Source organism: Phoenix dactylifera, chromosome 3, assembly GCF_051530095.1.
Source record: "Phoenix dactylifera cultivar Ajwa chromosome 3, Ajwa_hap1_PhDact_Kaust_v1.1, whole genome shotgun sequence".
In the NCBI taxonomy this organism is placed as follows: Eukaryota; Viridiplantae; Streptophyta; class Magnoliopsida; order Arecales; family Arecaceae; genus Phoenix; species Phoenix dactylifera.
The window spans coordinates 5993639-6065727 of NC_143192.1; the positions used below are offsets into that span (position 1 = coordinate 5993639).

The 72089-nt window shown below is 42.3% G+C and overlaps 3 protein-coding genes and 1 non-coding gene across 10 annotated transcripts in view; 2 read left to right on the forward strand and 2 right to left on the reverse strand.

The window, feature by feature from the left end:
* Window positions 1-7353: 7353 nt before the first annotated feature.
* On the reverse strand, window positions 7354-28835 carry LOC120108292 (ATP-dependent Clp protease ATP-binding subunit CLPT1, chloroplastic-like). Its single transcript, XM_039121875.3, has 6 exons — window positions 28450-28835; window positions 28322-28357; window positions 28135-28244; window positions 20087-20266; window positions 7811-7938; window positions 7354-7732 (listed from the first exon to the last, which is right to left on the reverse strand). The coding sequence occupies exons 1-6, from the start codon at window positions 28785-28787 to the stop codon at window positions 7700-7702; spliced, it is 825 nt and encodes a 274-aa protein (XP_038977803.2). The 5' UTR covers window positions 28788-28835; the 3' UTR covers window positions 7354-7699.
* Window positions 28836-31624: 2789 nt separating this feature from the next.
* Window positions 31625-31705, forward strand: TRNAL-AAG (transfer RNA leucine (anticodon AAG)). The gene has a single exon. It is a non-coding gene; the product is annotated as a tRNA-Leu (tRNA).
* Window positions 31706-33335: 1630 nt separating this feature from the next.
* Window positions 33336-49241, reverse strand: LOC103713381 (RNA polymerase Rpb7 N-terminal domain-containing protein). Of its 7 annotated transcripts, XM_088717539.2 has the most exons (12): window positions 49126-49220; window positions 48354-48737; window positions 48059-48220; window positions 46865-46919; window positions 42700-42838; window positions 42010-42125; window positions 41836-41931; window positions 40622-40709; window positions 37285-37348; window positions 37050-37116; window positions 36864-36953; window positions 33336-33656 (listed from the first exon to the last, which is right to left on the reverse strand). In XM_088717539.2, exons 6-12 carry the CDS (start codon window positions 42118-42120, stop codon window positions 33606-33608), a joined length of 567 nt encoding a protein of 188 aa, XP_088573665.1. In that variant the 5' UTR covers window positions 42121-42125; window positions 42700-42838; window positions 46865-46919; window positions 48059-48220; window positions 48354-48737; window positions 49126-49220; the 3' UTR covers window positions 33336-33605. The 7 variants fall into 7 exon arrangements, with proteins under 7 accessions (XP_088573665.1, XP_088573664.1, XP_026662875.1 ...); XM_088717538.2 differs by having other exon boundaries at window positions 47052-48737; XM_039121879.3 differs by lacking the exon at window positions 42700-42838 and having other exon boundaries at window positions 33376-33656.
* A 22780-nt stretch (window positions 49242-72021) lies between these two features.
* Window positions 72022-72089, forward strand: part of LOC103713382 (uncharacterized) — a 2532-nt gene continuing 2464 nt past the window's right edge. The window contains exon 1 of the mRNA XM_008800288.6: window positions 72022-72089. This exon is cut by the window's right edge and continues 2464 nt beyond it. The gene's annotated coding sequence lies outside the window, so the exon portion shown is untranslated.

The window sequence follows — 72089 nt, forward strand, 5'->3', positions numbered from 1 at the left end:
ACAGAACGTGTGGCAATGTGAACGTGCAAACAAAACATGGAGCGTCTATTTAAGCACCAACCATCAGCTTATTCTCCTTCCCATTCCTATCCCGAAGAGAAGAGAGCCAACATCATACTTAATATACCAATTTATTGTGAAGCATGAATTGCAAATTGGCCTACTCTTGATGGCGTGAAATCATTTTACATGCATTGGTTGAGTAGCGATGCTCAATTTCTCTATTAAATAGTAATAAGTAAATAATACAAATATTTTTACAAACATGCCTTCAAGAAAACCTTTATTTGTGCCTTGACTCTTTCAAAGTAAATTGTGAAAATATATCCTTCCTAAAGTTTGAGCTTTGCACCTATACCCTTCTTACAATATTGTATTCACTTCTTTCATTATAATTTTAATTTGGCTAAACTAAAATTTAAGTCAACATATCCATTGACAATTTTGGCTCTAATTATATATAATTGTTGAAATTTTGAGGGTCATATTTAAAATTTTGTATCGATGATATACCAATACTCACATTTCTTTAAATTTTCAGAGATATATAAGCAATTAAGCACTTTTCAAGAGTCATTATCAATAAAGGAAAAATAGAAAACAATATGGCGATAATATTTTTTATTTGGGGGATGTTACTAAAAATTTTTATTACGGCTTGTTGCATGGATTCATCATCAACCATAAAAATGCGAATGTATTATATTGGAACCACACTGTAATAGGCACATTTTTATTAGTCCAGTGCAACTGAGAGAGAATTTTTGGTAGAATGAGATATAATGCCTAGCAAATTACTTTAAGGTTTATGTCATAATAGTAGATTTTGAGATTCAAAGTTGATAGAATGTCACCTTTTTTGACTCATTATAAGCTTCAATTACATCATAAGCTTTGCTCCATTGCATGACAAACATAATTCATGCACAACTAGAATATATCCTAAACTTCATGGATTATTTCATATCTAATTAATTTATTCACCTTCAACTATCCTAAGGACCATTAAAACATATGACAGAATATTTCAATTGAGATCTTTGATAAGAATTAAAAGAAAAGAAATTAAACAGAGGATTGAGCTAGACAACCAGATTGGTTACCTATGGAGAGCCCTATTGATGCACCGCATTGAAACAAAGTGTACATTTGCCCTATAAATTGGACTTTTCAAGGCATCGATTCACGAGAACACCCTGGGCTCTCCACTAGAAAAAGACACATGTAATGCGCATGATAGGACAAAAAAAAATGCAGTTGTCCAAAACATGGACGTACATTTTGAAGACAAAAATTAAGGGAAAAGAAATTCTATCACCTATGAACTTATAGAATTCTAATTTTCTAAGATTTCTCACCTCTTGGCTTTGTATTAATCATAGAAAGATAGTAAGCTCAACCACTTCTCCAATGAAGGATGCTAACAAAAGGAACCCAATAATATCTTCTTTTTTGTGCTCTATTTCTATCGCCCTATAAATATTTCTTTTTGCACATCTATCCATTAAGAATATTTTAGTCATTTTAATTTAAAATCGTTAATTTTGTAATGGTATTAGATAGCATCGGTATATATGCAAAAATAGGAATAAAAAAATGGTACAATAGCAAAATAAGTGTTTTACAAAGATATTCATGCAAAATTTGATATTTAGGAGGGTATTTATGCCAAAAAAAATTTATCTTATTTTACTCAACAGCATTTTGCTACATAGAGTAGAAGGGCGGTTATGTAATTAACGAGAAAACCAGGGGCATCTTCGAGTGCATCTGTCGCCAGCCGAGCGCTGCGGTGCGACGTGCCCGGGTCAAAAACCGACCCGCCGTTCAAACCACGGGCGCGGGGAGCTCGTGCCTCTTCTCCGGTCAAACTCTGCCACGTGTCCTGTGAGGGGCCCGACGTAACGGCCGGGATGAGATGACAGCACCCCGCGCGCGAAGGGCCCACCTCCTCCGGCCGTTTATTTCAGAAAGGCCGCAATATAATATTGGGGCGGTCGTACCGTTTCGCTCCAACGCGTCGTCCTCGCTCGAGTTTTCTTTGCTTTCTTTTTTTTTTCCTTTCCCTCTCTCTCTCTCTCTCTCTCTCTCTCTAACGACGATTAAAAATTATTTCCTGTCAAAAAGAGAGAGAGAGAGAGAGAGTTCAGTCGCCACCACTACTTCAACGGGGGGTAACGGCGCATCACCGCGCCGTCCGGCTTCTGTCCTTGCTATGTGTTGCGAGGAGGAAGCAGGGATGGGACCCACATCTTGCCACGTGTAGCACTCTTCGCCCTCTCGGGTACGTTTTCTCTTTCACTTTGTTGTCGAAGGTGGATGACAAATTGGGAGACGAAATACGAAAACAAGGCCGCTAATGGATGACTTTCTCGATTTTTTTTCTAAATTTTAAATTTCTTTAAATTTTAATAAAAGAGATTACTTTACCCCCAGAAAAAAAGTATTATAGATGGTGAATCCTCAGATATACCCGATACTAACGATGGCGAAGTTTGAACCAAGTTTCTTACTTTAACATCCAAGCAAGCAGGAGACCTCCATGTTGCTCTATTGTCTCTTTTAAAATAAACAATATTTTAGAGAGAGTTGCTACTAAATTTTGGACCGAGCTCAAACTCTGCGTGCAATGTGATGAGGTCCAATGGAGCCGAGATGATTTGAGATTGGTTGAAACTAAGATGGAATGCAGGATCAACCTACAAAAATGTCTACTTGCCGGAAGGTTTTTGTTCGGAGACGCTCCGATGCTTAAGTTAGAGATGTAGACAACGGTGGGAGAGAGAAAACAATGTGTAGAGAGCAGTCTAAGATTGTTTGCCTGAGGGTCCACGAATTATTCCTACATATAGAATGAAATTAGTGTTTGTTATTTGGTTTATCAAGGAATGTTGTAATTGCATTATAACAACTGACCGTGCATTAACCGCATAGTAACGGCTCGCCTTAGTTAATGCTTGAAGATAACTGCGTCGATCGTGCATCAACTATTGTACTGATGGAACTATTGCTGATGCCATTATTGCCATTCAATCAATGATCTTCATCATTATTCTCGCTCCAGACCGGCCATAATGGCATCTCGATCCATATCGAACTCATTTACCTAAGCTAAAACTGAGGTCAAGGTAGTCGAATCAACTTGAGGTTGGGATGACCAATATTCGTCCCATCAAGGAGAAATTTTAATAGAAAAAGAAGGCTACATAACTTATATGCACGTCTTGCATGCTATTTGGGGTGACATTATATGCTAAGCATGTTTAAGGGTAGATCTAAGATTTCCACCTATTCATTTTAGCCACAAGGGAGTCCCAAAAGCTTCTATTTGCATAGAGTTTCACCAGAAAGGTATTATTTGCTGCACATGTAGACAAGCAGAAGTCAGCCTCTAATGACCTTAGATCAACCTTTGGTCCATAATATTGATCAATACTTTGGATTATAATTACAATCCACACATGAATCAATTAGTTTAAGATTCAAATATTCAGTTTTAGATTTCTAAAAGGTTTACCCTAGGAGGCCTTACTCATGCATGCCTAATGGTATTTGATGTCGACAACTCGTATCTTAATCCAATTAGGTTTCATTGCAGGTCCTCAAGGACACATACTAAATTTTTTAAGTATATTCCTTCATTAACTTGGCATGGTCGGTCCATTTGATCTTTCCAAGTTTAATTTAATCTAATATCACTATGTTATGATCCTGACCACTTTAAAACAAGAAGAAAAGAAAAGAAAAAAGGGTCCAAGTTAGACTGGCTTGGTTCAACAAACTGCTTTCAATCTTGGTCTTGTGGCTTTAGGAGCTCCAGAGGCATCAAAAGGAGCTTTTGGAGCAAAACTAGATGGAGGAATGAGAGGGTGGGCTGTCCACATTCTAAAGATCAGTATAAACCCAAAAGTTGCATTCAAGGTGGGACCCCTTGGGATGTTTTCTTCTCCCCATTCGTGCGGTCAGCGCATGGGAATCACCAACCTGAGATTACTTATACGACTTTCTCCCCAGATTTTCGGTGGAGGGGAATAGATAATTAATTACAGGATGTCACCTTAGCTTGGGGCAAGGGGACTGGTGTTGGTGCTTATACTAATGGTTCTAATAAACAAAGGCTTGGAGGAGGTCGTAAATGGAAGAGGAGTCAAGAGAAGAATCTGGTGGACCAAACCAACCTTCCTTTCCCATGGCATGAATTTAATGGAAGGCCCTACCAACCACCTAAAGGCTCAACAAATACCCCCAGGTTGAAACCTAATTCTTTAGTCATGGAAAGCTGTGCACATTACTTTGATAATTCCGTGGTAACCTGGAAGATGAACTGTGGGAAACACATGGCATGGGTAGATTTAATTTGCATGCAAGTCAATTTCATAGGTACTCCTCGAGACGCTATCTTCAACCCGACCATGTTAGGTTTTCATATTTTTCCTACGAAGTTTTCCACTTCAGTAGTCAAAGTAAGCGTAGTAGAGATGAGAAAGATATACAAGTTCTGCACGTAATGACTCACGGAGGACCGTTTTATAAGAAATCAAGCTGTATTTCTGTTAAGCGCAAATATAGAAATTAAAAAAAATTATTTTATTTACAAATCAAAAAATTTTATTTTTATATGGACTATAGGACTAAAATTTTATGATGACTCCAGTATTTTATTTTTATACGAATTCTTATTAGATTTTAGATTATCTATATAAACTCATTACTGTGTTAATTGACAATATAGTTTGCATTTTTGAGTTTGAGAATATTGAGTTGCCCTTTTCTTCTATCTTTTTCTTCTCCTCTTCTTCTTCTCTCTCCTCCTTCTTCTGTCCGTCGTGAATGGTAACACTTATAGTAAAAAAAGAAATTCAAGGTTTGAAGGACAAAATGAATACAGCCAACCTAATATGCAAGTTACTCTACTTGCAGATTAAGTCTGAGAGGATCACCTAAAATGGCTCATGTTTGTTTAATAAAAGTAGGGAGACGTCCATGTTCAGCCTTGGGTTTGAAGAGACCATGTAAAAATTACGATGGACTTCAAAGTGCATTCAAGTCCCAACACTAAGAGAAAAAAAAAAAAAAAAATTGATTGGTTTTTCCTTGATCTCTAGAAGAGCCAATTGTTGGTTGAGGGTTTGGTTAAGTCTGCTTGTAATCAGTGCTTCAATCCATCAGTAGGTTCAAGCCTCAGTCTGACAACAGAATGATGCCAGCCTCAGCTGAGTGTTGACTGCGACCTTCCAACTGCATCCTCGGACTGAGTGAGACATTGGCATCTCATCAGAACATATCAGATTGGTTCACAAGTTTTCTTAATGAAGACATAATATTTGTAGGCTGTGGGAGCTTCCCATATTAAGCCAATGAAGCATTCTACGCCACCACCTGCCACCACCTATGATCAGTTGATGAGAAATGTACCTTTGAGTGCATAGCAGCAAGCAAATAATTTTTTTTTTTTGGCAGCTTTGCAGAGTGGAAGCACTTGAGATTAAAGCATATTTTCCAGTCTTTATATAGCATGAAGTTAAGCAGGTCTGAAGCAGTCAGGCCATCAAGTTTGGTTGGATCCAATTGGGATGCCAACACCAAAGGTTTTCATCTTGGCCTTGAACAAGATTTGTATTAGTATCCAATACCTTCCAATAGAAAATCTTAGACTCTATGATTTTAGCCGATATAAACCAGTAAAATCCAATATCGATCTATATTTTTCAATCAGTCTCATACTTCCTTAAACGATTTTTTTAATTAGCCAATACTCTAATACTCTATGATTTCGATATCCCAGTCTGAAACCACTATCGAGAAAAGGCCTCATCCCACTCTTTTCATTCCCCGCTCAGAACACCATAGTGCGGTCCCTATCTGCCATGGGAGACCGGTACGCTCTGTGAAAAGAGTTGTATTGGGAAGCAGCACCATTAAGCAAGGTCTAGAAAAATCTCAGTTCCCTCGAAATTTTTCCGCTTACGATATTGGGTGCGATAAATCAGGATCACGATTTATCTTGGTCTTGGCTGCTCGCCAAAACAATTGATATAACGAGATTTTAAGACCTTAGCCAATACTCTAAAGTTACTCAAAATGACTTCAAATGTCTTTAAATTTTCATTGGCAAGATTCTTCTTCAAACTATTCCAGAGTATGAAACTTCTGTGAATAGATCATGGGCCGTGTGCTTGCCCATTGAATACCTCGTGACTTACAAATTCACAGTGTCATATGTTGATGCTGTTTGAAAGTATTATTTCTATTATTAGAAATTCACTGTGGTTTGTTGATCCCTGGGGTTTTACATCCATAATAGACAGAATTATCATGTAATATCAAAATTGTTGGTTTCAGAAGATAGAATAACTAAATTTTTACTTGGATTATTAGTTTATTTCACCAAGATAATTAATTGGCTTCTTGCGAGCAAAACAAGCAAGATTGAGCCCTGGATGAAAGAATCTATCATCAAGCAGTCTCACTGGAAATAACAGGGGCATCTATAAATACTCAAAGTTTCATATCTCAAGCCAAGTTTTCAAGACACTGTAAGGGTTTTAGCAAAAGCTACCCTTCCCGAGGGCATTGATGGGTTGAGAGGCCTAAAAGAGAGTGATTTTTAAGAGGGATCATATTCATACCTGTTAGCATCGGATTCTAAAAGTTAGTACATCTTTTAAGGCAAGACAAAAACATGTATTTACAAACAAAAGAAAAAAGATCATTTCTCTCCAATATTCTTTTACAAATGTCTGTAATATCCATCATCTGAATTATTATGCAGTCCATTGACAAGACTGACAAGATTTCTGAATTATATTCTTTCCTTGCCAGAACCTACTCCAAATTGCCACACTTGTAATCATGCCGGCAAGGAAAGTCTAAACAAGTTCATCAACCTAGTCAAGTTTATACATGGCATGCACAAATCCAATCCTCTTAAATACAAGATCCGGTAGATATTTTGTACGATACCTATCGGACCAAGTAATACTTTTGGTCCAGGTATAAACCCCCCACATTGCCGGCCACCACCTAGCTCAGAAGCTCATTTACCATTCCAGTTCCACATATAGCCGCCTTCCTCACCCTTGGAAGGAACCCTTCACTCTTCACAAAGGGCAATTTGAAACTATCTCAATTTTCTGATGATTGAGGACAAAAGATGCTATCTCATTTCTCCACAAAAGGTGCTAGTTTGCCATCCAAAACAAGACTGGAACAAATAAAAAATCATCATTTTAAGGCCATTAAGGTTGGTGCTTCAATGCAGCAATTCAGGTTCGTGACAATTTCTTTCATGCAAGACCACCAAAAGCTTAGCTAGAAGCCATGAAAAAGCAATGACAATATGAGTATTAAAGATTGAAGCAAACCACAACCAGATGCTATTGGATTTTGATTTACAAAATATCGTCTTCAACAATGCAAGGACCAAATGTGAGAGGCTGGCAACAACAATACCGGGCGACTAGATGCAGAATCATACACTTTGCAGATGCCCTAATAAGTTGGATTGAGAAAAAAAATTCCAGTCTGGGAGCATGGAGATTCCTTCAACACACCTTACCACTGTATAGGTGGCTAAATCCATGATGCACCTTGTAAGCAGATTGACAATGAAATTTTCCAGAAAATGGCTGGCTGAATGGGAGGTTCTTTGAGCATCCAATTTGAAAACCATATGCCTTTACGGAATTTTGCTTCACATCTATTTATAGTTCATGACCGCATCCTCATTGGCCTGCATGTCAGGAGAATCATGTCATGGTTGACAATTAAAAAACTAGTTCTCTAGAAAGAAGATGGATGTAGAACTTACACACTTGGCCAGCTCATTAGCTTTATCATCATCAAAACCTAGGGAAGCCAATATCTTGTGACCAGCCGAATCTTTCTCTGACCATATGCCCAGAAGCAAATGTGTCGTCGTTATCTCTCCATCATCACCTACATTTGAGGTTACATGGTCAAGACAAATAAGGAATATGATAAACTAATGTAAAGTAAGACATAAAGGACGTAGAGAAAAGTGGTCTCTGTTAATGGTAGTACAGTGATGCAGTGATGTAAACTGATGATAGCCCTTTATATGAATAAATTGTGAAAGAGAATTTACAGAACCAACCCAAACAAATGAGAAAGGAATTCAAAGAACTCTAAAGTATGAAACAAGTTCTTTGATGGTGATGCATAATATCTTGGACCAATCTGCAGGCATTCTGAACCTGAATATTTCTGTCATTGCAATACATCTGTGAAAAGCTGCCACGGTGCCGATAGCCCATCTATCTTAAGAATCCACATTACCGGTCATGATTAACTCATTTTTTTAACATGTGGACCAAATGTCAGCCCTTTCCATTCCTAGTTGCTGTAACTTTTGACCTGATATGCCAGATGCACTCCAGAATAACACATACAACTGCTTCTTGGCGTGTTAGGAGCCTCCCAAATGAAGCAGTCATACATTACACCAAGGGCAATTATTACTCAATCCTAATGATTCCTTCCTTTCTTGGTTAGTTGACAATTTTGCCGAAGTCATCTCTTGCATTTGAACATCACGTATTCTTAAAACAAAATACTGAAAAGATGGGAATTCATTTCCCATGACACCAGATATTAGTTCATTCAGATGCTTCCAAAAGAAATGAATTAACTTCCTCAAAACCCACTCCTCATATCTGCATTGTAAAAGTTTCAAATTTTGAATCAAATGGAACAATCTGTCAAGTTATGGAAAACCCATCCATTGTCTTATCATTTAATGCATTAGTAGAAGCCACCAAAAGAATTGATTTTCATGGGTGTAACAAATCATGGTCAAGGCTGTGGACCTTCAAGTGAGATGTACATGGTGGCATCAGACAAATAGAGAATGTTATAATTCAACTAAACAAACATCCCCATAAATGGCAGTTTCATAAACATAATTGATAATTATTCATAAAAAAGGAAGAGAGAGAAAAGGCATATGTTATACAGGAGCAAAGGGGAAACAGCAGTATTTTTGGGATGGCCCACTGAAGCAACAAACTGGAACAGCATGGCAAAGATGTTATGTAAGCAACTGCCAAATCCAAAATCATAGAGACAGAAAACAGAAGACACAAAAAAAGGGGTCTGTATATGCATGTGTGCAAGCAACTACCGAGAGAAACCTTCATCCCTCCCAACATCAACCCAATCTCCATTCCTTGAGGGGAAATGAGCAAGACCATTTTTTTATCTAAAAAATGGCCCCCTATATCAACCTGCCCCTTACCACCCGAACTTCTTACCTTCCAATAGGACTAACTACCCGAACCCGCTTGCTTATTTTATACAATTTAATTAAGTTAAGCAGTGGTTATTTAACGAATATGAATTTGGTGACTAGAACTTCTATCGACTACTATTCGTCCGCAATCTTGGTATCAAGTACTATACCGGTACATTATTTGTTCAATGCGTTATGGGTCGGTATGGTATAGTACACACCTTACTAAAACAGCTCTCTTGCCACTTGGTGCACAAGTTCGAGGTCTCTAGATTACATAATTTTCTTGATATATAAATAGTTTAAAAATAGTAGATCACATTCAACAACTTGGATTATCAGTGTCAGACCTCCGACTTTTAATTTCACCTAATTGGTTAAGACTTCAAATCTAGTCAAGCAGATCCTGTCCCACCTCCTTAGAGACACATATATGAGATAGACTTTACTCCTCTTGAGTGGAAAGGATATCTACTCCTCTCAAATCTAAAATCAATAATACGGTCCCCAAAATGAAAATCCACACCATTTATCCTGATCTATACCCCTAAAATGACTATAAAACAAAAATTACATATTTTGATGGTCTCTAACCTATGCATCAAATGATTGTATAAATATACAGTTAAAATGATATGAGACCAAGTTTTGTTATGAACTAAATAATAAAATATATTGAGTTTCAATTTATATATGTTTTAACATATGTAGATCACGATCAATAAGGTGGCTTCTCAATCTATATGCTTCATCGTGTAATTTAGCTATATGACACAAGAGAAATGGTCCATTTCTATGTCCACTTAATGCAAAGGTTAGAAACCACCAAAATGCATGATTTTTTATTTTAGATATTTTAATAGTATAGATCATGATAAATGGTATAGATTTTCAGTTGAATGAGAAGTAGATATACTCTTCTCACAAGAGCAATGTAGTCCATCCCTACACATGCATGCACATATACGTTGGTGCAGTTATATTACACACAAGGTGTAAAGAAAGAGGAGTTCATCCACCATTAAATTCAATATTGATAGTTGAAAAATAGAAATCTAAACCCTTGGATATGATCTAGATACCTAAATTATCTACAAAAAATCATATATTTTGGAAACCCCTATCCTATGCATCAAGGCACCCCAAGTAGGTAGTTATAATGGAATGATACCGTGTGTTGATAGTCAGACGACTTGGTACATAATCTAGGGGACGCCAAAAGATACGATTGTTTGTAAGTAAACATTTTAGGCCTTCTAGATCACATCCAGCGATTCAAATTTCTGTTTTCCAATCATTAACATTGAATTTAGTAGTAGGTTTAAAGGCTTTTTTGCACCTTATGTGTATTATCGCTTTACTCATACACATACATGCACATACACATGGCTCTGACACACAAACACGTGCACATACACATGCGCACACAACCAAATACACCTATATACAGCTATTATTTGGATGCCAATACAAATAAGGTTGGTCCTAGCCAGGTGATAAAGGTTCAGCACCAATAATCTGAGATACTAAATGTGACCTACTACATTTATACTATTTACACCAAAAATCACATGATTTGAAATCTCTAGCCTATGCATCGAGTTGGTCAAAGAAGATGTATTGTTTTGTATTATATTTAAACTATCTATTTTTGACCATTCGATGCATAGGCTAGGAGTCTCCATATTGAATATTTTCGTGTAAATAGTTCATAGGTAGTAAATGATATCCAACAGCTCGGATCATCAGTGTCAGAACCCTATCATCTGGTTACAACCTTATTAGGGCGTGTGCGCACCCACACAATAGCTATACATGCACACAAACACGATAAAGCATTTAAACTAGGAATCCACCATATTGATCATGAACTACACATATTAAATCATTTATAGATTAAAGATTTACTAGGTTTTAATGCTTAGATTATAGCAAAACATGGTCACATATCATTTTAGCTGTTCATTTTTGTATCCGCATGATGCATAGGTTAAAGACCACCAAAACACTTGAATTTGTTTTCTAGGCCTTTTTTTGTAGTATGGATCATGATCAACAATGTAGAACTTCATTTTGGATACCCTATTATTAATTTTGAAGTTGAGAGAAGTAGATACTCTATCCGCTCAAGAGGAGCAAACTCCATCTCTTGCAATTTTAACTCGAGTAAAGCCACTAATCATCATTGGAATTTTTTGGTCCACATCTTCAAACAACAAACTTGAAGTTTTGTATCTGTGATAATGAATCTAAACTCACCTTGAAATCCATCAATAGGGCCTGTACTGGAAATTCCACACCAACAAGGCAAGCCCATAGATCATCCCTAAAATCAATGCCAGTGCCTTGAGTTCTAGAGTTACTTTTTGATAGAAATTAACTTCACAGTGGTGGGGACACAGACCACCGTTTCTAGCATGTATATAGGCGTCGCCGGCGTGCATAGCACTTCGGCCACCCTAGTTTTATTTTCTTGTGTATTTTCATTTATTTATTATGTATTTTCGTCTTTTATTAGTTGTTGGCTTGTATGACTGTATTTGGCTAGTGTAGTGACCCATGATGTTGTTGGATCATGGGTAGTTACATGATCATTTGTGGGGATCATGGGTAGTTGCATAGGGGGCTATATATGGCACCCCCATATCTACTGTTTGAGTTAGAGTATTTTGGAATGAAAACTTTGTCTTGACATCTGGTGGACTCCAGAACTTCCCTCCCCTTTCCTTTCTATTCTTATTTTCTACTCTAAATCATCTGTCCCGCATCAGTTTGGTATCAGAGCCAGCTAGGGCTTTGCCTCTGTGCCAACGCCCTGATTCTGTCCGTCTATTTCCCTCCCCGTCCCTTTCTCTGCCATTTTTTGGGCTGCAGTGGGACAGACTACAAAAAAAAAACATCCTTTTGCTGTCTCCTTGTTCCCGAAAACTCCCACAGAAGTTTCACCCTGTGTATGGCGGAGCAGCGCCGGATTCCTGGACTCAGGTGGGCGCACGAGATCTATGCTGTTCCCCGACCACCACGGACGCCGGAGCGTGTTGAAGGACCACGCCCAACTCGTGTGACCAAAAAAGGAAGGAGCCTAGCCTCCCTTTTTTCGTCTCTGTTTCTCAGTCCCGCCGTAGCAGCCGCAGATCCCAGTCACAGGGAAGAGATCCGAGGAGAGAAACATTGCTCGGAGCGAGTGGCCGGCCGCCTTCCACCACTGCAAGCGACAGTATCCGCTCTGCAGCAGTAGCCACAGAGTCCGGAACCACCTCCCGAAACCGTCGAGAGGTTGGAAGAGCACTGGTTAACGGGTAAGTCTCTCACCCGTTACCCAGTTTATTAGCCCGGATCCACTCCCGAAAAAAAAAAAAAAGAGAGAGCACGTGAGTTGCACGTGCCCCAACCCACGTGAGGCACACGTGCTTCATCGCACGTGAGTCGCACAAGTTATTCAAAAAAAAAAAGTGTACCTTTCTTCCCCGAGATCTCCATCGCAAAGCCGCCGCCGGCAGGCCGCAGCGCCGCCTCCTTGCCGACGAACAACGCCGCCGAGCTCCTCTGCACGCTGCGCCGCCTCAGTCCTCGCCGCGCCGCAGCTTCACCCCACTCAGCATCCTCTTCCTCACCACCGCCTCGGTTACACCACCACCTTCCCCTTCATCTTCGCCGCTGCTTCCACCCTCCACCAACCTTCGAATCCACTTTGTTCGTCTCCCTCCCGGCTCACTGAGACCTTCTCCCTCCCATACCTCATCCCTAAAACCCTAATCCCCTTTCTTCTTCTCCCTTTCATCTCACCGAGACCCCTTCTTCCTCTGTGCCGCCACCTCCGACTTCCGTCACCGACTCCATCCTCCGCCTTCGCCGACCCCTTCTTCCTCTGTGCCCATCGCTCCCCAAAATGAAGGATTCCGCCCTCCGACATCGCTCTTCTTTCCCCCCACCCGGTGTCTCCCTCAGCTCCTCTCCCGATCACACAGAGGGATCCGAAGCCATCCAGAAGCTTCGGGTCCCATCCAGTTCCTGCTTTCGGGCGAGCGGGCCGGCCAGTGTTTGGCCCGTTGTCACGCGAGCCCAGTTGATCCTCTGGCCCATTGTCTTGCGGGCCCAGCTTTCAGGCCCCTGTACTTGGATCCAGACCCTGCAGTGAGTTGGGCTTCCACAACGATACCCGCAGTCGACCGTCTTCCTGCAGCATCTTCTACAAATCGTCGGGCTCCGGTTCTGCATCCTACACTCTGACATCCAAACTCATCCACTGATTCAGATCTATAAGAAAAGGTTGTATCTTTCCTTTAAATAATTTTTTTCAGCCTTTCCCTATAAACTAGTTTATCTTTAGATTATTATTGTTTTCACTTCATGTTGTCGGTTTGAGATAGGACCTTAATTTTATAAAAGCCTATGCCCCTTGAAAACACATATTGAGCCTTACAAATTATTTTCAAATCCTCGAAAGGCAACTAGAAAATTTTACTTGAATCTGGTGAAACCCAAATCAATTTGAAGAACTCCACTTTCATTAGATTAACCTGCAAAGATTTTGCATGATCCAGACCAAGGTTAGCAGTACCTAAGGTCCTGATATTTTGTTATCACCTGTGCTAATTCGAAAGTAACCGAGACTATGTCAAAAGTCGTCTTTTATTCAAGAATGTTGATTTTAATCTGAATGCTAATTATATATCTAGGATTTTTGAATTCTAGAGTATGACAACTCGCAGCGGTACATCTTACTCACATGAAATGTCTACCAACCCAAACCAACAGGTGTTAGATGCCATAGCAGCATTAGAAACCAGATTAGGGGCAAGAATCACTGACCTTGAAACTAGGCTGAACACTCGCTTGACTATGGCTGAAAATTCAATCACCAACCTCCAAGTTACTCACAACGATGGAGAGTCTGAACTTGGTGAGTTTGAACCCCCCCGCCCCAGAAGCCTTGGGCCACAACACCAAAGGAACTATCTAAGAGCGCGTGAGACACCAGATGAGCATGTAATGCGCAGTATTAAGATCGCTGCACCAAGTTATGATGGTCGTCTCGACCCAAAAGTCTTCATTGACTGGCTCGCTGATATGGACCATTACTTTGAATGGTATAACCTGTATGAAGATCGCAGAGTTCGTTTTGCAAAAATGAAGCTCACTGGTCCCGCAAAGTTGCATTGGAACACAATAGAAAATATGCTTGCTAGAGCTAGACAACCCCCTATGGTACAATGGGATGAAATGAAGGAGAAGTTAAAAGAAAAATATCTCCCAACATCCTATAAGAGTCGCCTGTTAGATCAGTGGCAACGACTGATTCAAGGAAACAAACCTGTGTCTGAATACATCGCTCGCTTTGATGAGTTCTTCATGCGATGCGATGCACGCGAGAGTGTGGAATTGACCCTTTCTAGGTTTAGATCCGGATTGCGAGATGATTTACAAAAAGAGCTTATTCTACGCGATGTCAATTCATTAGAACATGCCTATCAACTTGTCCAAGACATTAAGCGTTATACTAATAAGACAACCTTTAGGAGATTTGATCTTAAGGAGGCCAATCATAAGTTTACCCATGGTAGTCAAACTAACACTTGGGGTAAGCTTAATATTAGAAATCAAGCGACAGAGTCCCCAAAAATTAATGATCAAAAGAATAAAGGAATTTTAAGTGAACCACCCAAAATTTCTCGAGATCAGTGCTACAGATGTTTTTGTTTTGGGCATAGAGCTAGTCAATGTTCTACTAAGAAAACACTAGTCATCGAAGAAGATAGAAATGATGAAGAGGATGAGTTGGTCTATGAACCAGAAGTAGACCCTGAAGAGTCAGATGAAGGTGAGGAACCCGGCTCACTTGAGGGTTCCACTCCTTTAGGCGTAGTTAGGTGTGTCCTTACACAACCAAAGCAAGAAGATGATGACTGGAGGCGTCGATCCATATTTCACACCTATATCAAATGTGGGGAACATAGCTGTAAGGTTATTATCGACAGTGGGAGTAGTGTCAATGTTGTATCCACAAGAACTGTCAAGAAGCTACGGTTAAAAACAGTGCCTCACCCTAACCCTTATAATGTGTCTTGGGTGGATAAAACCGCTATACCAGTCACTGAGCGTTGTCTAGTCCAAATCAACTTTTCTGAATATAATGATAAGGTTTGGTGTGATGTTATTCCCATGGACGTTGGACACATCATCCTTGGTAGACCGTGGCTTTATGATTTGGATGTGACCATTTATGGCAAATCCAATTCCTGTTCTTTTGTTCACCAAGGAAAGAAAATTCGACTAAACCCTTTGCCTCCTAGACCTTCTATTGCTGGAAAGAAGGATGTGAAGGTTGAAAAGCACCTTCAAATCATTAGTCCTAAGGAATTTGAGAAAGCAGCAGTCCAAGAATCCATAGTCATTGTGTTAGTGTCCAAAGAAGTTAACCCTGATTTTCAAATAGATTTTCCGAAGGAAGTGCATTATGTTCTGGAAGAATTTAAGGATCTCTTTCCTGAGGACCTTCCTGATGAGCTTCCCCCTATGCGTGACATTCAGCACGCTATAGATTTGGTTCCAGGGGCGACTCTCCCGAACTTGCCTCATTATAGACTCAATCCGATTGAACACGCTGAATTAAACAGGCAAGTTGATGAACTACTCCAAAAGGGTTCATCCGAGAGAGTCTTAGCCCGTGTGCGGTGCCTGCGCTTCTAACGCCCAAAAAAGACGGCACTTGGAGAATGTGTGTGGATAGCAGGGCAATTAATAAGATAACGTTTAAATATCGATTCCCAATACCACGACTGGATGACATGCTTGATATGATGGCAGGTGCCACTATCTTCTCCAAAATTGACCTTAAGAGTGGATACCACCAAATCCGTATCCGCCCAGGTGATGAATGGAAAACAGCTTTCAAAACCAAGGATGGGTTATACGAGTGGCTAGTCATGCCCTTTGGGTTAACAAATGCACCTAGTACATTTATGCGAATTATGACCCAAGTGCTAAGACCTTTCATGGGTAAATTCCTTGTAGTCTACTTTGACGATATCTTAATTTATAGCAAAAACAAGGAACAACACCTTGAGCACCTACGTTTGGTTTGCAATTCACTAAGAAAAGAAAGCCTATATGCGAATCTTAAGAAGTGTTCATTTATGACTGATCGTGTAATCTTCTTAGGATTCGTTTCTTCTGAGGGTGTTTCAGCAGACCCACAGAAGGTCCAAGCTATTCTTGAATGGCCCGAACCCACTACATTATTTGAGGTGCGAAGCTTCCACGGCCTAGCCACCTTTTATAGGAGGTTCATCAAGAATTTTAGTACGATCACTGCACCGATTACGGATTGTATCCGGAAAGGTGAATTTCATTGGACCGTTGCGGCCTCAAGGGCATTCCAAGAGATCAAGACTAGAATGACTGAAGCCCCGGTAATGCGCCTCCCAGATTTTACTAAAGTTTTTGAAGTCTCTTGTGACGCATCTGGTATAGGTATAGGTGGTGTCTTAAGCCAAGAAAAACATCCTATCGCATACTTCAGTGAGAAGCTGAATGATGCTAAACGAAAATATTCCACCTATGACAAAGAATTTTATGCAGTTGTACATGCGCTGTGTCACTGGCGTCACTATTTGCTACCTCAGGAGTTCGTATTATATTCCGACCATGAAGCTTTGAGGTACTTAAATTCCCAAAAACGATTGAGTTCACGACACGGAAAGTGGGCTGAATTTCTTCAAGAATATACCTTCGTGTTGTGTCACAAAGCAGGTATTGACAACAAAACAGCTGATGCCTTAAGCCGACGTGTAGCATTACTTTTTTCAGTAAGCATAAATGTTACTGGATTTGAACGTATGATTGACGATTATGCAACTTGTCCAGACTTCGCTGAGATCTATGCGAGCGTGTTATAAGGTTGCACCAGGGACAATAGTGATTACCTTGTGGTTGATGCCTTTCTGTTCCGAGGAAACAAGCTGTGTATCCCTCAAATATCTCTTAGAGATTTTCTTGTTTGGGAACTTCATGCGGGAGGAATAGCTGGCCATTTTGGTAGAAATAAGACCATTGATATGGTGGAACAAAGATTTTATTGGCTTAGTTTAAAACGGGATGTTGCAAAAATTGTTAGTCAGTGTCGTATTTGTCATCTATCCAAACAGCGCAAACAAAACACTGGTTTATATACCCCCCTTCCTGTCCCAGATCGTCCTTGGCAGGATATTAGTATGGATTTCGTGCTAGGATTGCCAAAGACTAGAAGTAAGCATGATTCCATTCTCATGGTAGTGGATCGGTTCTCTAAGATGGCACATTTTCTACCCACTTCCAAGACTTCTGATGCCTCCAAAGTTGCGAGGATCATCTTTGATGAGGTCGTTAGGCTCCACGGGCTTCCAACATCGATAGTGACTGATGGAGATGTCAAATTTGTTAGTTATTTTTGAAAGACCCTCTGGAACTTTATGGGTACTAAGCTTAAATATTCCACAGCCTATCACCCTCAGACAGACGGGCAAACTGAGGTGGTCAACCGCAGCCTAGGAAACCTTCTACGATGTTTAGTGAGTGACCACCCAGGTAATTGGGATCTTCTTCTATCCACAGCTGATTCGCCTACAATAGCTCTGTAAACAGGACCTCTGGCTTGAGCCCTTTTGAAATTGTCTTAGGCTATATACCGCGAAAACCTGTTGATCTTATCCCAGTAGCACCTAACAATAGAATCTCTGAGATTGCTGAATCCTTTGCGCAACACATGCAAAATTTACATAAAGAGATTAAGAAGAAAATTGAAATCAATAATGCGAGATATAAAATGGCCGTTGACTTACGTCGACGTTATCAAGAATTTCGAGTGAGTGATGATGTAATGATCAGAATCAAACCTGAACGGTTTCCACCAGGAGCCGTTAGAAAATTGCACACCCGAAGTATGGGTCCATACAAAATTCTGAAACGGGTTGAATCTAATGCATATGTGGTGGATATTCCAAGTGATTTTGGGATTAATCCAGTTTTTAATGTAGAAGACTTAGTTGCCTACCAAGGTCCGACAACTATTCCTGCAGACCCACTCAATGAGCCTGACACTGACCTCACATCCAATTTTGAGAACATATCTCCTGCTCCTGCCTTGCCTCCTGTACCTTTTTCTCCGCAGATCACAGACACAGTGGAACAGATTTTGGATGATCAGATTGTTAGTACGCAGAACGGTGGTTATCAGCGATACCTGGTCAGATGGCATGGTCGACCTCCGTCAGATGATACCTGGATTAGCAGAGATGAGCTTCAGCGACTTGCTTCAGACCTGTTGGAGCATTACCAGACATCCGTTTCGCCAGAGGCGAACTCTTCTCCACTGAGGGGAGTTGGTGGGGACATAGACCACCGTTTCCAGAATGTATATAGGCGTCGCCGGCGTGCATAGCACTTCGGCCACCCTAGTTTTATTTTCTTGTGTATTTTCATTTATTTATTATGTATTTTCGTCTTTTATTAGTTGCTGGCTTGTATGACTGTATTTGGCTAGTGTAGTGACCCATGATGTTGTTGGATCATGGGTAGTTACATGATCATTTGTGGGGATCATGGGTAGTTGCATATGGGGCTATATATGGCACCCCCATATCTACTGTTTGAGTTAGAGTATTTTGGAATGAAAACTTTGTCTTGACATCTGGTGGACTCCAGAACTTCCCTCCCCTTCCCTTTCTATTCTTATTTTCTACTCTAAATCATCTGTCCCGCATCACACAGTTTACGTAGAAAATCTTTCTCTATCAAGAAGCACAAGAAATCCCCCATGGCCGACAATCTATTTTTGACCATCCACTTCTTCCACCATCTCCCACCTTACCTACCCAACCTGTCTATGAATACCACTTTCCTAAGAAGAAGAAAAAGATTGAAAAAATATCAGATGACTGTCATTTCAACACAACAGAGGATACTAAATATTCCTAATGAACCCTATCATACATCACACACCCCTCCCAAGTTGGATAAGGCTCTACCATATTTTCCAAAGCCAGGGAAATTACCTGGACAGATTCACAATTTCAAGATTTAAAATCATTGTTCATGGTCATCAACTCTAAAGTTCTTTTTCCAGAAGATTATCGTCAAGCTTGTGAATTGGAGACTTGGCGACCAAGAACTCCCAATAAAAATTAAGGGCTTTTGACAAGAGAATAGAGTTTTAATTGATTGAGCTGTCAGTTAGGTCTTAGTTTTTTTAACCTTCAATTATTTCCTTTTTATCTATGCTTAGGTATTTAGTTATGTTACCAAGGCATGATGCAATGGCTTGTATTTCTTCATAGGGCCTCAAGTAGGCATGAAATGATGATTGAATTATTAAAGTGGGAGGATATTTCAGTGTCAAGCCACTTCAACTCATTTATAAAATAGGGTCTGGCCTATCTCTTTAAGTTTCCAAACTACAGTAGTTAAGTCACCGCTGATAAACTTCGTTGTCTCACCCAGACATACATGCATTCGAAATTCACCTTAATGGCATCATAGGTATTCTTAACTATATCATTAGAAATTTCAAAAAGAGCACCAAAACATGGTAGATTGATCTCCAGAATTTGCTTATCTGAAAGCAGACTTCTTACTCCCTTCAATGAGTGGACAGCAGGTGTCCTCCCGGTTCGTTATCTAATGTGTACCAAGAGATATCTAATGTGTACCAAGAGATACGATGACCCAATCAATCCTACAAGTAGTTCTATACATTGCTTCTGAGAGAAAATAGTATCATAAAATAAAGCAAATGGCACCAATGCTATACACTAATGCAGAAATCATGATAAGAATAAAGCTATAAAGAATCAGAATAACCTGATTTCAGTTTCTCATCAACAGCCCAGTCAAGCGCTCTTTGGGCTGGTTCAGTCAATGGTGGATGCTCAGGACTGAAAAAGTACAAGTCAGATTTTCCAAGCAACTTCACAGTTTCCTCACGAACTTTGAAAAGGGTAATTCCATTTGCACGTAGAAAATTTGCTGCTTTACTGGTTCCTGCAAGCAAGAGAAAAGGGCAATAAGACTTACACAATGATCATTAGCTATACATTCGCAATCACTAGTAAAAAAAGGGAAAAAAATACAGACCCAAATGATTAAGGATGCGTTTGGATACGTGCAACTAGATGTAAGTGAACCTAGTTGCAGGTGGTGACCCTTTTCCAATGTTTGGATTGTTGTAAGCTAACCAAATTCCTGTAAGTTAAATGCCCTTGGAGGGCCCTTTCATAGTATTTTGTCTTAAGGCTGAATTTGCTGTAAGACAAACTACAACAACCAAGCTTTAAAGGTACCTTTATGATGGGTTTCAGTCCAACCAAGGATAGTGGTTGGTGGACCTAATTAATACCAAGGTCGGAGGAACCAGTACTGAGCACCGTACCGGTTCTTTGGCAGGACAACTCGGCACGGGCCACGCCGAGCTTGTACCGAGATAGAGCACAACACCGTGGGAGAGAGAAAAAAAAGAAAGAGAGAGCAAGCAGGGGAGGAAGGGCTGGAGGAGGATGGCGGAGGCCAGTGGAGGTCGCAGTTAATTCTCCTGTTTCGAATGATATAGAGGTCTGGCCGTGGCTAAAAAAATTCATGTTTTTTAAGTGAAGTCGGCAAGAGATTTATCAACTTCACTTAAAAAATGGAATCATCTGTTGGACTTTAAAAGTATGTAATTGATTGCATTATTTTTTAATGTTCACATCACTACTTGATTTGAGGATATTTTATGTTATTAATTTATAATTTGTATCATTTTAAAGTAATAAGATGCATCGTCTAGGTTAAAACAAAATCATAGAAACATCAAAAAAACATCAAAAAGACATAAAAAAACATCAAAAAAATTAAATTAGACTTAAATTTATAGAAAAAGTTTGAAAAGAGTGATTACATCGAATGATCTTTCGAATTAGTCAAGACTCTCCAGTTTATGGCCGCCTCTCTATGGTACCAGTTCTTGCTTCATTTTTTTTTTTGCTTCAGTTCAAATTTGTTCAACTATACAGGCTATAAACAAGGACTTTCAAAAAAAATAGAGCGTGCCGGTTCACTACCAATTCGGTCCGGCAGACCTTGGTTGACAATGAAGCAACAAATGAAAACTGAAAGCTTCCAGTATAAAAGCATGGATGAAGATGTCAAGGATCATTTATATTGATGATCTATTATATAGAGAAAAGCAAATGCTTCCTACTATGCAATATTCTTTTCAGTATTCATATTAGTATCCTATATTAATATTACATGTGATAACATGTGATGAAGTCAAAAGTAATAGGAGAATACTACATGATCATTCAAAAAGGGGTAGCACAGAAAGGAGCTAAATGCTGATTGTTCACTAAACAAGATTTGTACCACAGACAAGGGTTATAAATTCCAAAATGTACACTGGTAACGGGTCAAAATAAAAAGATTTTAAGCCAACAAATCAAGCAGATTTAACAATAAATCAGTAAGAGTGATGATAGAGGGTACGCTTTAGGCTGTAGACTGACTTTGTAATAAGGAAAATAGTTTCTGAGTTTTCATGTGGCATGGATGAATACAAATAATTCAATCAGATTGGCAACCAATTTTCAATTTATAAAACTATCATGCCTTAAGGAAGTAGACATTCAAAGTTGAAACCAAGGTCGGAGGAACCGGTACCAGGCACCGTACCGATTCTCCAGCAGGACGACTCAATACGGGTCATGTCGGGCCCGTGCCAAGAGAGGGCATGCTCCCAGAGCCGAAAAAAGAGGAGAAAGATAATGAACGAGGGAGGGAGGGAGGAGAGGCGGCGAACGCCGGCAGAGGCCGTGGCCGGTTCTCCTGTTTCTTTTGATACAGGGGTCCGGCCGCGGCTAAAAAATTTTGAAATTTTTAAGTGAAGTCGGCAAATCGATTTGACTTCACTTAAAAATTTCAAAATTTTTTAGCTGCGGTCGGACCCCTGTTTCGTTCAAAAGAGAACCGGCCACGGCCTTGGTTGCCACGGCCTTCGCCGGCCCTCCGCCAATGTTTGTCGCCTCTCCTTCTCCCTCCCTCCCTCCTCCACTCGCTCTCTCTTTATCTTCTCCTTCTCGGCCTCCGGCAACATGCCACTTTTACAGTCCAGACCGTACCAGTGAGCCACCCGTACGGCTCGAAACTGGCGGAACCGCCCGGTTCGAAATGGTTCCACCGACCATGGTTGAAACTATGTCAACTCTCACTCAAGACCACTTTATCATTATAACCCTCTTCTTGCAGATATAAGAACACCAAAAGCATTCCCAGCATAGTTGTAATTTAAATATTACATTCCAATCCTGGTATATTATTAACGACACTAGTAATATGAATTTTAAAGAAAATAAAAGATAATTGACTAATTCCATAAACTATGTACCTTTAGAAGCATCTTGCATCACCCTGCACAAGAGCTGGCAGAAAATCTCTTGAAGAGAAGTATCCTAGGTGACACAAAGGATGATACCAAGGCAATGATGCATCCAACAATTCTTTGGCTATGTAAATTTTTCTTATATGCTTAATGAACAACTTTTAAACTACAAACTATTAAGGATCTCATAATGGATCAAGAAATATGAGAATCACCAATGAAGTTAAGATCATGCAATCCACAATCTAGATTGTATGATCTGGATTAGAAAGGGGAAAATAACCTGGATCAGATCATGGAATTGCAATAAGTGAAGGCTGAACAATTCAAAATTGGATCATGCAATCCAAATTGTGGATTCTCTGATCCACTTAAAGCAGCCTTTAGGGCATTGTTTGCACAAAAAAAAGGGTGGTCTTTGTTTCGTGCATGAACAGTGACACACATCAATGTTTTCATGCAAACTGTGAACTGGTGCTCGAACGTTTTATTTTTATGTTTTTTCAACAAAAAGATAATATCATATCCTATCCTAACCCCTCCTATGCCCTTCAACCACTTACTAAATATTATCTTGGATCTCTATTGCTATCTAAGAGGGAAGAAAACAATGGTTTTCGGGTTTTACGGGAGGAGAAGATAAATCCTTATCCAAAAGATTTTCTGAATAAAACTTCTATATCGGGTCCTATATAACGCACCTTAATAGGACCCTCTACAACATGCCATAGGCATCTTTGAGAATCTCAAAGAACCAATTGAGATGAGATAGATGGAGCACAAGGAGGCTCCATTAGTTCTAAGCCCCGCATCATTTGCTCTTTGGAAAGAGATACTAACCCCCTTTGTCTCCTCTATCCCTCCCTCTAGCTCTGGCCACCCTCCACCACCTCCAACCACCGATCCTACCATTGGAGCCACCATCCCAAACCGCTCACTTTTTTTTCTCCTCGCTTTCAAGCCCTAGAAGTCCACACAATGCCAGCCCCATTATTGCCCGCTGCCAACACCGATAGGTCAGGATTTCCTGATAAAAATAGGACTTGTATTAGGCATTATCATGACCGTTGCAAGGAGGAGGGGAAATTGTCAAATATAGTACTCCGCTACCATTGCCACCAAGGGCAAGGAGAGGAAGGAGGCCATGAGAGATTGAAGGAGGGAAGAGGCAGCATGGATGAGCCTGCCAAGGGCGGTGTGTTACTATTCAACTTATTTTTTAACTCCATCCTCCACTTCCACCGTTGCCAATTGCAGTAGAGGATCTCAAGAATGGAGCTAACATGGTGTCGAAGAGCCAAGCGATGAGAACCGGTAGCACTGGCTATGGCTGCAAGTGTCGCCGCACACTTTGTTGCTGCCGGTGAAGAACTAGCTGAAGAGGTCTAGGCGGTTCATCTGTGTCCCAGCTAGACAAAGAGGAAGAGTAGGATGGCATTAGAGGCAAAGTCCAAGGACCTAGGAGCTGCTGCTCGTCAATGTACGGAATGGCAACGCTGGCAGTTGGATTAATGGCCACGGGTGGTGAGAAATTCTAGAGGGATGGAGGGAGGAGGAGATGAAGGGACATTCATCAAAAAAACAATAGAAGAGGTGTGCGAGTTTTTCACCTTCTTGCTTCTCAAATTGAAACAAAAAGAAAATATGGTTGACAACGGGCATTCATAAAAAGGTGTGGTTCAAAATTGTTTGCAAAGGAAAAATGAATTATACCACATAGTGTGATGTGATATAGGCATAGGATATTAGTTTCGGTAAGTATGAAAACTGTGCCTCTCACAATATGGTGTGGAAAACCAGCTGTAAAGGTCTGACCAATTACTTTCTGTCGCTTGGAAATAAGCAACCAACTACTCACTCTGCTTGGGAAGAACTGAAGGTTAATCTTAAAAATGTATTTGTTGGCAGCATCAGATACTTGGAATCCTGATGAAGCATATCTGGTAAGGTTAACATTTTTTTTTGTGAGGATCTGCTTAGTATAGAAGAGTTCTAGAACAACAGAGCAACTAAATTTGTGTATTTTTTAAGATATAGGATTTCATCTTTATTGGCCCTTATATGGTGCAATGTGTGTCACCTATTCACTATAAACAAAGGCAATAACCAAGGTACCCTATTGACACAAATTCAAGACCTGATGAAAGTGGCCCATGATATAAGATGGTTCAAAAAGGGAAATGAACATAATTGCATGTTTTAAGTGCAAAGGATGGGAGAACTTCACATTGATTTGCTCCTACCTGATACCTCCAACTTTGCAAATGAGGAACATGAGCAAAAACATGAAAATTATGACTCTCTACAAGACCCTACACATAGTAAAAGGCAGGGATCCAAAAAGAGCATGAGTGAGTTCTGCTCTTTTTAAGCAGATTTTAGTGGCTTTTACAGAGAAAGGAGAAAATTTGCAATGCATAAGTATGTTCCACACTAAGCTCAATCCATGACCATCTTGACAATGGGATTTCAATGCACATGGTCAAAAGAGTTTGTTTACAAGTGTGAACTAACGGTAGAAAAGTATTCCAACTCATACCATGTTGTATATGGTAAATTACTCATCCACTGAAATTTCTTTATGTTTGCCTTTCTATTATTTAGAAAAGATCATCAACAGAATAATTGATGCCATATTCTTCCTGTTTCCACTAAACATTGTTGCTTGGACAATAGGCTATTTGATCAGATGGTGTAAATGATCATACTTGCACTTCTGACCACCACAATAAGGAAAGGCCTCAAGGCCAACACAAGAAAGCCAAAGAATGGAAAATTAATCATCTACAGAAGCATGCAGAAAGTTAATGAGGGCACCAGCTGAAAAGGATCAATCCTTTGGTAGAGAGGAGTTGTTTTAAGTTTAAGGGAATTAAAGACGAAGAAAGATGGGCAAGGGAAGGGCCAGTCAAATGAATGAGTAGCACTAGAGGAATGCACATGGGGTTCTAGAGAAACAAAAAGAAAGGATCTCTCCAAGATCCGCCGAACTAGTATCGAGACCCGTACCAGTCAACGAGCGAGTCAGTACGGTACCGGTTTGATACCATAATGACACAGTACGCTTAGGTATGCCAGTTTCCGAACGGGCACGCCCTTTTTTTTTTAAGTTTTTCGAGTTTGATTAATTGGTAATCAATTTTTCAACTTTTTCAATGATTTTAAGTATAATTTGATATTTTTTATTTTTTTATATTTTTTTATCCCGGTTTAACCTAAATGATGCATTTTGTTGTTTTAAATTGATACAAAACATAAAATAATTTGTGGGATGTTGCATGCGACAAGAAGCAATATGAATGAAATATTCTAAAATTAAATAGTAAGGTAGAAAATATAAAATAATACAATCAATTACATAAATTTATAATACAACATACATACCGATATCTAAAATCTCTTCGAGCGGCAATGTTTCTTGTGGATATACGGACCATTAACATAGTCAAAAAGTACATCAGCCCACCTCTCTAACCAAGCAGTATTGTAATCTTGTATGATTATCGCATAAGGAATGCGTTTTGAATTATAAGCACTCTCGGATTTTTCACTAAAGCTCTGGCTCTGAGAGATAACCTCTAGCTGATAATACGGCTATGGAGGAGCCCACCCAGCCGAATATGCAGGCAGCAAAATTCAATCTATAAGATGCTCCGAACTGCGTAGGATAGTAGCCACCAAAAGATGGCTCAGAGAACCATATCCACATCCATATGAGTTATTGGTTGCATGTGGCTGTGGATAATAGGATCCAGTATACGACTCAGAACCTAATACATTTATGGATCCGATTTCATATACGAGGTCATCCGCAGCTGCATCGTATCCTCCTGAATGACCTCGAGAAGCCCATCTCCTATATGCAAAATATATGTTAAATTTTTAAACATTATATATAATTTAAAAATTAAAAAATTTTATGTCATCGTGTAGATTATCTGATAGATCTACATTATATCATAAAATCAAGCAAAAATCAAAAATTTTGGCATGCTCCCTTTATTTTGCAAATTTCAAGGTATTTTTTGGCATCCAAAAAAATAGAAACAATGAGATAGAAAAGAGAAAGCATAGCTTATTTAAGGTTGGATCCTCCTTCAACCGTGTTGAATCAGCGTATTTTTTGTCGTGGGGAAGAAGAGGAGTGTTCGGATAGGTTGAAAAGGCCTAAGAAACTTCTCGAGCCTTTCCAATCATCTTTTAAAGCAAAAGGAAGAGGAGGGAGGAGGCTCGGTTCGGAACCGGTCTGACTCGATGCGGACTGGACGGTTCACACTGGTTCCACACGAAATCGGACAGTTTGGATCAAGTCCGAGCAGTTCACGACCAGTTGCAACCAGTTCCTATCGGTTAGAAATCGGCTCCGGCAGGTTCGGAGCCGGTTTCGAAAAAAGAGGTAACCGACCCGATCCCCCACCGGGTCAACTCTATACGGGCCCAACCGGACAGTTCGGCCCGGTTCAGCGGACCTTAGATCTCTCTATCTGGAAAGTCACATTTTTCCTAGTGTAAACACAACCAAATTCTCTCTACACTTTCCAACTGACTCAGAATACAAAATCTCCTTCCTTTGAAGAAGATTGCACAAATTGAGATGGCATTGCTCAAATTAATCTTTTTTTTTATAATTCCTCGTTGACTGCTTTATGAATATGTGCTTGGCAAGAAGATAGGTTGATAATTCTTATCAAATTAAGCAACCAGATTCCATGTCAGAAGAGGATTAAGGAATCTTCCCTCCCACCACAGTGAATAAACTGAGAGCAATTGAATGCATGTAATGAGAAACTAGAAACATTTAGGGCCTGTTGGGAAAATTAGCATTTGCACAAAACTTCTGATGTTCCTTGCTTTTACTTTCATGCTTTTTTGAAAGCAAAAAAATCTTTGATTTCAAATGCTTTAGAGATATTACAAACAATTTCAAGAAACAAAAGACTTTCATCATATATGTTGCCCAGTCTAGTTCATTTTTTTCTCGGGTTTTGGAATGCCCGAACAGAAAACAAAAGCAATACCAAACAGGCCCTTAGTTAACACAATCAAAAATATTAGCTTAGAATAAAGCATATAATAATTGATTGAGATGGTTTTGCCACTTATAAACCAAGCAAAGATGACCAGGGCAGGTACCATATTTTGCATGGAGAGAATGGGAAAGCCTAGGAAAATCCTAATGATATTAATTTCCTTGATCTCGCTACAATATAACACATAAACTCGATAGAAACAAATCGGAAGCAACTTGCACTACCAAAGTCAATCTGTAATAGATAGTTATTTCCAGTATACGACTTCCCATCTCTAAAGAAAAGATTTCCATATAAATAGTTCTATATTCAAAGAAGCGAAAAAAATAATCGTACATCATATCACTGAAGCAGGTTAATTAGTCCAAACAAATTTATCACTAGAAACAAGAAACATCAACAGAATTATAAGAGAACGAAGACTAGGGACCATGAATCTTAGAAAGGCCAGGCAATTAAATACCGACCCTCAACGAGGATACCCATGAGGAGAGCCTCCGTCCCGGTGTTGGGGTATTTGAGCTTCCTTGCCTCCAGTTCCGCCATGTTAAAGGACTTTATCGCCCTCGCCGACCACCTGAGCCATTTATTACAACGTACTCATCATTACCCAATCACGACCCTCATGAAAGAAAAAGAATCTCAATGGCTCACCTGGAGATCTTCTCGGTCGAAGCTCTCTCCGGTTTCCTGCAAGAATGAGAAATCAAAAATTCAATCAGGAGTCATTCTTGAAAACAGGGTTCGGAAGAGGGGGTGGGGGCGTTGACGGGTGGATTTACGCGGTGGGGAGACTGAAGAAGACGGCGGTGGAGCGAGGGCTAGGCCGCGGGTAGAGAGGCGTGGTGGGCGCGCGGGGGGAAGAGAGAGGGCCAGGGTCTCCGAGGAGAGAGCTCGCGAGGGGGTTGGCCTTGCGGCGGTTGGAGGGAAGCGAGAGAGAAGAGATGGAAGGGAGAATGGGGCTCTTGGCGCTGCTCTTGGAGAGGGAGGGATAGGTGGAGGTCGAAATCGGAAGGGCGGAGAGGATTAGAGTTGTCATGGGAGCTTTGTTTGGGGGGGATGAGTAGGAGAGGGCTTTATGAAGAGAGCGAGAGGGGAAGAAAGGGGAGGACAAAAACATAAAAAAGAAAGAGCGGCCGCCATGGGCGGTCTGGTTAGACGCCGGTCAGCGGAGAAGTCGCGGGGATGCGCACTACTTTTTCCCATGGTAACTAGGGGTACATCCGGGGAAAATTGTTTTGAAAATTAGCTTGGTAAATACTTGTAATTATTAAATTTGATAGAGTAAATTAGATTAGGGTTTGATTTTTGCACAATAGATTAGATTGCAATCAAATGGATGCCCCGAGATAATCGATGGGCGAGAATGGGATGAAACGTCTTGATCCCACATCAAGTCGAGTGTAGATCAAGATTTAGATATTGCTTCTTTTGCTACCCGAGTAAAAAAAAAAAAAACTAAATATTACTTCTTTTGCATTCTCTTACCAGGTATCTTCCTCATCAGCTCAATCTATAAATCTTGAGGACTTTCTAAGGCAATATTTGGCCTTATTCTTCTTATAGGTTATGAGTTTTTGGAAGTCAAGGATCTCATCACTTCCATACTGTAGAGAATGATTGGCAATTTGTCTGCCATAAGAATATGATTATCTGATTTCTGCATAGTATATACCAAAGCATGTTGTGGCGCATGATACTACCCTTGATAATAGAAACAAGCCTCTTGAACTGCTCTACTATGAAAGTTGAGGATTTCTTCTATTACTTCGCAAGTGATCTTAACATAGTGGCCACTTGGCTAGTGACTACTTCCAACAGGTCGTGTCGGCTATCGTTCATATAAAACTTGAACTGTGTGACTATAATTTCTAGAGGACCAACTAACGGATGTATCATCTCTACCTATGAAACATGGCTTCCAAAGTCAAGCTTCCCAAAAGGAGTAGAGTCAATTAGGTCGCTGAAGACTTCAACTCCCTATGAAGTTGGAGGAACTAGTCTAGATGGCCTAGTATGAGAACTCGAAGGCACCTTGATATAGTGTAGTGGACTCTTTGGTAGTCCTGATGACTGAGCACCAATACTCTTTCTCAGTTGCATGATGATAGCTACCCAAGCTGCCCCATCGAGCATGCTAGAGAAGATGCATTGGCTGTTGGATTTTTCACTAGGAGGGATGAAAGGTGCACATCCTCGATGGTACATGTAAGTGCACAAGCATGCCATCAATGTCAGTAATTGAAAAGAAAACAGAGTGAATGATTTGTAGAATGGATCTTGATGTCTTAACGTTTAAGGACTTTCACTACTATGATACCACCTACTTAAAAGAGGAGGATGTAGGTTATAGACGTGGCCACGATTCTATGCTAACAACTATGGATAAACTAGAAAAAAGCAAGGTAATTAGAGCAAAAAAAATAAAGATAAATACAATGATAAATTAAAGGTAAAGAAAAGATAACAATCAATGTTTGATTGTCTATGGGTCCTCCTTCAGGTTACATCTCACCATTTATACATGACATTATAACTAGTTTGGTAACCATTCCTCTCTAGTGCTGACATATGTCCACCTTTAATTTTCTACTTCTTTGATAATTAACAATATTTGGCACCAACTATCCTTCACTATCCATGTTATGATAATTGCTAGGTCTTCTAACATATAGTGATCCTTCTACAAGATTGACAAAAGGAACCCCATAAATCACTATGCCCATTCGGCCTTAAATCAGGCACAATTTGACCTTATTCGATCTATCGTTGATGGTTAACTAGTTTTGAACAAAGCTCTCTTTATTTGGCCTGAGGAGTATAATAGATCTCATGTAGAACCATTCCTAAGATTACTCAACATATTTTCTAAATGGAGTCGAGGGTACCAAGGCTTCAACCTCTAAGTTACTCAATTTAAGGGTGCTTGGCTCGAGACTCCTCCATGATTATCCTATCCAAACCTTGCCACATGGTTGAATATGCATGTACCCTTTTTAGATGCCATCATTAGCCAGAATGTAATGTAAACAAGGTTTTGAACTTCTGACCTGATGAGTCGCCTTGCGTTCAGATCCTTGACAATGAGTGAATTCATTATGAAGTGGAAACCTAGTTTCCACTTTGGACCCCGACCATACATGGTGGATTTTTGGATTTAGAAGCATCCACCTCTCAATTTTTTGTGCACTATTCGACATGATGGCAAATATGTATCTCAAAGTCCACTATGTATCACTGGTTGACTTGAAGTCAACACTAAGTTTGCACTTTGTGTGGAGTATAAACTACTTTAAAATTTTGGTTGTGGTAGAGTTGGTAATATTTTTAGAAATAAAGATGGAAAAATTTAAGCAGTTGTTACTAAAAAATGCAGAAGTATTTCAAAAACAAAAATTATTGAAGCTTTGGCATTGAGGGAATGATTAAAGTTGGGCTAGATATTGGTTTCCATGGCTTCGAGCTAAAAGAGGCACCTTAGTTATTATATAAGGATTGCACAAAAAGAAAAACTTTTGATAATGGTATTGGAGATTTTAATTATTCTCTTTTTCTTACTAAAATTGCAGGTGGGGTTTTGTTCTACTACATCCCTCATCACGGTAATGACACATCTTAGTTGTTAGTCAAGTATGCCTTATTTTTGGATGTTTATGAAGCTTGAAGGAAATCTTATCTTATCTTTGTAATATCGTATCGTCAAGCTATATAACTTTTTTCTTTTACGACATAAATAATATTCTCATGTTATCATCTTAGCGGGGAGAAAACTCCATCCTTATAACCCTAGAATAGTAGCATTTTCATTATGGACCATGACCTACCTAAGTAGTGGTTAGAATTACTAGAGAAGTTAAAAATTTGGGGATTTAGCATGTTTGTTTCTTTACATTTATTTTTTCCTGACTAATCCTATATTCAATTTGAATTAATACATAATAAAAGGGTTATTAACAAGTTGAGATGGCCGAGTTGGTCTAAGGCGCCAGATTAAGGTTCTGGTCCGAAAGGGCGTGGGTTCAAATCCCACTCTCAACAGGTTCTTTTTGGGAAGTTTTTAATTCTTTTTCTCCTTTATAATTCTTCTAAAGAAAGGTTTCCTATTGTTCAAGAAATCTTGAGCTTAGTCCACACGTCTAACATCAAAATATAATTTTAAAATTATATCTTGTTAATTCTTTTTTAAAACTAAATTATAATTCTTCGAAAAAGTTTCTAAATTAACATTGAAAAAGTGTTCAAATGAATTTTGAGTCCAATCCTCAACCCTTAATACTTTTCCCTTTTCTTTTTAATATGTAGAAGCAAACAAATTAATAGAATTAGAACATCTAAAATATGGGGAAAAAATTAGTTCAATAAAAAAGTTCTGATATCAATGTAATTTCTACATATATCTGTGCATATTGATTATTTTAAACAAATATAATATATATTTTGTAAAAAAAGATTGTTACACTAATAGTTAAAGGCATTTGGACTTAATGTAGGGTGAAATATCATGTGCTAGATTTTTTATTTTCCTTTCGGTCAAACACAAATTGCTATTTAGAACTAAAAAGTGCTAATTTCCTGGCTAGCATTGCCTAGTGATAGTGCATTAAGAGTAGGGATTTGTGTACGATCTTAAGATATGGTAACTTACTTATGTAGCTTGCCATGGAGAAAATGTAATACTTAACCAAATTCTTATATAACTTGTAAGGCCCAATTTTGATCTATGTAAGCTAATTTAGGTCGTAATGGCAATATTCTTCTAATTATTAAAATATTATAAAATTATGGATGATTGTGATTAAAGCCAAAAAGGCATTGATTGAGATGGGACGAATAGTTGTTATTAAAGAACAAAAAGAGTCTTGCACAACCATGGTTACAAAGAAGAATGCCAATTAAGATGGAACGAAGGGCTTTGATTAAAGACAGTAGTGAGAATTGGTTGAGATGGAATTTGGAAGTTTGAGCTTAAAAGTTTCTAAGTTTCCCAATGAGAATAGAGAGCTCAATTAGGATTCCCAGTTTCTTTAAGAAAGTAACATATTCTCTCTCAAAAGAGTGAGTCTTGCACTTCACCCCTGGCTTTCGCAAGGAGGAGTGATTTTTTTTCTTTTTTGGCTAAGCACATGGAACCGGCCTCCAGGGCTTTCTCACTATACACGTAAGATATTCAATAATTTACAACTTTTGTCTTCGCAAAATATTCAATCTCTATGCAGGAACCAGATTGTATCTTTCGCAAGAAAGAATGATTCATCTTCCTTCGCATGCATTCACCGTTGGATCACTATATGCACAGATCTCAAATTTCTCAGAATTCCATCATTCATCCATAGGCACAGCTCTCAAAGTAAGCAGCTGATAATTCAACAGTAGATTCTTGCAAAAGAAGGTGAATCCTTCTTTAAAGCGAAAGATACAACCCTCTCACTACTTATACACACATCTCCCCTTCTGGTTTTCCTCGCCCCCACCACCCTCGGCCGCATTCAATCATGAATCAGCCTCCGATTGCGCATGCAGGAGTGAAGCTGTATTTTTTGTATGCGGCTCATGCAAGCACATGGGACACCAGTGTGGCCATCATCAAGCGTTTAAGGTGTCACCTAAAACCTACATACCCTTGTAATAGCAATAATAATGGTAATGGTAATAGTAATAGTAACAATAATTAATACATAAACAGCTAGATTAATGATCAACACAAGGAATAATAACTTTTGAGAAGGCAAGATCACAGTAAAATGATGCGTTTTAATCCTTGAGGGTGTCAAATGATGCATTGTAATTTAGTTTCCCTACAGTGGATTCTAAGCATAGGTGATTCAATGAAAACTATCAAGGACTGAACACAGGCAAAACTCATTTGGCTATGAAAGAAAGCATTGTTAGTGAGGCTGATACTGGTATATGCAATGTTCTTTGACACCATCGTAATTGGTTACTCCGCCCACCAGGAAAGAAGGCCCAAACCATCTCCATATATATCTCCCTGACAAAAAAACAAATTTGTGAAAACAGTGATCACATTTACTTCGGCCACTAAGAAGGAAGGCCCAAACCTTCAACCTTCAAAAAAATTATTTTGCAAACACAGTTCCATATTGTAACATGTTGGGGTCATGCGAGATAACTCATCTTGTACCAAATCAACAAGTCATTTTATTGCAAAATCTTATCAAACTCCAGTTACTTCAGATGGAATGTCATTTATGTAAGCAAAGTATCACTTAGTCAAAATTTATGATATCTGTCTATATAACAAGCATTTCAATGCCGCTAATCAATACCAACCAAGGGCATTTGTCTTCAACAGGCAACAGCACTGAAAATGCCTACCAGTATCTCATATCTCAACCAAGTTTCTATAGGTCCATATTGATATTTTACCTGTTCTCAATATATATATATTGATACGTCGAATGAAATGCTATCTATACTGTTAGCAATGGTGTCAATTGTAAGGCAATGGAACGTCTCCACTTCACCTACCAGTGTCTCATTTTATCCAAGTGTCTGTAGGTGCTTTTATTTTTTTGATGGTATGTCAGATGAAGTTCTATCTGCATTGTTATCCAGGTATCAGTGTTCATGCATTAAAAAGTGGTTGGCACTTCACCTGTAAGGATCTGAGACGTGATACCTTCATACAATGTAAATATAATGACACACAGGGACATATATAGATATATGTGCATGAATTTGAGGAAGAGAGGGGGGGGAGAGAGATCGGAGACTAATGCTAGAATACTTTTGAAACTAGTTTGCCCCCACCTACTTCTAACGTGAAATCAATGATTTAAAATGCATCAGAAAATAGTTCATCAGCTAAAACACATTATGGGTCATGTATTTTGAGAGTCTAAACTATCGATCTTGTTATAGACATCTTAAAAAACTTCTGAATCAAAGCATGATATGCAGGAGCATTAGATCAGTGGTACACTTTCACTTCCAAGCGAAAGGTCTGGGGATCGAGCCTTGAAGTGGGGGTTATCCCCAGAGATCTTCAATCCCACCCTGTCCAGGCATTTTCCTAAAGCAAAAATCAAAGTCCATGAACAATAGAACTCAGACTGCCCAGGCAACTAGAAGGGTAGTAATGGGGTGGCTCTGGCCTCCCCTATCTCAAGGTGAAAAAGAAAAAAAGAAAAGAAATCAGAGCATGATATCTTATAATTAAAATTGTCCACTTTATATGTACTTGATGTATAGGCAAGAAAGTTCCAAGGATGTGATTGTGTCTGTTTGTAGGCAATATAAACATTGTGAATTTTCATTTTAAAAGGGCTGTCATGATATTATTGGATATATTTAATACTTCGATAAATTAACATTCCAAAATAACTTAAAGCATAATCAATGATTGTAAACAATTAAAAAGAATTCCAAAATATATTGCAGTCCGTGAAATTTACACTAAACTAATTGCTAAACATGATAGATGTGCTGAAGTTTACCATTTCTGTTCTAAAGCACGTGGCAGAGATTGCTAAACTTCCACAATTCTCCATCTTATTGGAGGTTGGAGCCAAGGTTTAAAAAAGCAACTATGGTATATAAGAAAAGTCAAGGTAATGCATACGCTCAATTGACGCCTAAGCATTTCATATTTAGAAAAAATAAAAGATAAATATATTCATAATAATATATCAAAATAATATAAGTTTTAGAGAAAGCTCAATAAAGATTTATAAAAAAAAGAAAAACCTTAGAGAAAAGTGGTGAGCCACACATCCAGGGACGGGCATATATGGGCCATTTAGGCAAGGTATAGAACCCATTAACATATAAAGGTAGCCTACACCCATGCAGTGTAGTTAGGAGGCAATATATGCATATGGGGCCATATATGTGGCTGCATAGACCATTTTTAAAACAATGGTTGGAGTTGTGATCCTGAGCAAAACATTTCATAGGTTACTTTTTCAACACAGGCTTACATAAGTTTTGTTTTTAACATAATCTAGTTTTTTCCATGGGACTCTAGACTAACATGTCTCATATACTTATTAGCATTAATGCCTCATTTATGAAAGAAATTACAGAAAATTACTTATATATAGCTAAATATATAAAATTACTTACATATTAGCAAATATATGTACATCTATGTATGCATGTGAGCATCTGAATATGAATATGGGTGTATCCACAGATGTGGGTATTTTTGTGTTCTTACATTCTTATATATGATGTATGTCCACGAATATATTTTATGTAATTGATAGCTGTGCATGTATTGGTGGCAATTTCTAACCTAAATCTGCTAACTACCCAAATTCACTTGAAATTGAAATTAAAGGGTTTCCGCCAGTTTTTGGTATGGGTTTGTCCCTCCAACCTGATGAACACTATGAGTTGAACAAATCATTGAAATCCATTACCATACGCTTAGAGTAGCCTTAGTTATGTTCTGGGCCATGGCCTAGTCAAGGATTGTTCGTGTTATATATATTCACAATAAAAATTTAGAGATAATACATCACATCTAAAGGTTCGGATCATCGGCGATGGGCCCTCCATCATCTGGTTAGGACAAACCTTTTTTGGACTGTTGTGAGTGCCCATATATTAGCTCTATCATACATATATCAACGGCTCGGATTATCGATATGGGACCCCCATTGTCCAATCTAGAACTGAACAGATTTTAGTGGAGATTTGCTCGAGTGTAGTCAAGTCAATGTCATACATATATATATATATATATATATATATGTGTGTGTGTGTGTGTGTGTGTGTGTGTGTGTGTGTGTGTGTGTGTGTGTGTGTGTATACACGTATGCATGTATGTATGTTCTTGTTTTCATTTTATTTTCTTAGAGTCAGTCATAGAACCTAAGTCCATAAGTTACTGAAAGTTCTCACATCTTGAAAACTTAAATTGAAAATATATTTATTTCTAGGAAATTGCAATTCTCCAAGAATACCATTGACACATTAAGCTGTGACTGAACATCCCGCACGCACCATCTTTCCATCCAATGTTAATTCATCATGGCCATGCATACAAATTGATTCACAAATGTTTACAATGGAAGTATCTTCCATCAATCAATACATTATGTCCTAAATGACCAACAACAAGGCCATAATCAAGATCTAAAAGCAAGAACGGGTAGAAGCTAATAATATAGTATAAGGTGCTGACACAAGAATTATTCAAATAAGGCATGTTAAAAGAATCATGACTCACAATAATTTCCATGGGAGCAAATGGTTCTGCATCTTCCTTCTGCTCAATCGGGATGGATGGATATCTAATATCAGCCACTCTAAAGTGTACCTGCAAGATAATTTTCAGAAGATGAGTAGAAGGGCGAGCATAAATTTAACACCTGTTTGTCAAAATATCAAGTTGAACAGGAAAAAAATTAAACACCTCTTCTTTTAGATCTAGAGTCAATTCTCCGCATTCATGTTGCCATATCCATATATCACCTGGTCCCCTATCATCAAAATGTAAGGAGAAAAGAGATTATATAGTACACAGATAGATTATGTAGTCTCCTTCTCCAATAAGAACAAATGGCATAGAAGGATTCATGAATAATCTCAAGTGATGTTGGCTAAACATGTGTAGAAGGAAAATTCAATTGCAAACATAAAGACCTTACAATTTGCATGGCTGTTGCAGCAGATGAACAGGAACATATATGTCATTAAAAAACCCAAGGGACACTGCAACACAGGTTAACCACCAATTATGAACATGAGCCTATAAAGTAAAAGTTGCTGAGATGGTTAAACAGGCCAGTTTTGAGATAAACATGTAAAATTAATGAAAATAATCAAAACTAAAAAAAAGTATCTCTATAATGAGTGATAGGATGGTGGCACGGAAATCACAAACAAGTGACCATAAATGGTTGCAATGAGTCAGACACACCCTCCCAGATACACAAAGAACTAATGACAATCTATTTCAGACATGGTTAAACTTTAGATTTAAAGTAGTACACATTAATACTTCCAGTTGTGCTCCAAATCTGATATGGAGAAGTGGAGGATTACTCATTTACCCATAAAGAAAAATGCAAACATGCAACACTGATGGAAATAAATAAACAAAAAAAATCAAAACACTCTTTCTATAATGAGTGGTAGGATATGGGCATAGAAAGCACAAACATGTAACTATAAGTGGGTGGCAATCAGTTGGGACAGAGCCATCCAGATACAAAAAGTAGAAGAATGGATGACTAAAGTCTTAGTCATCAACAACAATATTCTATTTCAGACATGTTCATACTTAAGATTCAAGGGAGTACACATAAGTACTGCCACTCACGGTCCCAGGATGATATGGAGAAGTGGAGGATTACTCATTTGCCTATAAAGGAAAAATGAAAAGATTCCATACTCCCAATCAAATATAGGTAAGAAGACTTGCTTTCCCTTTTCCTTTTATTTCCTTCTTCAGACAAAGGGAGGGAAGACACATCCAAGGTAAATAATCAAGGTCCAAATAGCACCACCAAAGACCTAAATCAGAACCAACCCCAAGGGAATGGGGTGTGACCACTAGGGCATTGCCCAGTTCACGTAAGAGCACTTGTTTACCATAGGTATTGTGTTTCATACCCATAGATGGGGTATAATCATTCTGCTGAAATCCAGAAAACCCTGAAATCACCACTGATTAGCAGTTGTTAATTGTGATAACATACAACTGCAAGACTGGTTTTTCCTTAAAAGCACTAACTATTTCAATTGAGCAATGATATTGATCAAACAACATACTAAATAAATTACAATTTGGGCAAAAAACTCTTTACACTAAAAAGGATATCAGAAGTTGATGCCCTATAAACAGAAAAAAACAAATTTCTTTCAGCATAAAATATGATTTGGAAGAAAAGTAACCAAAGACAAGCAAATGCAAAAATCTTTTTCTTTTTTCATTTAATTGTTCCCTTTTACATTTCAATCTTGACCATTAGAATCTATGACATTTTCTTAATTTAAAATATCATTTTTCCCCTGAACTGATATGTATTTGCATGCTAAATTGAACCCTGAATTGAGATGGTGGCTGCTGCAATTATTACAAGGCCCTATCAAAACATAGCTTCCTTCCTGCTCCATATGACTGCATATATTTAGCTTCAAATCTTGCCAGGTGATGATAGAAAGACTATCCTAATCTCGTAATATGCAAATTCAACTAGCATCCCTTTATGTGCTTTTGCCAGAAACTAATTTGACAAAGTAGACTCAACCCAGGTGAAGTTTTCAGTTTTATAAATTTCAATAGACACAGTAGACTCGATCCTAGTCCCGGATTTCCAGTCAGGAATATAAAAAAAAAAAAGCAGAAAAAAAAGTAAAACTAAGCTGGGTTCTCCGATGAGAATCGACAAGAGATAAGCAGATGGTCCATGGACTATGACTAGCTGCTACCTAGTGGACACCTGCTGGTTAGCTGGAATCCCCTATCTTGAGTAATAAAACAAACCTACAAAGTTTATCATGCATCATTCTATTGTACATCTCAGATCCTTCCTTGTATAGTTCTGAATCTTCTGATAGTCTTAAGATGAAACTAAAATGTACTACAAACAAGAGTTAATATCAAGTACCAGTACTGAATACCAACTTATTAAACACCAACTAACTACATAAGAACAAGAATTTAGTATCACATTATGTACCCCTAATTCACTAGCCAAAATGGTACTGCATGCATATCGCACCAAAACAGGGAATGAGCAAATATATGTCGGTTCAAATGCAATAGAGCAAAAGAGAGAAGTGTACCAAGTGGTCCGGCAGCAATATAATGTGGCATACCCAGAAACTAAGGGTTTCCAAATGTTGATTCCCAGTCAGTATGGCACATACTAACCTATACAGGCACATACTTGGCTCTTCAATCCTTCCATAAGCGTATAATCATATGCAACTTCTCAATATATATGAATTAAGTACAATATCCAAAATAGATGTCATTGTGTCACCACAATGTGTGTAGTGCTTCTACTGCAATTGACATCATATGTAAGTCCCAGAAACACTAGGCTTGTACCTCCAATTAGGCCCCAGTCAAATTGAGCTATTCAAGAACAACACAAGCTCAGCTTGCTAACAACTTGTCTGTAATCCTGCAAGTACTACAAAACAAGCTAAGCCCAAACATTATACTAGTGTACTAGACTTGTTTGGTAGATGAGCTGAGCCTGATCAGAGTGCTCATACAATTAGGCTAGTGAACAAGGAGTGCAAAATATTATCAATATTTAAGTCAATTACCTCGAGTTGAAAACCCAAATACCTAATTCCCAGTCTCGCCTCTCAATATCTCATAGTCTCCATCTCATGTTCTTGTCACTATTGCAGGTTGTGCTCACTATCTTGCCTGACCACAAGGAGATCACCCCAAGTTCCCCTCACCTTGCCGCTCCCCTATCGACAATCTTCCACTCTCCTCACTTCCTATGCTTGCCACATCATCAGAGATTGTACTTCTCTCCTTGTATCAGTCGATACAGGATATCATGTCAAAGACCATCCACTAAATAATTTCGGCCACAAGGTACCGCACCATGTCATCTTCCCAATCCACCACTTTCCAAAACTTTTCTCTATGCTTTATCTACCATCTAAGGCTTCTTGAAGCCCATAAAAATTTGATTTTGCTATAGCTTCCTTGCAATCTTTGCCCAAAACTCCACTTCCAAGAAGCAGAATAAAGGACATACATCATTAATTGATGCGATAATTTAACCACCATCCACCCTCTACATCATAACAGAAATACGCTTTTGGCAAAAAAATCCATTACTTTTAAATAGACTACAACGAGAAGCATATGAAATAAAAATAATGTACTATTTATTATTTGTTTGCATGCTTCCAATATCAACACTTTGAAAGCCTGTAGGACACCCTATCTTCCATATGAACATTACCACGAAAATATATGTAATGCTTAACAAGTAATTTCCTACATACAGCGCAAGCCATCAGCATTAGATTTTTCAATCCTTCCACTGAGAATCTCCCCAACAAAGGGCCGAAACATAACTAATCTGAACACAACCTATCAAAAGAAAAATAGTTGATTAGTTGCATAACTAGTGACAAAAAGAAAGCACATAAACCAATATATATGTACCTTATTTCAATCAGATGAAACAGCTATTATCATGAAGCAATTGTTATCATTTGTAATTGCGTATTATTTTTTCTAAGTCCAAATCAGCAGCAGTAACCAACTTATGATTTAAACATAAATTTTAAGGTAGCAAAAAAAAAAAGGATGAAAAGAAACAAAAGGTTAGATAGCAAAGGTTAACAAAACTGGAATAAAATAGAAAAGGAAAGAAAGAAGGAAAATAATATGTTCATTTTTGCCTCATTTGGGATACAGAATGAAGAAAATACATGGAAGAAGACAAAGAAGAGAATAAAAGAAAGTGGAAAGGAAAAATATTTATAAGAAAGTAAGGAAGAAGAGCAAGAAGAAGAAAATAACACTTGGTCCAAAAAAAGCTAAAAAGCGAAAAATGAAAGAAAGAACAACAGAAAATAGGAAAATAATAACAGGAAAGGAATGGATAAGAACAGAGGAAAAAAGAGGAACAATAAGGAAGAATAAAGAAAGAATCATAACAAAGAAGAACAGAATGGACTATTGATGGGACTATTGATGGGTAAACATAAGGTTGGTGGCTGGCAGGAAGATCATCCGCAATCTATGACATGTGACATGTAGGTAGACTCTCTTAACTTCTTCTCAGGAACAAAGAAAACAGCTATTTTACAAACACACGTACCACGGGGGTTTCTATAAGGTGTCATGCTCATTGATATGTCTATAAATAATTTATTAGCTATTATAATCTAAAATTTATAACTCATTAGTTAGTGAATATTTAACATACAGCATACTTCATAGTACAATAGACCATTTAAGTATGCACATTTTAATTGACATAAGTTGTATACCATTTTTGCTTGGTGAGCTAAGCGGCCACCTAGGTTTTGATAGTACTAAGCAAGAACTTAAAACTCTAGGCAGCCACTTTGCATTGGTGACTATCATCTAAGAAGTAGAACTGAGCTAAGTGCCGAAGCAGCTGCCTATCAATAATACCTTTAAGCAAACTTTGCAACTTTATGCAATTGAAACTCCATAAGTCAAAAACGAAGAAAAAGATGAGCACCTTATATGTCGAAGAGCCATCTCCTGGAAAGATGAAACCACCTTCTATGGATTGGATGTCATAGACAGAGATGCAAAGCCCCAAATTTGAGATAACCTAGTAGAAATCAAATATAAACATAAATAAATGGAAGAGATGGAAATAAAATTAACACCACTCTATTACTAGCCGCACCTTGTCCAAGAACAGCCTCTCAAGTTCTTCCTTGATTGCATCACGGAGAGGACGGTTAAGTAAGTGAGGAGGCACTGGCAAATTATGCTCAATTAGGCTAAGATAAAACATGGTACCTACAAATGAGATGTCATAAACAACCTGTTAGCTCTGTAAGCAAGATTTAAAAAAAGTGCAAAATAAATTGGGGCATTTTCATGTATATTCTCAAAAATATTACTTTTGATATTTGCTCTTTGAAGTTACAAATATCAAATATATCCTCCTGTATTTAATTCATTTGCTATTGTGTCCATTAGGTTCCATTGTCATAATTGAACATCGCTGGTCAGAGGCTACAATACAGAATTAATGATGCAAGACCAATTTGGAATGGCCTAGTTATCCATTTCTGGAACTAAAGGGCTAGAAGTCCAAGATGTGGGTGGTAACTCTATAGGAGTCACAATACAAACACTGAATTATATAGTGATGATTTGGGATATTGAAATTGATTCTATACAGAGTTAGCAATTCGAAGGCCAACCTTATGTAGAGTATGCAAACATTAAATTTTAATTAATAAATGATAGACAAATTACTATCATTACATTGAAATTTATTAACTAAAAGTTACTTTATGCAAAATTCCTTGAAAAAATGAGCAACAAAGATACTCTATCATTAATACCAAAAGAATGTGTTAATTACATCTACCATGATGGCATGCTTCCTCTATCTCCAACTCTCTAAAAGGTATGGTCTTCCTATCCCATTTACAAAAGCATATCCAGATCGTTAGTGGATCAACTTCTTCATTCCATTTCAAAAATATTATGACAGCATCTCCCTGTGATTCTCAGAGAACACAAATAGGACTAGTTAAAACTACCAACAGCTAGCTTCATTTGCTATCAATAATATGTCCCCTCATTCAAGTATGTACACAAAGAACAACAGGAATAGCTGACAAGGAATTTTCCTGAAATGGCTAATGTAATTGAGACACCAATATAATGCATTGGGGACTATGTATCCTAAACTGTCAACTTTTGGATAAGTCAAGAATCATCTACCATAGTTATGGCCCTGAACTTTTGAACAAGACACATAACTCTTAAGCAGTGATCCTTGAATGGGAAATCCAAGATTAGATGTATGCGCGCCCCAATGAGCGAACATAATCAAAAATAAATTCAGTACAAACACACATTAATGATTTGCAAGCTGAAATATAAGAACCTACATTGTGTTTAGTAATAGCTGTATACAAGCAGTTGAATATAACCTCATCCTAAATATATGCGACAAAGTTTCAATGCACATTAAACAACTAAATGTAGAAGCACAAATCTGCATCAAGGAAATCAACTTCAGCAATAACTTTTTTTAAAAAGTCGGCATTTAAACTACCTTGTTGATTACATAGTTTAGGCTCTTGCAACCAATCTCCAAAATCCGTGATATTTAATCCTTAAAGAGTCTACATTATCATGGAAAGAGATAATTCCAAAAAAATAGATGGTTTTTTTTTAATACTGCCAGCAATAAGAATAACAATGTTGACAAACACTGAAGAATGCCGCGATTTCTAGAAATATGCTGACAAAGTAAAGGTGATAAATTCACAATTTATCACCTCTTTTATCAATGAGAGAAATAAAATGGCAACTTACTCCTAAGGATGTTTCATTGTGATTCTTCACATCACTGAACTCCCTGTACCTAGAAATATACAGCACTAACTCTCTCTTACACACTACTAACAATTAACTACTCTAAAGTCCAGCATCTCATGTCATCAAGTTCACCATCACTAAAATCCAAGAAGAAACCAACAACTACATACTTCACTCCAGATATTTAACCAACTAGCGCAGATATGCACAGATCCACAAATGCAATCCATCAGTCCGTTCCACAACATCAAGTACAATGGAGACCCCAAAACAAGCACTCCTTGGACTAACGAGAACTTGATCGTGAATGCAATATTTCATATAGTTCTACGAGTTCATATATTCCTAAAAGTACTTGTTGGAAGACTTATTTAAAATTGAAGAGAACCAATGTTAATGGAAATACATATACCTTTGTGCATAGAGAGATGAGAGATTGGAGATGAGAAACAGAGAGCAGGATTCGAGGACTAATTTCTTTTTTACATGCATTGCGCATGCCAATAAATATTGCAACTAAACTGGACTAATAGTCCATCTCCATAGGGTAAAAGAAGGTTCATCCATGTCGATGCACAAGGCCACTTCATCACATTCTAAGGAGACCACACGTGATAAGCCTTCACAAACCAGATGGACTTCTTCAAGTCTATTGTGTGATTGTTGGTTACAGTATTTTCCACTTGCTGGCGCAATCGATGATAGTACAGTCAAGAAGGTTTTCGGCCTAAATCTACAACAAACTATAAGCTCATTTGCTTGACTGAAACCATATTGTAAGTAGAACTAAATATGCTAAACTACAGGACTACGCTAAGAATAGGATAAGCCTAAAAAAGCTTTGACAAGTTCATCCAGAAAATTTAAAGTATACTGGTCTGATACCTTGTTTATGCCTCATAATAATATTATACATCATACCCTGCATCTTTCTGGAAATAATACAAGTTGCTCGCACATGCTGCATGACTATGTTGAACCTAGCCACGACAATCAATACAATCCATATTATAGATTCCGTTTTACAAATTTGACCTATATCACAAGGCACTGTAAGAATCACAGCGTTCTTCTCAAAACAATCTTCAAATCTTTTGAGAGTATATTAATTAAATCACCATCCAAATTAAACCTTGTCATACAAACATACTAATCACAAAATCACAAAACATTGAGAGAAGAAGAAGACGAGGAGGAGGAGGAGGAGGAGAGAGTTGGCAGGTGTCACACCCCTAATCCCAGAATCATAATTCGAGGGCATGACAAATGCCGCATACTCACAGGGTTGATCCTACAAGCATGAAAGGCATTCTACCAATCAATAAATTCAACAATATCTGGTAACAATGTAATTCATACACACGAAGTAGTGATAATCAGAACAACAAAACTATCGTACAAACTACCACATATATTCATACACACCACCCCAAGTCATAAACAAGGTTCTTCCAAATTTTATAACTCAAAACTTCTAGTGTTTAAGTTTACTTATAAATAATCTGCAAACAACACTTTAATATACACAAACTGATTAAAACTACATCTCCTAACTATAAAGTCCGGCTTTGCGTCTATATACTCCCCCCAAAAGCCGGTACTGGCCTAGTTTTTGATCTATGGATCTGAAAAAAATAGGTGAAGATTATGAGCTTCACAACTCAGTAACAAATCCACTTTATAGAATTGGATCAAGCCATATCAAATAATTTAGCTCAATTAAATTACACAAAACATGATATATTTGTATCAGCAAAGTTTCTACCATTTACTTTCAATAATATCCACATGTTGAAACAATGCATTTTATCTTTTCAATAATGTTCACACTTCACATAATGAATTGGTATGTGTAATCAGATAGAATATCCAAATCTCATAATCAACTATACTTACATTCATGTACTTGTACATGGGTAACAAGTTCCAATCCATTAAGCTCTACAACCCTAACTACGGCCGCATTTATACCCTTACGCAAGAATCGTTGTGCCGGTACTGAAGTGCGGATCGGTTGCTTCACGGCACGGCTTGGTATGCCCCATGTGTCGTTTCGTGCTAGACTCATACCGCACAGCAGAGAGGATAGGAGAGAAGGAGAATAGGAGAGAGAAAAAGAGAGAGAAGAGGAGGGAGGAAAGGAGAACAAGAAGACCGGCGGAGGCTGACGGAGCACATCCCGACACGGCAAAGAGGGCGGGGAAGAGCAAGAATAGAAGAGAGGAAAAGAGAGAGGGGGGAGGTAGAGGGATGAAGAGAGAGGGAGGGTGGCGGATGGCCAACGGAGGTCGATAGAGAGCTGCGGAGGACCAGGGAGCCACGCAAAGGGGCGGAGAAGGGGCATCGCCTCTGGTTCTCTTATTTCACTCGAAACATGGGTCCTCAAAGGGGCCCTTTTTAATTTCAAAAAGTTTACGTGAAGTCGGCAGCGGCCCCTCCTTCACCCTCCGAGTGGCTTCCCAACCCTTTGCAACCCTCCACCGACTTCCATCGGCTGTCCGCCATTCTCCCTCTCTCTTCCTCCCTCTCCCTCTTTTGCTCTCTTTTCTTCTCCCTCTCCTCCTCCTTCACCGGTTTCTCGATTTTATTGGCAAAATCATCCCGATCCGCCGCCGGTACAGCTCGATACATCTTGAACCAGATAGTTCGGAACAGTTCCGCCTTCTTTGCCTCTACAGCTCAAGTATCACTACAATTACCTCAGTGGTGAAATTGCCACATTTCAATCCCTATGACTAAGTATCATTATGATTACCCTCTGGTGGAGTGTCACATTTATATCCCTATGACTAAATATCACTACGATTACCCCTATAGTGGGGCGCCACATTTATAGGCCTGTGGTAGAGTATCACCACGATTGCCACTATGGGAGGGTCACAATATAATCAAGTCCAGACTCATCTTGTAGTCAGACTGAGAGTTAAGTGATATACATATATATACATATATAAATCAAGTCTTCTTTTCTTTTACAATACCTCTTCGAATTTTACAAATAAACATGCAACAAATATAATTTTACATGCTTGATCTTATTATAATGTATCGAATCATGCGGTTAATTAAGAGAAATGCAATGATAAATCAAATTTTATATAATTACAAAATTTCATATGCAATTTATTTTTAAATTAAGGCAATAATTTGTACAATTAATCTTAGAGAAATACTATATAATATAAAATATTACATACCTCGCAGATATCAACAACTAGGTAGTCTAATCACCTCACAGGGATCCTTTGAGACCTAATAAGAAAAAACCACACATGTACCAAATTAGTGACGTGCTAATATTTTAAAATAATTCCTAAAAAATTACAAAATTCCAAAACCACGGATTTTAAACTATCATTTTAACCAGGGAAACGGGCCACTAGCCTTGATCTGTTTCCTTCGCAGGCCAAGAGATAGGAAGCGGCATAATGGAGGCCTCTCCAGGGGTAAATTGGAGAGGAAATAGACTAATGGAGAGGGAAAATGAGAGAGGGTGAGTCAGAGGGGTAGAAGAGGGCACGGTAGCCCTTCACCCTCGAACACACTCGAGCGCGCACACTCGAAGGGGGCGGGAATGATGGAGAAGAGAGAGAGAGAGAGAGAGAGAGAGAGAGAGAGAGAGAGAGAGGGAATAAGGGGATAAAGAAAGACTGTGGGGTGAGGAAGAGGAGAATTGAGAAAGGAAGAGAGGCGGGAGGCTGAGATGGTAGAAGGAGGCGGCGAGCGGATGGAGAGAACGGCGGACAGATGAAGGAGGTGAGAGGCTGACAGAAAGAACGCGAGAGGCGGGGGTGGTGGAGATCTGCTGGAGGTGGGAGAGTGATGTGGAACGCGGCGAGGGGGCAAGACAGAGGAGACGCGAGAGAGGCGGCGGGACCGAGGCGTGCGAGGGTAAAAGAGCACGGGAAAGAATGAGAGACGCGGTGGCGAGGGGCGCTAGGGCTCGTCGAAAGAGATCGGAAGAACAGCGGCTTCGTCCCACCTCTCTGTCTCAAATAGGAACAGGGCACCGAAAGCAGAGGTCGACGAAGCCGGCCGAGGTGTTCGCCGGCAACGGAGATGGGTGGAGGAGCAGCGAGCCTGCAGTATACCAAGGAACGGAAGCCGGAAGAGCTGATAGGAGAGGCGACAGCGGAGGCGCTTGTCGTCGGCCACGGACGGTCGTCGCCGGAAGAGCTGGGAGGCGGAGATGGGGGACTGGAGATCAGACGAGGGGAGAATTCTCCTCTTACACCCTGGCTCGAAATAATTACCAAAAAAAAAAAAATGCTGTCGAAATCGGATCGGGTCGGTTTAGAACCCGACCTGTTTATAGGCTTGTGGTCATGTCAAACTCTGACCACATGGGAACGGATCGAGATCCATGAAAACAAGGGGAGAAGGATATGAACCTGGATTAAAATCAGGGGGAGCGGTGAATTCAGTGGCGAGGGTTTCTCTCTGGGAGCTCCGGGTCTCATCAGAAGGTAAAATTTTAGTGCTTGCCAGGTACAGCCAACTATTTTCTAAACCATCCATTCGTGTCCAAACCAGAAAGAAAATACTGTGCTCAGCTGGAGAAAAGAGAATGCATAAACACACCCATAAACTAGAAAAACAGAGAAGAGGAAGAGGAGGCTCGGATTGAAATGGATGCAAACTGTTGACTTCGCAAGAACAACAAAAGACCGTCCAACATTGCCTCACCATTTAGAAAAGCCATTGTCCCACTCGGCAATGTAGCAAAATCCATGTTCAAGAATCACCACAGACTCCTCATACGAGACCAGATATCAAGAAGAAGAACAAAATCCAGCGAGAAGAGAGAAAAGAAAAATGAGAGAAAGAAGCACAATTTCACGGCCGTTACCCGCCAAGAAGAAGAAGACCACCAGCCAACCATGAGAAAGAAAACCAGCTGGAACCTTGGGTTCGAAGGTTCGAAGGCTCAAAGGGGATTCTTGATTCGATGAGACGGAAAGATCATTCCTTCTTCTTCTCCTTCTTCTCCGATGAGCGGCCCAGCTACCAATGGCTGCAACAGGTTGTCTGCGGAACAGCAGACCTTCCAGAGCTGCCTCTCGCACATTGCTAGAAAAGAATACATGCACGGCAATGAAGAGGAGAAGAAGAAAAACCCTTAACGAGCCACCCATCATCATCGCCCCAATTTTATACATGTACAGACGAAGAAGAGGAGGAGAAGGAGAAGGCTAAGAAGAAAAAGAAAAAAAAAAAAGAGCAGCGGTATAAGTGTAGAAAAGAAATCCCCACAAATACTTCTCTCCATGACGAGAGAAAGCGAGAGACGAAGCCGCGGCTTCTTTAGCGACGTCCAAGAACTGATTCTTGAGAAGAGGAAGGACCTTCACATAGAGGCTGCGCGGGCGGCCGGGAAGGGGGCGGGGGCGGCGATGATGTTGGGAAGAAGGATAGCGAAGCAGTGTGTGGAGGGAGAAGAGAGGAGAAGGAGACGAACCTGGATCAAAAACAGGGGAGCGATGAGATCGGCGGTGAGGGCTTCGCGCTGGGAGCCCAGTCTCCGAGGATAGAGGGGAATACATAGCGAGGGGAAAAAAACATTGAACCCGGATTGACCCCCATTCAGGCTTTGGGGCTCGAGTCGGGTCAAATTTCGTGTCATAAAATGTGTATCCTCTTCCAGGCTTCCTGTTGAGGCTCGATGTTGCTAAAGCTAAAAATTTTATAAAATTCATAAATTGAGCCATCCATTTAAGCAAAATCTTATATCAGCATCAATCAAATATCATCCAGCCCAAATTCTGTATAAAAAAAAAAAAAAAACCTCCATGATTTTTTTTTTTTTTCGGTCCAGCCGAAAAGTTAGGATTTTGGCTGAGTTTAGAGGGGCACTTAGAAAATACAAAATAAAGAGACCGATAAGCTCGATTCCTATAGGATTTTCAGCCCAATCATGTAAAAATATCCAAATAAACTTTAAATAATTTTTTTTTAACATGTATACACTTCTAAATATACAAAATTATATAAATGCTCTTATAAAATTGCTATTTTGCATACTTATAAGAGTGTACTATAAAGTAACAAAATATGATGATCTCATCATCTTCACCTACATCGTCCTTAACTTTAAGGTCATCATCTCATTCCAAATGCCCTATAATGGATCCTTGAAACCTTATCCTCCTCCTCTTCATCTTCTCCACTGCTATCTCCATCTCCTCCGCCACTTCTCCCCCCATCGATGATCTAATGGTGGAGCTAGCAATCCTCCAAGTCTAGTCCCCCTCTAGCTGGATCCACCTCAATCATACAGGACAGTTGGCCGCTTGCTTCCCCCCCCCCCCCCCCTATTTGCCACCCTTACTTATTTTCTTTAACACAGTCTAGCTTTGCTATAGACTTGTTAATAGGTTAGCTCACGCCGGGTTTGCGCTCGACTTTGCCTAAATATTAATACAATTTATTTAGTCCAAGGATCAGCCCAACATTTGGGTTATTTTTGGAACTCAAGCCTAGCCCTTACTCCAATTTTGAGCTTCCTATTTTTTTTTTAAATGTTATAAAAATATTAAAAATGCTTAAAATACATTAAATTTGAATAATTAAATATTTTAATAGTATGTTCAGAACTCAACAAAAGAAACTCCAAGGTTCTAGATTTTCTCCCATTAAGTTAGATATCAACAAAACCTATAGTTTAATCATAACATCCCACTATTTAAAAAAAAAATGACCAAGCTGGGCTTGTTGCGAGCAAAATCTAGTATTAAAAATTCAAGCCAGACGTAACCAATTTAATAAATAGGCTTAATTTTTTACATTTGGCCTTGCTTTTTAGGACAAAAAGCTTGGCTTAAGTTGCCTAAAAGGCTTTGGGCTAGAACAAGTCAGACGGACCACCCAACCTGTGCATAGGTCTACTCCACTCCAAGCTTGACTTCCATCTTCCTTCCTTCCTCTACGAGTTCACCTCAACTCCTCCTTCCTCGCCCACAATACCGTGTCCAACCATATCTTCTACTATGACAACAAGTTCTAAAAATTCTAGACCTTCTTCTCCCTCTTCTACATCACATCTCCCCCTCATGTCTATCATGCTTAGGGGTGGCAATCGGGTCGGGTTGGACATAAACGGGTCGGGTCATATGTAAGTCGGATCAGAAAATCATAAACCTGAACCCGATCTGTTTATTAAACAGATCATAAATTATAATCTGAACCTGACCTGTTTAATAAACAGGTAACCCGATCCGACCCGTTTAACCTGTTTGCCCAACCCGACCCGACCTGTTTAATCTTTTTAGCCCAACCCATCCTGATCCGACCTGTTTAACCTGTTTATCCAACCCGACTCGACCTGTTTAACCTGTTTATCCAACCCGACCCGACCCAACATGTTTAATCTGTTTGTCTAAAGCTATCAGTAATTAAGGAAATCAGTTGAAAAAATGGTTGCTTGGCGATCACTAAAGCTAAAAAAAGGGTTGATTAACACTGACAAACTCAGGAGCTTTAAAATCAAACACATAAAGCTGAGATAATCAAACGCATAGAAGTTCTGATAGTTCAGACAGTAACAACAATATCAAGCTCATACCACAAAGCTGCAGATATGCTCATTCATATAATAACAGAACACAATTTTACTAATTGGAATCTGATGGTTTTCTAGTTGCAAAAATATGTTAGTAGAAAATGTGATCCCAGGAGTAAAGCATTATGGGAACGGATCGAGATATTCGTTATGTACCTATGTTTTTTATCTAAATATTTTTTTATTCTAGATATCCTAAACTAATTGAACTATATTAAAAAGACCACTACTTTTTATCGGACTATAGTATATATATATATATATATTTTATACCAAAATACCCTCCCATCTAATCTTAAAAGTATAATGATTGCCCACTTACCTCCCAAGTGTTAACCTCATAAATAAAAAAGAAATTAATTACAGTTTATTGTATTATCTTTTCTCGATCTTATCCTCTAAAATCAAACACAATATAGAGAAAATGAAATACTAAAATATATTATAAAATATTTCATATTAAAATATAGTATACAATAATAAAATTAGGTTAATAGATAAAATTTAGCAATAAATTAAAAGGATAAAGCACTGTTATTTTGATTTAAATTTTTCTTGGATTTTGTTTGGTTGTTGTAAATTACCAATAAGTATTATATACTATTATACCATTATAGTAGCTAGTAATGGGCCAATGGCTCATAAAACATGATAATAGTAAATAACTATATTTGTTAGTAAAATTCTACTATAAAAATTCATCCTCATATATATTATGTGCCAAAAGCATTAATAACTATAAAGTTATTATTGAGTTTTTGATTTTGATCTAGATTTTCTGAAATTTCAAAAAAATAACTTTAAAAAGTTATAAATTTAGAAAGATATATCAATGAAAATGTTCATTGCCATTTCATTAAGCAAATGAAATGACACGAGGAGAAGAAATTAAGAAAGAAAAGAGGAGGCATTGAGGGGGGAAAGACAAGGTGAAGACATAGCCATACTATATCCACAACCCTACCATCTTACATCTAAAAATAAAAATCAACCACCTCTGGCCAAAGAAATCATAAGTATACAAGCACAAAATAATATTATGTTTACAATACTATATAAACATCATAACTCCTGGATAAGAGAATTGCAAAGAAGAAGACTATTTGGATAAGTAAGCAAACTTAAAGAAAGTATGAGCATCATGCTTACATCAAATTGTCCATAAGAGTGCTGCAACCATGCAATTTCAATTTAGATAAACTTTCTTTCAGACTTGCTTATGCCTTCAAATCTTCTAGAGAGTCTTAGTAAAGCCATTCTTCCCTCGCTTCTTGAATAAATATTTAATTGTAAGCTAGAGATTTTTAACACTTATAGTGCAAAATAAGTGTTCTTACATGAAGATCTTTCACCATTATTTTTTAATGTTACTAGAAAAGCAAAATTGATTGAAGGCAACTATAAAAGGTTTCATAAGTACATCGTGATAAAATAACTTTAACAAAACATAAACATTATGAGTATTTTATTAATCCTAAAGAGAAGTATCAATAAAGAATTAGTAGTAAAGATATTCCTTGTTCATTCTCTTCGTTAATATTGAAATAATTCAAATATGACATGTTTGATAAATATATGGTGGATATTTACAGTGGATAGACTGAAAAAGGAATAATTTATCAAAGGCTAAGTGTTACGGGGGAACTTAGCCGCCATGCCCCACGTGACCGGCACGCGCACCCAGGAAGACTACGGCTGCCCCTTGATCCAGCAATCCGACCCCGAGTCGGATATCTTCGGCTTCGCAGCCCGACCCCGAGTCGGCTGCCCCTTGATCCAGCAGTCCGACCCCGAGTCGGATATCTCTCGACAACGACAGGCTATTCCCCTGAAGCACGCCGCGGCCCTCTGCTCCACTACTCCCTGCAACGGTCGTATCCGGCGCTGCTCCACGATCCCCTGTAACAGCCGTACAAAGCGGAGCTCCACTACGCCCTGTCATGGCCGTACCCAGCGCTGCCCCACGACGCCCTGTAACGGCCATGTCAGTGGCAACTCCATCGTGCTACACGATGACCAACCCCCCTGAAGGACCCCCCAGCCTGGTATATATGCGGCTGGGGGGAGAAGGGGGGAGGTAAGCCAGATCTTCCAGAGCATTCTCTTACTTGCTACTACTATATCTCCTTCTCCTTCAAATCTCCTCTGACTTGATCGTCGGAGGGCCCCCACTACCCCAGTGGTGGTGCGAGGCTTGCTTGCAGGTTTCCCGGTGGAAGGTGGAGCGCAACCAACTCCAACCAAGGCAACCCAAACAGAACCCCATTCACACCGCTGTGTCAATCGTTCTCGGTTTGGACCACCAGCAACAGTTGGCGCTAGAGGAAGGGCCGAATCTCAGAGCGATCGTAATGGCACGGCGAGGTGGTCGTGGGGCTTCCAATGCTTCCGGTCGCGGGGCCTCTCGCGCCTCCGGCCGGGAGGCCGCTGCGTCTCCAACACACTCGCAGCAACACTCCACCGCCCCACCTCCCATTCAGATGGTCGAAGCCGCTCAGTTCGACCAGTTAGCCCAGCAGGTTCGCACCCTCGCGGAGGCAGTGCAGAACCTGCAGGGTGTGATGTCTCGGGCGCCGCAGCGGGCCCAGGAGCCGCTGCTCCCTGAGCGCTCACCTGTCCTCCTCAACCCGCGCTCCTTCCTCTCCCATGGGGAGGAGCGCCGGCGCGAGGAAGATTCTCGAGCACGGTCCATTCTGCCGGGACCTTCCCATCGGAGCTGCGCGGGGTACGAGAGGCGGGCCCGGGCGCGTTCCCAGACCCCCCAGTTCTCAAGGAACCCGCGCTCCAGTCGGTCCCCCTCTCGGTGCTCCTTGTCTCCCACCCATCGGTCGCGCTCCCTGGACCGGCGGGTGGACGATCTCCACCGACAACTCCAGGTCCTGAAGGGCCACTCCAAAGATTCCTTCGCCGACTTGGAGATCTCCTCCCAGCCGGCGCTTGCCTCGAGGATCCTGCGGACCCCGAATCCGCCGGGGTTTAAAATGCCGGCGATCGAGCCCTATGACGGGGCGGCGGACCCGCGGGATCACGTCGAGAGTTTCAGGACCCTTATGCTCCTCCACGGAGCATCAGATCCTCTCCTCTGCAAGGCCTTCCCGGCGACCCTCCGTGGCCCGGCAAGGGCGTGGTTCGCCGGCCTGGAGGCTAACTCAATCCAGTCCTTCGACCAGTTTACTCGCCTCTTCATCACCCATTTCGCCGTCAGTAGCCGGCGGCGACTGGTCTCCGACTCCCTCTTTGATGTCCGGCAAAACGAGGGAGAAAGCTTGCGGGATTATCTTACCCGCTTCAACAAGGCTACGCTGGAAGTCCGGAACCTGAGCCAGGAGGTGGCTCTTTCAGCCCTGAAGCGTGGCTTCCGAAAGGGCAGACTCACCTTCTCCCTGGACAAACGCCTGCCGCGGAGCTTCCCGGAGCTGTTGTCTCGGGCGAACCAGTATGCGGACGCCGAGGAGGCGGCCGCCCACCGGAGCAAGGAGGCCGCCGAGATCCCTCCAAAGCTCGGGAAGAAAAGGCGAAAAGAGGCACGCCAGAGGAGGAGCCCGACGCCTCAACGTCGGCGCAGAAGCCCGTCGCCGGCGAGGAACCACGGCGCCCCACGCCCTCGTTCTCCGCCCCGACGTTTCAACCGGTACACTCCTCTCCTGACTCCCCGGGCCCAGATCCTCATGGAAATCAAGGGGCGGGAGGACCTCCCGGTCCCGAGACAGATGAAGAAGATCCCTGGGAGGAGGCCCTCTCGGGCGTACTGTGAGTACCACCGGGACCACGGCCACGATACCGAAGACTGCTTCCAGCTTCGGGACGAGATCGAGGCTCTCATCCGCCGAGGGCGTCTCGGTCGATATGTGAACGACCGACGTCCCCCCGCAGACCCGCGTCCGGCCGACCCGGCCCCTCAGGAGCCTCGGGAGCAGAATCGACCCGTCGCGGGCGTGATCCACACTATCACTGGGGGCTGCCCCCGGCCCGAGAGGAACGCAGGGGGCTCGACTGAAGCGTCAGGGGCAGCCGTCGCAAAGAGGCAGAGGGTCGGTAATGTAATCACTTTTTGTGATGAAGATGTAAGGGGGGTTCAGACCCCCCACGATGACGCCATGGTGATCTCCCTCACTATGGCAAACTATGATGTAAGGCGTGTTCTTGTGGATAGTGGAAGCTCAGCTGACATTTTGTTTTACGAGGCCTTCCAAAAGATGAGCTTGTCCAGACAGTTGTTGCACAAAGTATCCACCCCCCTCATAGGATTCACCGGTGACGCTGTCCCAGCGGAAGGCGTCATCGAGTTGCCTGTGACGGCGGGCGTCGCACCCGCAGAAGCCACGGTGCGACTCGGATTCTTGGTTGTCCGTGTTCCCTCGGCCTACAACGCTATCCTCGGACGACCCGGGCTGAACGCCCTTCGCGCAGTGGTCTCTACATACCATTTGCTCATGCGGTTCCCCACGGCGGCCGGGATTGGAGAGGTCCGAGGTGACCAACCGACCGCACGGCAATGTTTTCTAGCAACTCTCAAAGAGAAGAAGCCCGTGGAAGCCCTAAGTGTCGAGTCCCTTGACGCCAGAGACGAGGCGGCCTTGCGGCACGGGGAGCCGGCCGAGGGTGTAATCGAAGTTCCCCTCGAGGAAGGTCGCCCGGACAGGACGATCCGGGTCGGCGCCAATCTCGACCCGGGAGCTCGGGCCCGGTTGGTGGAATTCCTCCGAGCCAATGCCGATGTATTTGCCTGGTCAGCGGCCGATGTACCTGGGATCGACCCGGAGGTCATTTCTCACGCCCTCAACATCGACCCAACCCACCGACCAGTGAAGCAGAAGAAGAGACACTGTGCCCCGGATCGGATCCGGGTGGTCGACCAGGAGGTAGACAAACTCTTGGAGGCAGGATTCATAAGGGAGGTGAGCTACCCCGAGTGGCTGGCAAATGTCGTACTTGTCCGGAAGGCAAGCAGGAAGTGGAGGATGTGCGTCGACTACACCGACCTGAACAAGGCATGCCCCAAGGATAGCTTTCCGCTTCCGCGGATAGACCAACTGGTCGACGCGACTTCCGGATATCAGCTGCTGTCTTTCATGGACGCCTTCTCCGGCTACAACCAGATAATGATGGCTCCACAGGACGAGAAGAAAACTGCCTTTATAACAGACCGGGGGCTGTACTGTTACAAGGTAATGCCCTTCGGTCTGAAGAATGCTGGCGCCACTTACCAGCGCCTCGTCAACAAAATCTTCAAAGAGCAAATCGGCCGGAACATGGAGGTGTACGTGGACGATATGCTGGTGAAGAGCCGCCATGCAGACCAGCACATCGCGGATCTGGAGGAGACTTTCGCCACCTTGCGGAAGTTTCGCATGAAGCTGAACCCAGCGAAGTGCGCCTTTGGCGCTTCGGCCGGGAGGTTCCTCGGTTTCATTGTCAACCAGCGGGGGATCGAAGCCAACCCGGACAAAATCAAGGCCATCCAAGATATGTCCCCTCCGACCAAAGTGAAGGAGGTTCAGGAGCTCGCTGGGAGGGTCGCCGCGCTCGGACGATTTGTGGCAAAATCGGCCGAACGCTGCCAACCTTTCTTCAAGGTGTTAAAACGCCCGAAAGACTTCCTCTGGACGGCCGAATGTCAAGCAGCATTCGACCAGCTCAAGGAATACTTGGCATCTCCTCCCCTGCTGTCCAAGCCGCAAGAAGGGGAGATGCTCTACCTCTATCTGGTGGTTTCTCCAACCGCAGTCAGCGCGGTACTGGTTCGGGAAGAGGCGAAGCTCCAGAAGCCTGTGTACTACATCAGCCGGGTCCTACGGGATGCCGAGACGCGGTATACGAAGGCTGAAAAGATCGCCTTTGCGCTGCTGACCGCGACCAGGAGGCTTCGCCCCTATTTCCATGCCCATTCTGTCACCCTCTTAACCGATCAACCACTGCGGCAGATCCTCAGCAATCCTGAGAATGCGGGACGGCTGGTGAAGTGGGCAGTAGAACTTGGTGGGTTCGACATCCGCTACCAGCCTCGACCCGCCATCAAGGCCCAAGTGCTCGCGGACTTCCTCGCTGAGTGCACGGTGCAGGAGGCGGAACCCAGACCGCCGGAAACGCCCAGCCTCGACCTCCCGATCTGGACGCTTCACATCGATGGGTCGTCGAACCCCGAAGGTGGAGGGGCCGGGCTGGTCCTTACCAGTCCCGATGGAGTGATAGCCGAGTATGCCTTGAGGTTCGGGTTTCCAGTGACCAACAACGAGGCGGAGTACGAGGCCCTAGTTACGGGACTCAAACTCACCAAGGAGCTCGGCATCCGGCGTCTAAAGGTCTTCACCGACTCTCAGCTGGTGGTCGGGCAGGTCCGTGGGAAGTTCGAGGCTCGGAGCCCGACCATGCAGAACTACGTCCAGAAGGTGCAGGCACTCATTCCCGACCTCGGCAGTGTTGACATTCAGCAGGTCCCAAGAAGCGAAAATGCCAGGGCCGATAGGTTGTCCCGCTTGGTGGGCGCAGAGGCGCACAACTTATCGAGGGCGATCTACCTGGAGACCCTGGATGCCCCGAGCATCGGCGAGGCTGGAGCGGTGATGGCGATTGATCCGGAGCCGTCTTGGATGGACCCGCTCGTCGCCTACCTCGCCGAAGGGATCCTCCCTGAAGACGAAGATCAAGCTCGGCGACTTGTCAAGAGGTCCGCCCACTACGTACTCTATGAAGGGAGGCTGTATCGGACCTCGTTCACCGCCCCCCTCTTAAGATGCCTCCGCCCCTCGGAGGCGGCCTACGTCCTCGGCGAAGTCCACGAGGGCATCTGCGGATCGCACTTGGGGGCTAGGTCCTTAGCGCACAAGATCATGAGGCAAGGCTATTATTGGCCTACCTTGTTGGAGGACTCGAAGGATCACGTGCGGAAATGCGACGCCTGCCAGCGCCACGCCAACGTCCAGAGAGTCCCTTCTGTCCCCTTGGCACCGATCACCGCACCCTGGCCCTTCGCACAGTGGGGAATGGATATCCTCGGACCATTCCCCGTCGCTTCAGCCCAGCGGAAATTTTTGATTGTTGCAATCGACTACTTCACCAAGTGGGTAGAAGCAGAGCCGCTGGCCACTATCACGGAGGCGCAAGTCCGGAAGTTCGTGAAGAAGAACATCATTGTCCGATTTGGGGTACCTCGGATCCTCATCTCGGATAATGGTCGACAGTTCGACAACAAGCATTTCCGTGACTTCTGCGAGGAGTTCGGGATCGAGCATCGGTTCACATCTGTGTCGCATCCCCAAACCAACGGTGAGGCCGAGGTCACAAATCGGACGATCCTCCAAGGAATTAAGGCGCGAATCGGTCGGACGGGGCAAGCTTGGGTCGAGGAACTCGAGAATGTCCTTTGGGCATATCGGACCACGCATCGGACCCCTACCGGGGAGACGCCTTTCAGCCTGACCTATGGCACGGAAGCGGTCGTCCCCGTGGAGCTCGGACTCCCCTCACCTCGGGTGGCCGCGCACCGACCCGAGGCCAATTCGGAGCAACTCCGAGGGAACTTGGACCTCTTGGAAGAAGCGAGGGAAATGGCGCAGGTTCGGATGGCAATGTATCAGCGGAGGGTGGCCCGACATTATAACTCCAAGGTCCGACCGAAACTTTTTAGAATCGGAGATCTGGTGCTAAGGCGAGCTAAAGCATCCCAACCCGCGGAAGGTGGGAAGCTAGCGCCAAATTGGGAAGGCCCGTATAGGGTTCGCTGGGTAAACCGACCTGGCTCCTACCAGTTGGAGGCCCTAGATGGTCGAGAAATTCCAAGGAGCTGGAACTCCGCTAACCTGCGGATGTATTACCAGTAGAACGACAAAGCCAGAAAGACAATTCGAAAATGCATAGTTCTTTTCATTTCAATAATTTCTGGTTACAATAGCGTGCTCGTGTGATTACAAAGAATTCCCAGAGGGGAATTAGGGAGTAAAGAAAGCAAGGAAGAGACTCCGTGGAGCCGAGGATCTGGGATCCCGAACCCTCCATCCGAAACAGCTGCAACCCCACCGGGCGTGGGTGCTTCCCCCCGGAGGCACCATCGATGCCTCACGCAAAAGATGAAGAGCCGGCGCGGACGAATAAGAAGTGGACGAAGAAGAAGTTCACGCTGCCTCCAGAAGAACGCCGCCTCCAAGGGATATTCCGGTCCTCCCCAGGGTTAGGGGAGAGAAGGAATACAAGGGAGAAGAGCGCGAAGAGGCGCGATCCCGGATCAAGCGTCTGGCGCAGAGCTCAATCGGGAAGCTGAACTGCAAGGAGGGGAGATGTGATCCCGGATGAAACGCCTAGAGCGGAGTCCCGCCGGGGAGAACTTCCTTGTTGATCCCAGATGAAACGACTAGTTGGCGGAAGTCGCGAGGGGCGCGCCTCCCGTTCCTCCAGCAGGGGTCTCCCAGCCACGCGCCGGAGAAGAGGTCCACGATCCATGGCAACCTGAACAGCTCCGGCTTGGCAGGCTCCACCGCACCTGCACCTATATTTATAGCCAAACTGTGGCCCCCCGGTCGTTCCGATGCGGGTGGCTCCAATAAATGCGGGCGCATCGAATCCGGAGCCGTTCCGGCTCTCGAGGCGTATCCTCCCACGATCTCCTAAGCGTTGTTCCCCTTAATTGCATTCTTTGTGCAGGACACTCCGGGCGGTATGTATCCCTCGGTCCACGTATCTCCACTCGCGCCCAGGCCGTATCCGCCTCGAAGAACGCGCGTATCGCGGCCGCTTAACTGACACTCCTTGCAAGCGGCAACTGGCGATCCGATTTTCCAGGTAACGCTTCAATTAGCATTTAATGCCCTTCTGGTGTTCCCCAGGCGACGCTTGGAGAGGAGGAGAAACACGATCGCAGCTGGTCACGGAGAAACCCCGTCAAGTGGCAAGTGATAGACGCGCGACCAACGAGCGGAATTTTCTGAGGCTCGGTCCTCGGATGCCAGGCTAACCCGATGATCATCCCGGGAGCAGACTAGCCTGAAGCCCCGACCGGTCGCCTTGGCTTGCGCCAGCCTTGGCCGACCAACGAGCGGAATTTCCCGAGGCTCGGTCCTCGGATGCCAGGCTAACCCGATGATCATCCCGGGAGCAGACTAGCCTGAAGCCCCGACCGGTCGCCTCGGCTTGCGCCAGCCTTGGCCGACCAACGAGCGGAATTTCCTGAGGCCTGACAACCCTCGGATGCCAGGCTAACCCGATGATCATCCCGGGAGCAGACTAGCCTGAAGCCCCGACCGGTCGCCTCGGCTTGCGCCAGCCTTGGCCGACCAACGAGCGGAATTTCCTGAGGCCTGACAACCCTCGGATGCCAGGCTAACCCGATGATCATCCCGGGAGCAGACTAACCTGAAGCCCCGACCGGTCGCCTCGGCTTGCGCCAGCCTTGGCCGACCAACGAGCGGAATTTCCCGAGGCTCGGCCCTCGGATGCCAGGTTAACCCGATGATCATCCCGGGAGCAGACTAGCCTGAAGCCCCGACCGGTCGCCTCGGCTTGCGCCAGCCTTGGCCGACCAACGAGCGGAATTTTCTGAGGCCTAACCCTCGGATGCCTGGCCTAGTGCCGGAAGAATTTCCTGAGGCCTAACCCTCGGATGCCTGGCCTAGTGCCGGAAGAATTTCCTGAGGCCTAACCCTCGGATGCCTGGCCTAGTGCCGGAAGAATTTCCTGAGGCCTAACCCTCGGATGCCTGGCTTAGCGCCGGAAGAATTTCCTGAGGCCTAACCCTCGGATGCCTGGCCTAGTGCCGGAAGAATTTCCTGAGGCCTAACCCTCGGATGCCTGGCTTAGCACCGGAGGAATTTCCTGAGGCCTAACCCTCGGATGCCTGGCCTAGTGCCGGAAGAATTTCCTGAGGCCTAACCCTCGGATGCCTGGCCTAGTGCCGGAAGAATTTCCTGAGGCCTAACCCTCGGATGCCTGGCTGAGCGCCGGAAGAATTTCCTGAGGCCTAACCCTCGGATGCCTGGCCTAGTGCCGGAAGAATTTCCTGAGGCCTAACCCTCGGATGCCTGGCTTAGCGCCGGAAGAATTTCTTGAGGCCTTACCCTCGGATGCCTGGCCTAGCGCCGGAAGAACTTCAAGAGTCAGGAGTCGGCGAGACGCTACCAAGAGTTAAAAAGAGGAAGGACGAAAGTGAAATGAAGAAACATTCTACTTGCATTAACTTTCATTGTTTCAGGGCCGAGACCCATACAACTTGGCAAAACGCCAACACACAAAGAAACGGACAAAGAAAGGTACAGAGGGTCAGCTTGGAGGAACCCCTGGGTCGGGAACGCCCGGCACGTCTGCAAGGGGTAGGGAGACGGTTGGAGGATCAGCAGGCAACGGCGCCGGAGGGGAGTCGAGAAGGGAGATCCCACTCAGGTCAATTTCGGGGTACTTAGCCGACACCCTTGCCAGGCCTTCCTCGAAGCCTAAGACAAAGGAGTCGGACCCCGCGTCCGACATGTCACGGACGAACTCGTCAGACTGACGATAGGCCTGTACCGCCTCCGACATGTCACGGGGGAACTCGGCGGACTGACGATAGGCCTATACCGCCTGACGCCCGATTTCCGCACTCTTCTCGGCCAGCGCCGCCTCTGCTCGCTCTATAATCTGAGCTTTTGCCTCCAAGACCTTCGCCACAATCGGTCGTCCGCCTCGGAGGAGACCCTCAGCAGATCAGCCTGAGCTTCCTTGTGCTTCGCCTCGGCAGCAATGCGAGCAGCCTCAGCCTCCTCCAGGCGCGAATGAAGCTCCTGGTCGCTCGCGCGGGACTTCTCCAAGGCCGACTCCAATTCGTCCAGCTTGGCCTCAAGAGACCGGGTTCGATTGCGGGCGTTGTCGGCTGATCGCTGGGCCTTCTCCCACCTCTCCCGAAAGTCGGCAGCCTTCCGAGACTGCTTTTCGGCCCGCTCCTCCGCCTTCCTGATCTCGCCTTCGAGACCCGAGGCAACCTTGAGTTGCTCCTGAGTCTCCAACAATTGCCTCTCGAGGGCATCGAAGCCGAGTGCCCGCTCTTCGGCCACCTGGAGCCTCGTCTCGAGGTCCCCGGTCGTCCTCCCCGCCGCAGCCTCACCTCCCTCCTCTACTGCTCTCAGTCGGCTCTCGGCCCTCGCCAGAAGCCTCGCCTGTTCCTCGTGGCACTCCTCCAGACGAACCATGTACTGGGCGAGCTAAAAGATAGGAAGAATGAGAGCGTCAGACGGGGATCAATGGAGCTTATAAGTGGCGGAAGCGGCCAAAAGAACACTCACCGACATGAGACAGACGCAGCTGGCAGCTCCGACGTCAGGAATCCCCATCTCCCGGACCCGCCTACGATCACTCTCCAGCAGCACCGTCTCGATGAGGTTTCGGGCGCCGGCGAAAGTGAAGGCCGACCCTGACTTCTCCCCGGAACCGGACGGTGGTTCTGCAGCCTTACCCTTGCCCATCGCTTGGGGGAGAGTCATGCTGACCGTGCTCGGGGCGGGGGCCGCTCCAGAAATCAACAGGGTCCCGCTCGGCCGGGGCCTCGGCGCGCTCCTCCTTGTATCACCCGAAGCCGACCGAGCCGAAGGCTGAGCTGGGGACCGGTCGCGTCCGACCCGGCCGTCTCGGGCGCGCCCGGGTAACGCCTCCGGAAAAGCGGTAGCCTCATCACCGGAGGGCTGACGCGGCGTCAACCGTCGGTCCGAGCCCGCGGCGTCCCCCTGATCGGTGGGTCCGGACCCGTCTGTCGGCGTCGGAGTCGGCTGCTGACGGGACTTCTTCGCCGTTGGGGCCCCGCTCGGAGGAGCTCGTTTCTTCCTCCGGACCGCTTCCAGTAGGGACGTCCTACCAACAGCCGTTGCCTTGTCTGACCGCATGACGTCGTCGATCTCTGCAAAAAGGACGAGGTGGTCGGAGGCTGAGAAACTGAAGGAAAGAACGAGACGAAAGAGGAGAAAAGAGCTAAAAAAAAAAAAGAAATGGTGGCGGGCTCACGGTCAGCGGGGACCGAGCTCAGACCGATGTTCACCAAGGTATCCTCGGAAATAAGGCGAGCCACCGGGGGGAGCCGGCCCTCGGCAACCAACCCCTTCAAGACGGTGACGCCGTCGGATTCCTCCCTCGACAGCCTCGATAGGCCAATCGGGGACTTCATCGGCGTCTCCCAGGTTGCCCCGATTCCCCAAGAGGGATCTACGTCGATGAAGAAGAAACGCTCCTTCCTGCCATGAATGGAGGAAGGAGCCTCCTTGACGAGGCCGCACCCTCGCCGCGCCGCAAAGCACCACCACCCTCTGTCCTGGGGGTGGCCGTTCAGGCTGTAGCATTCCCAAAAGACATTCAGGGTGGCGGGGACCTCGTGCATGCGGCAGAGAACCTGGAAGGCCGTCAGGGCGCGCCATGAGTTCGGCACTAGTTGCGTCGGCGCCACTCTTAAACCCCGAAGCACCTGCACGACTAAGCCCGAGGGGGGAAAGCGGAACCCGGCCTGGAGGATGCCCTCATTGATGGCGACCTTCCCTGGAGGAGGATGGGACATCCTCTCCTCAGGCCCCGAGAGCGTAACGTTGCAGGCTTCGGAAAGGTGGTACCGAGCCACGAACCTATCTAAGTCTTCGGAGGCCAGCTCCGACTGAATGCGGTCCGCTCTTACTTCGTCCATACCTAATGGCCAGTGAATCTACGGTCAGGACGGGGTCAAGAAGGGGGAAAGGACCGGAACGACTGGAGTACACTAATACGGAAGGAGAAAGTATGGAGAGCCCTAAATTGAAGAATGGGGCAACTCACCGGAAGGGAAAGAAGAACGGCTCCGAGAGCGTCAAAGGAGGAGCGAGCGAACAGTCCGACGGCAACGACAGCAGCACAAGGGAGAAACTCGAAGATGCCTGTGAAGAGAAGAGCGGACGGGGGAGGGCCCCCGGTTAAATAGGCGGAAAGGCGGGTGACGCCTCGGTGACGCCAGAGGACGCCTGGCTGCCGAAGGATCGCTCGCGCCCCAAAGGCGAATCGACGCCATTAAGGAAGGATGTCCGCCGAAATCCGCAGACTGCCAGATCAGCGACAACCGCTATACGCCATAAAGGAGGCGGGGAGCTCGAAGCGCGCACGCCTTTCTAAGGGATGGCGGCAATCTCGAAGCATCACTCCCTTCACCCGTTCCCCTCCTGGTTCCAGGCTCGGAAGTGGGGGGCTACTGTTACGGGGGAACTTAGCCGCCATGCCCCACGTGACCGGCACGCGCACCCAGGAAGACTACGGCAGTCCCTTGATCCAGTAATCCGACCCCGAGTCGGATATCTTCGGCTTCGCAGCCCGACCCCGAGTCGGCTGCCCCTTGATCCAGCAGTCCGACCCCGAGTCGGATATCTTCGGCTTCGCAGCCCGACCCCGAGTCGGCTGCCCCTTGATCCAGCAGTCCGACCCCGAGTCGGATATCTCTCGACAACGACAGACTGTTCCCCTGAAGCACGCCGCGGCCCTCTGCTCCACTACTCCCTGCAACGGTCGTATCCGGCGCTGCTCCACGATCCCCTGTAACAGCCGTACAAAGCGGAGCTCCACTACGCCCTGTCATGGCCGTACCCAGCGCTGCCCCACGACGCCCTGTAACGGCCATGTCAGTGGCAACTCCATCGTGCTACACGATGACCAACCCCCCTGAAGGACCCCCCAGCCTGGTATATATGCGGCTGGGGGGAGAAGGGGGGAGGTAAGCCAGATCTTCCAGAGCATTCTCTTACTTGCTACTACTATATCTCCTTCTCCTTCAAATCTCCTCTGACTTGATCGTCGGATGGCCCCCACTACCCCAGTGGTGGTGCGAGGCTTGCTTGCAGGTTTTCCGGTGGAAGGTGGAGCGCAACCAACTCCAACCAAGGCAACCCAAACAGAACCCCGTTCACATCGCTGTGTCAATCGTTCTCGGTTTGGACCACCAGCAACACTAAGAATTTTTAAGTTATGAAAAAGTGCCTACAACCTATACCAATATGCAACCCTGGTGCCTGATACGAAATAAGAATATAAATAAGATAAATCCATAAACAATAGAGAGAAAGATGACGGTGAGATTAAAGATATAGATTTTAATGACATGTATCGGGTGCTCAAAAATTAGAGCATAGATATATTAAAGTAAAAATAATATATATTAAGAAGAGGTGGACAACAACTATCACATTGTATCATAAATCCAAGTAATATATCATGCAATCCAAAAAACAATTACCTTGTAGAACTTAAATTAGGATGCCTAATATTTAACACATAGCCCTAACCAAATCATAAAAAAGAAAAAAAATGTTAGAGCTTTCATATGTCATTTACTTTGAAAATATAGAGCTCAAGGATATAATAAGCCATGGGATGGACATGAGGAAAAAAGCAGTGGTGGCACAAGATGGAGCACATGTTGGATTGAGGATTAAAATTTATTGGAGACTGTGGAGAAGTGGCCTAGCTTTGGAACTCAAGATCTCCCTTGTGTTGCTATTGGAACTCAAGATCTAGTAAATTAGGACTTATCACCTACCTTGTTATGATCACTTAAGAAGGTAAGGTTCAATTGACAAGTCCAAATAACCATGGAAGCCTTGTTCTCTTACATGTCATCCTAAGATTCTTTCAAAGTTATGCTGCAATATTTTCTCTCTTGCATTCCCCTACATCGATATATTTTTTTATCTCATCTCACCTAAATACTTTATGTCTTTACACCTCTTCATAACCCATATTTTATTTGGTTGTGGTGTTTTGCTCAAAACTATTGCCACGGGAGCTAAAAAAGGGTTGCAATCCAAAACATTTGGCATATTCACAAAATTTTGCATTGTTATCAAAATTTACAAAGATAATATACATCTATATGAACAATTCTCTATAAAATTGAAAGAAGTGACCTCATAGAGGTCTCTAGTTACCGAACCTTTGAAAATCATCAGGATTTCATTATAACATTTCAATATTTGTCATATGAGACAAATTGAGATAGAATAAGTTTAAACACTAATTCTTTGGTGTCAAAGTCTAAATAAACAAACAAAGATAAATTTTAGTTTATAATACTACATCAAATACAATCTTACTCTTAATAGAAATGAAAATAGGACTATCAAGCATACTAGCATATAGAGCATTCCATGCTTCTAGCCATAAATTGTTATAATTAGTAAGTTAAAGATCAGAATATCATCTTGCAAAAATAGAATCAGGGTGTCAAAAATTAGTCATGGGATCCTTTTTGAATGAAGAGATAATTTACATTTTGAGTGCTACAACTCGATGTGGAGCTTCAATGAATTAGAGCATGCTGGTAGATATGTGGGTATTACTTATAATTGCTTGTTGATTGATTTTTATGTAATAACAGGTAATCATAGCATAATTTATTTTGGACAATTATGTAGGCATCATTTATGTGTTATTGGCTATCTGATCGAGTTGGATGCCACATCCCAGGAGCTAAGGTTCGAGAAGTTCGTGAGTGTGCACAATAAATCCTTGATAATATAGACTGCAGGGCATATGTGCTCATATTTGCAGAGATACTAATAGGAGGCAAAATTGAAACTATTGTGTGATGAGTTCGAGAATCCCTCATTATATAGGAGTTAGGTTGCAACTAATATTTTGTTCAATGCCCACTGTGTTACGTATGATAGGTTTTGGGGAATGGTATGGCTAGAAGTTGTCTAGCAGGAAAACTATGTCACGAAAGGTTTCTGTATCATTGAACTCCTAATCAAGACCCTCTATAAAGCTTTTCCAAGCATCCAAATTATTATTTTTTAACTTGGTTTCTCTTCAATTATAGCTCTAATTTTTTTGACAACTTGACCGAAATTACTTAAGCTGCCAAAAGAGGTAAAATGCGATGAGCCATTTTTTGAATTATTTTTGCAATGGCATGTACACTCAATATTTTGGGATGGACAACAATCCCTGCAATATTTTAAAAAAATCAATATATTAGCTATCAATTTTGTGCTTAACATAAATTGCATATACGTAGATCTCATGTATTATCTCATATCGATTATCAACTCATATCTTTAGTCAAGCAAGAGAATGGCTAACAACCATCTCAATTATCACAACATTTAACTATTGATGCATATTTCTAACATTCTTATCTTCCATTAGCGTAATAAGTATTCTATAATTGTTTGGAACATAAAATTTTACTTCTATCATTGTAGAAAAAAGATGCTTTTACCATTCCACTATTTTGTTGTAAATATAATCGAGATTTGTATCTTTAGAGATGAAAATAATGTGGGCTTCGCTACCATAAGAGCAAACAACCATAAAAATTGGGCTACTTGTGTCCTTTGAAGCCATGATAATTTAAAGAGCAAGGATGAAGAGATGCTACAGATTTTTTTAAAAATATTTGATGTGAAGGGAATAATGAAATAGAGCGGGGAGGATTCTTTCTTTGAGGATTCCTTTTACGCATTAATGGACTAAGAGGAGGAATTGTTTTCAGTTGACTGATTGAAGAAAGAAAGTAACCAAATGGGGAAGAAGAGATTTGGCAAACGGGTAAGAAGAGATTTGGGGCAGGCGTGCATGAAGAAAGATGATATTTGGGGGTTGAGCGTGCTTGTTGGGATGAATCTTCCTTACAAACCTCTTTTATATATTCATGGAATAAGAAGAGAGGTTTTTTGGAGTTGACTATTTGAAGGAAGGAAGCAGCCACATGGGGAAGAAGAGATTTGTGGCATGTAATAATTCAGAATCTCACCCAAAAAGACTGGCCATAAGGTATTTTTTGGATTTCTTAGTCCTATATCAGTATCCAAGATCTTTTCGGCAAATAACCGATATGGAACTAAAAACACGCAAGCATTGATCTTCACATACTTTTTCTATTTAAGTCCTAATATCCTCGTCAGGCTAAGGGTTCAAACCTATTCAAATATAATCATAAGCACCACGATCGATCCATGATCAACCTCAATGAGCTCATGCTGGAGTGTCCCATAGTCCATATGGGCTATGAGCCGGATCCGCTTTGATATCATTTGTAACAATCGAGGACCTCATCCAAAATAACTAGCCGGAAGGTATTTTTGAATTTTTTAGTCCTATATAAATAGCCAAAACCTCCCTGGCTAATAACCGATCTGCGACTAAATGCATGCTCACACATCGATTATTAGTCGGAGAGATCTTGGGTACGTATACAAACTAAAAAACTCAAAAATACCTTCCGACTAGCCCTTTTGGGTGAGGTCCTAGGTTGTTCCAATTGTATCCGAGCTCAAGTTAGGTATTTTAGAGTTTAGATTCAAAGTAAGCATAAGTGGGGGAAAACCACCAGACTGGATGTACGTTAAAATAATGTTATGATATATTAGATGTACTATCGATATCTAAATAATCTGAATTAAATAATTCATGATGCTGAAAATATATGTAGGTTGATATGGCATGAGAGAGTGGACATGGGCATGCTATAAGGCCGACCCAATTTGTGGATGGCTCCAGCGCATGGACACTCGCCGAACAACAAGAAGGAGCTTCACCCTCGCCGGCCAAGGGTACACATCCGTAGAAACACCCGATCAACCCCTCTAGCAGTACTCCAAAGATGGAAAATCTGGGGATGGGAACTTCCAGAGGATCAAACCTACGGACTCAAGAATCATCAACGCGCTGTAACCAAACTGGTGGGGGTTGTGGGGGTATGTTTGGGATTTTCAAATAATGAAATGGTTATTAGGGACCAGGAATTATAAGGCGCATATCATGTGGATCGGAAATAGAAGTTCCGATCAACAAGGATTACTTGTTATACCATGGTCATCAGGAGTGTTGTGGTTCAAATTTGGCCCGAGGGTGACCACATCGGAGGAGTCGAGGAAGTCGCCGGTGGTTGGAAGAAGAAGACGGCGGCCACCTCCTGCACGACGGCCTGCACAAAGCCTCACCAGTGTTTCCGGTGAGGGCCCTTCGACGATCAAGTTAGAGTGAGATAAATTTGGTCCAGCCAAAAGTCCCTTAGAAGTTACCTGACCGGGCTATTTATAGTCCCGGTGGAGAGGCCCAGGTGGCAGAGACACTGCTCACCCTCATCATGAAGGGACGTGGCTCTGAGCTGAATGGCGCGCAGCTTAGGCTGGTTAGTGGCGTGTGGTGCTGTCCGTTCTTGAGAACGGTAAGGTGTTGACAGTCACAGCAGGACATGGCCGGAGTAGTCATGGTGCCGTCCTTTGACTATCGAAGGCCAGCTATCGAAGTGTGACACGGTGGTGCTGTAATGTACGGTGACGTAGGAGGGCGTAGGCGCGTACATAGGTGCGGTTGTTAGCGAGGCCGAGTTCCTTGAGAGGTCGTATCATGCGTTTAGCGAGATTGGCTAGACGGGTGCTAGGGGTAACTCGGCTCTCCGGGTTCCGAGGTGTGCTCAGGGGAGCGCCCCGAGCTTGGGAGTCGAGGTGTACTACCGAAGTAGGCGCCCCGAGCTTGGTCGGGGTGGATCGGCGAATATTGGAGGTACCCAAACTTGGTCGAGGGAGTCGGTGAATATCTGAGGTTGATGGAGCTTTTGGCGGAGTCCGAAGCCAAGCTAGTTTTGGGCCGGACTGAGGATTCAATTCGAACGGTGTTGGCATTTATGGGCCAAAACTGGACGGCCTTCTAACTGTGGGCTGGAAGATTCACTTTGCCCCCCATCAAGGAGGATCGCTAATTAATTACCGCAAATTTTTATGAAAAGCTAATGGTATTTCTCTATCCTATCATGTGTTATTTTAGTATTGGCTATGTGTCCTTATGTTGTTATGCTGAGGCATTCTGTTTTCATCTAACCAATGCAATATTTTTCATAGTTTTTTTCCACTATTGTAAAGAAACATCAACACTCAAATGACAGTTCATATCATACAAATGCTATTAACCAGATTGGTTTCTGAACAAAGTTGTTAGATCAAGGTATCAAATAACTGTTTCAAACCCTATTTTATTAGTTTATGCCGCTATAACTTTGTTGGCAAATTATTGGTTTGTGAGCCATTTGATAATGCAATATTACATTTGGGAGGACTAATTTCAATGTTATACAGATATATAGTTTTGAATTTAAAATGCAAGGCATCAAATGACAATTGAAAAAGCATGTATGGGTTATATGTGTATGGACAACTTGTAATAAAATAAGCGTCGGTAGTTTTCATCGGACTCTATCGAACTTCTTATCGGGATGTCCATAGTTCTAAATCATGGGATGCAACAGAATCACCCTAGAGTATAGATATTATTTGTAAGGTCAGGCACAATTCGTTGATCAACCAGCCTAACTCATGTAATGAAAGATTTCACATCGGTTAAACTCGTTTCAGAGCCTAGACATATAAGACAGATGTCTCCAAATCCTGCAGACGCATTTTGGATGGAAAATAAAACCGAAAAGGGATCTGAAAAGCACACGTGCGCGTACGGACTCTGGAATCGGACAATATCTGGTAGAAGAGCCCCGTATTCTTTTCTCATATGGCCCTCATATGGGCATTAGATGCCTCACATGCTTCGCACAGACGGAGGCGTAACATATAAACTTTGGCTTGGCCTTCATTCGAAGTATGGCTTGAAAGCTCATTTCCAATTTCGATGGGGCAGAGCCCCTATTCTACATGGAGAAAGAGGCAGACTCCGTCTCTTCCTCAGACCCCGATGGGAAGGAGATTCCGTAGCTATTAAATCTTTCGCCCGCTCTTATGATTCATCGAACCCCGCCTGCTGGTGAACACCTTTTTCTCTTTTTTTTTTTTTTTTTTACAATTTGGACCACAAACCCCCCCTCCCCCTTCTTAAATTATACTACTTGTGTCTTGCTCGAAGACTTTATCACTTTCAACAGTCAACTCACAATCAAGGCTAAGATAAGATGTTTAGGAAGGCAAAAAGGTTTACATAAATACCTTCAAGTCATCAGTTTATATATCAAGGTGATTATGTTGTAGTTGTCAACTTCAATAGTTTCAGCATCAACTAAGTTCCTCCCTAACTTTGGGTGGACTCTTTGGTCATGATTTTAGTTTTATAACTATATCTTTTCTATACTACCAATACGAGGGAGGAGAAAAAAAGAGAGTAAATAAGATAAATTAAAGAATTAGATCTGAAAATTCTTATTGAATGAAAGGGATTTCATAAGGATATCTTCTTAGGTTTTTTTTTCTCTTTAAGTTTTTCTTTCATGTTCATGAGCCTTTTGCTTCACTCATGTATTTGAGTGATTATCCCACAACCCTACGAGAGTTGGTTAATTGTAAGTTATTTTTCTTTTCTGATTAATTTTTAATAATATTGCATAGGTTTTGTTTATTTTGTAATTTTATGCTAATCAAAATGGTTCAAATTACTATAATTTTGGTGTGCGGCATGAGAGAATTTTATCCATGCCAAAGTGCACTTGGATGCGCGGCAGATCTTTTTTGAGAGCGATTCGGCTATAGTGATCGACTGGATCCTGAGTGGATGAGCTAAGACAGATTTGCATCCTTTAGTCAGTGATATTTGCCATCTTTTGAAGGAGTCTGATTTCTTCAGTGTCATGCATGTATTTTGGAATGCGAACAGTGCAGCAGATTGGATTGCTTTTTCTACAGTACATTATTCTGAAGTCATCACATAAGAGATATTGGAGCATGTGCCATTGGTACTATAGTGTATTTTGCATTGTGACTATTTTGAACGTGGTCATGACCATATATAGTGAGATGGCAAAGAAAGAAAAAAAAAAAAAATCTCACACCACGCATCAACTCGGATTCCCGTCGGACCCACAGCATAAGATAGCCGGCGCCACCTGGTGACCTGTTCGGACTGGGGTCATTTGCTCGTACTCTGTCGCTGCCTTATCTTTACCCTGAGATAAGCTCTGTCCATCCGCT

Bases quoted from the DNA above. Each gene is read 5' to 3' on its own strand.
- LOC120108292 (XM_039121875.3), bottom strand. From the start codon at position 28,787: ATGTTTTTGTCCTCCCCTTTCTTCCCCTCTCGCTCTCTTCATAAAGCC. The intron at 28,245-28,321 runs GTGAGCCATTGA...TAAATGGCTCAG, and splicing joins TCGACCGAGAAGATCTCCAG to GTGGTCGGCGAGGGCGATAA. The intron at 7,939-20,086 runs GTTATTCTGATT...CCTCAAATGTAG, and splicing joins TGATGAGAAACTGAAATCAG to GTGATGATGGAGAGATAACG.
- LOC103713381 (XM_026807074.4), bottom strand. From the start codon at position 42,120: ATGTTTTATCTTAGCCTAATTGAGCATAATTTGCCAGTGCCTCCTCAC. The intron at 40,710-41,835 runs GTGCTCATCTTT...TTCTTTTGATAG, and splicing joins ATGGCTCTTCGACATATAAG to GTTGTGTTCAGATTAGTTAT. The intron at 33,657-36,863 runs GTGAGTCATGAT...TTTTTTTGTCAG, and splicing joins TTGCTCCCATGGAAATTATT to GGAGATATATATGGAGATGG.